General features: G+C 39.3%; 1 protein-coding gene across 3 annotated transcripts; it reads left to right on the top strand.

The window, feature by feature from the left end:
• Window positions 1–28,891: 28,891 nt before the first annotated feature.
• Window positions 28,892–68,989, top strand: SLC16A1 (solute carrier family 16 member 1). 3 transcript variants are annotated; one of them, XM_070487056.1, is made up of 6 exons: window positions 28,913–29,370; window positions 46,402–46,577; window positions 54,607–54,866; window positions 59,321–59,464; window positions 63,583–64,449; window positions 67,094–68,989. In XM_070487056.1, the coding sequence occupies exons 3-6, from the start codon at window positions 54,650–54,652 to the stop codon at window positions 67,369–67,371; spliced, it is 1,506 nt and encodes a 501-aa protein (XP_070343157.1). In that variant the 5' UTR covers window positions 28,913–29,370; window positions 46,402–46,577; window positions 54,607–54,649; the 3' UTR covers window positions 67,372–68,989. The 3 variants fall into 3 exon arrangements, with proteins under 3 accessions (XP_014692685.2, XP_070343157.1, XP_070343158.1); XM_070487057.1 differs by having other exon boundaries at window positions 29,207–29,370; window positions 46,526–46,577; XM_014837199.3 differs by lacking the exon at window positions 46,402–46,577 and having other exon boundaries at window positions 28,892–29,370.
• The last annotated feature ends 3,100 nt before the right edge of the window (window positions 68,990–72,089 follow it).

Here is a 72,089-nt window from a genome sequence, read left to right as displayed (position 1 = left end):
TGTCCTGCCTCACTTTTACTCTTATGCTGCACCCATTACAGGCAACAGCATCCTACAAGAGAACTGTGTCCAGGAGTTCAGGGCAGTGATCTGCGATTAAGTGAGTGGTGACCCATAGTGGAGGAAATGGTGAAGATCCCATGATGCAGTGGGCACCTGGGAAGAGCATGCAATTAACAACTAGGAGGAGGACAGTCAGAGGAACATAAACCCATATCCCCCTCCTTCTTTCTCCACTTACCCTAGAGGAAAGAGAAGGTCAGGATAATTCTAGCAGTAATTGTGATAAGCCCTGTTCTTTTGGTGTGCTTTAAAATCATATAGAGGACATGACTTGATGTTACCTTGGTAAGATGTCATAAGGGGGTAGAAGATGACTATTTGTTCTTCAACAGCCTTCTCTCAGCCTAAAACAACTTTGCACATCATTGCTGTTAACAGAGTTTATGAGGCTATAGCTAAAACAATCATATTTCACAGACTGAAAAATTTCTAAATTTCATGGTCTGAGGAGTAAAGGACTTCTGAGATAAAATATGTAAAGATCTGGACTTTCCCAGATAATTTAGGACCCATGGTTGCCACAGCTGGAACACACAAGCAAACTCATGGACATGTAATTACCTCCATACTCTTGAAATAATAATTAATTTTGGCCTCTTCTAACTTAGAGTCTCATTAATTAAGGATTAAATTTGTTTTTCTGTCTCTTAATGGTTAAAAAGTAAGGTTTAAACCAGGGGATGGGTCAGACTGGCTATCTTTTCTTCAGTTCTGGGTGGTTGTCATAGTAATCTATAGTGGAATTGATACAGAGCCATGGGAGTGGCAAAATTCCTGCTACTGTCTTCCTTTTGCTTTTTATTTTTTAAAATTATTTTATTGTGGTCACACTGGCTTATAACATTGTAATTTCAGGTGTACGTTACTATATTTCAGTTTCTGCATAGATGGCATCATGTTTACCACCAATAGCCTAGTTTTTATCCATCATCATACATATGTGCCCTTTTACCCCTTTCGCCCCCCCCTTTTTGCTTTTTAATCATTAAAAATGATTCAGGAGGTTATTTGCCAAGTGAAGATCAACCCTGCTGAAATTTGTTCCCAGATTTTCCTAGACCTAGATAAATGCCCAATGCTGAGCATAGTATTTTCTAATTGACTCTCCTGATATTAAAGATCAACTTGCAAAGTATTCTAAGAGGTGAATTAAGCTGTGTCCCGTTCTCCCAGGAAAGAGGCCAGCAAGGGTGCAGTGACACGCTCTGCTTTAAGAATGAAGGCCATATTCCACTCTCAAATGTTTCGATTGTTTCAGCTTAGTGAACTTTTACCGACAAAAGTCTTTCTTTGAACAGTCTGATCAAAAACAAGGTCTTTAATTTTTTTTTTTTTTTTTTTAGATTGTTTGCTTACAGCTAAACCTTTAGACAGGAGGCCAACTCCCAGTGGCCAGTTTCAAACAGGTTAACTTTGGACTGAACAGATTTTTAAAAATGCCGCAACTTTCAAACAGACATGTGAATGATGCCAGTAGGCTTGAATTTATCTGCTCTTCTGAAGCATTTCCTCTCTCCCAGGGAGTACCTCAGGGGAGTGCTATGGGCTTAAGAGAACAACTTTAATGGGTCATCTTTGTCCAGTCCTGAAGTGAGGAGTGCAATTGATTAAATGGTGACTCACAGATTTGGGTTGGAATGGTTAGGTCTGCAGGTGGGAGGAGGAGAGAGAAAGGTGGGGGAAGTCAGTCCAGCTATGCTAAGTGCACCTCCATGTTCCTTTATTCATATGGAACCTTCTCCTCTTGGATCTCACATGCATGTTTTTATCTCTTGCTTTTTTGGTATAGGATCAAGTTATAAGGGAAAATCACTTACTGACTTAAAAGTCTCATTCTTGTGCTTTAAGAATGTTCCTTTCCTGGACTTCCCTGAGAAAATTAACAAAGTTCAGATTCACATTCTGTCCAGGCAGTTCCTCAGTATTTCAGAAACCATAGAGAAGAAGAAGGATTTTTTTGGACAAAATGGGTAGTAGAACAAAGAGAAGAGCCTTTGTAAAATTATGTTTGAAAATGATCATTTTAACTTCAAACTGCTGGTAAAATTGGCAGACTGATTTTTTTTTTTGTAATGCCACACTTTACAGGTAGGTAATGTTTCTAATACTCCCAAGTATTTAGAACACAGTCCAGGGACTAGATATTAATGAGTAAATAGCCATCAAAAAGCACATGCACTTTGCTCCTTAGGAGGTTAAAGTGCCCTCACACAGTCATTCAACTGTGTATAAAATAAAGGGATCAAGTATACAGACCAGAGATACTGATAGCAGACCCTAGAATCTGTTCAGATGATCTAGAAGACAGTACAATTGGTTGGAGATATTTAGCCCAGACAGTAACTCTGGTGGTTATTAACAACAATGTTAAAACACCCACCATTTATTGAGTGCTAATTATGGTCTACTGGGCACTATTCTATGTGGTAGGCACAAATGCTATTCCCAACTTACAGCTGAGAAAACCAAGATACAGATCAAGTAACTTGACATGTTGTAATCGACAGAAGCAAGTTCAAAGCCACCTCTGTCAGACTTCAAAACTTAAATCTTACCTATTTTGTTTTATTGCCTTATATTCCAATTCTAATTTTTTCCTAATATGTATTTTTTTAAAAGACAAATTTTTATATCATAGTATCTAATAAAGAGCATAGGGAACTATGTAATATGTTTTAGGACATCTTAAATCTAATATGTATAAATTTGTTGGTATTTAAAGAGTAAGCTTCAAATATCTAGAAATTTCATTTATATGGAAGAGAAAGGACAAAGCCTTCATTGATTCATGTGTTGGTTCAATGAAGTTTTGGTTGCTTATCTTTTATGTTTGTCCCAGTCATGGCTTAAAGGACCCATTTATCTAAAACTCCTTCAGCTCTGGGGTGATTCACTCATTGAGGTTGCATGGGACTTTTGCTAGTTTTAGCATTCTAAGTCCCACACCCCAAGAAACGCCTCAGTCCTGGGAAAATCAGGATGGTAGATCACTCTAGCTTCGCAACACATAATGGGTCTTTAAGGTTGCTTCTGGGTGACAGTGATGATTATAAATAGGATCTGGTAGACTTGAGTCCTCTTTTGGGGAGAAAGACAGAAGCTGTTCAGGTTGCTTCTGTGGGAACACCTCAAGTGATGAGGAAAATTTTCTGGAAAGCTCACTTCATTTTTACTTTTCTGTCACTTTTATACATTTCTTTTGCATTCTGAACTAAAAATCTAAAAATCTATCTCAGTGAAGCTCCCACTCCTTTTCTTATTCTATCCCTTGCTACCATATGGAATGAACTGAATCCTTTCCCCATGGGATTGCACATTAAATATTTAAAGAAATCAATCTTGCCCCCCAATATTTTCACCTTCAAACAACACATCTCCTAACCATTCAATATTTCTCATATTCTTTGCCATCATGATCACTCTTTTCTGAATACACTTTGGTTTGGACATATTCCTCTTAAACTATTGTTTCCAGAAATTAATCAGCAGAGTAGGGTAGATATGTCACCTCCTTTGACTAGAGTCTATGCTTCCTTTAATTCAGCTTAATATCTTAGTATTTTTCTTGATAGTCATTAACTTAGATTAAGTTCCAATCTACTAAAATTTCCATTTTTCTTGTGTGCTTCTGCTAGGCTATATTGTTTATTCTGTACATGCAACTATCTTTTTTCTACCTTGAAGTTTAATGCTGTTAAACTTAATTTTTGCTGTCCCTCCCTTTTTTTTTAAGATTTTTTATTTTTATTTTTCCTTTTTCTCTCCAAAGTCCCCTGGTACACAGTTGTGTATTTTTAGTGGTGGGTCCTTCTAGTTGTGGCATGTAGGATGCCGCCTCAGCATGGCTTGATGAGCGGTGCCATGTCTGTGCCCAGGATCTGAACCAGCGAAACCCTGGGCCACCGAAGCGGAGTGTGTGAACTTAACCACTCGGCCATGGGGCCAGCCCCCTCCCCCCTTTTTTAAAATTACCCATTCCCAACTTCGTTTGGTTCACAGGTTTGATGAGCACACTTTCATGTCAATGACAGAATTGTTAAAAGGACAAGGCCTTTCTTGGCAATCTTTCTTTATGTTTATAGTAATCCAGTAATTAGTGTTTAGTTACACTAATTCAATCCATTTGTAGTTAACCTAATTTATTAATAACAAAAATTAATTGTTATACAGATGGTCCTTGACTTACAAACGTTCGACTTAATGATTATTTACTTTATGATGGTGCAAAAGTCATGTGCATTCAGTAGAAACCATATTTTACATTTTGAATTTTGACCTGTTCCTGGGCTATTGATATGCAGTCCGATATTCTTTTGTGATGCTGGGCAGCAACAGCAGCCTCAGCTCCCAGTCAGCCACATCAACACGAGGGTGAACAACCAATGAACTTACGACCATTCTGTACCCAGACAATCATTCTGTTTTTCACCTTCAGTACGGTATTCAACAAATTACATGAGATATTCAACACTTTATTATAAAATAGGCTTTGTCTTAGATGATTTTGCCTAACTGTAGACTAATGTAAGTGTTCTGAGTACATTTAAGGTAGGCGAGGCTAAGCCATGATGTTCATTTCCGTAGGTTAGGTATATTAAATGCAATTTCGACTTACCGTATTTTCAACTTACAATGGGTTTATCAGAATGTAACATCATTGTAAGTTGAGGAAAATCTGTATATATTTCCTTACTTCATCCCATACAAGACCAGTGTGATAGGAAAGTGAAGTCGGCAACAATAGAAAATGCTTTGAGATGATGAAGTATTTGCTACTTTGGTCAAAACTGTGGAATTGCCTTCTACGCCACATGTTTTTCCACCAAAGATGACATTTCCCATTGTAATTCTCCACTTTATTTACTAGGTTTGGCACTGAGTAAGTTTTAGTTATTAAGAAAGATCAAATCTTTTCTTAAAGAACAAAGATTTGCCGTTGTTAAGGATGTTCAAAAAATATATCACAGACTTCTCAGGTAAATCCAAAAGAGGAGTTCCAAATAGGCTTAGGAATAAGTATACGGTCTTCAAATTTATTCCTTTAAAGGAGACGACACTTTTTGGAAGTGCAAGTTTTGCTGTGTTTGTTAAACCATCAAAGACAGTTTAACCCAGTAGTCAAATACATTAGCTTTGGCCTGGTTCAACTCCCACTTCTATCGCTTGCCAGCTGTTTGACTTTGGGCAAATACATCAATACTTAGCACAGTGCCTGGCATCTAGTTAGAACTCTAAAAATAAGAGTAACTACTATTTATTAAGCATTATTTTGTGTTAGGTACCACATGAAGTGCTTAACATAGTCTCATTTTTTCCTAACAATTTTATGACGTAGACACTTTTGTTATCCCCAAATCACAGATGAGAAAAATTGAGACACAGGAAGATTATATAATTTGCTTAAGTTAAAAATAGAAGAAATCGGGGCCAGCCGGTTAAGTGCATATGTTCTGCTCCAGCAGCCCGGGGTTCGCAGGTTCGGATTCTGGGTGCGGACATGGCACCGATCATCAAGCCATGCTGTGGTAGGCGTCTCACATATAAAGTAGAGGAAGATGGGCACGGATGTAGCTCAGGGCCAGTCTTCCTCAGCAAAAAGAGGAGGATTGGCAGATGTTAGCTTAGGGCTGATCTTCCTCAAAAAGAAAAAAAAATAGAAGAAAGGATATACATCAAGTCTATCTGACTCCAGACCAGGATCGCAACACGATTCTATCCTGCCAGTCCCTAAATACAGACAAACCCTCACTAGGCCTGATAACTTTAGGAACCTGAGTAGGAAGGATACTGACCACCACCTAGTCAGGGAGTTTCTAGGGACTCCAAAAGGTCCTCCATAGCATGATCTTAACTTGGTGCTTCACCAGGGTGAGGCTCTGGTCCTCAGCCCTATAGGCTTAAAAATCTAATCTGTCAACATGTAGATGGTGGATTCATCTCCCAAAGCAGACTCAAGCTCCCAGAGACTGGTATTCAAAATCAGAACACTAGTTTATTCATAATAAATATTATGAACTGAAATAGAAAGAAATACCATAACCAAGGGCCAAAACATTCATGTCTTGTGACCAGCGCTTGGAAATCAAGTGGCAAAAGTAGGTTGCTTGCAGAGCGTGGAATCAGAAACAACGGAGTCTGTTTTATGTATGAATGTTTGATAGAACCAAACTCATCCAACTTGAAATCAGTAATTTACCTGCCCTCATAACTGAAAAAGCCAGTGTAACCTTGCACCTAAAAACACTTGGATAAACACCACCGGCATTTGCCTCTCAGATCCTCTTTCTTCCTAAGTTTTCAGGGCTGACCAGCCCTAGCCCTGATTCTGATACATTCTTTTTTGAATTTGGGTTAATTTTTTTTAGGCTACAGCATAATTCTTCTTTTTTACTGAGATTTTGAACAATTATACTTTGATCTATTATGCATTGTTTGGAAAGTTTAAATCTTTTAGTTTAGAGCAACTTTAATTCCAGCTTCGTCGTGAGGAGTCCTCTCACTGAGGCCCCAAAGTACAAACAGCAGCAATAAGAGACAAGACCCCCATGGTGGAAGCGGCCTTCTCCTTTCTGAAGGTTTTGCTGGTTGGCGCTCCAGCTCAAGAAACAGAGACTGTTGCCATCAATCTCCCCATCCCCCCCCCCGGCACTCCCCACCCCCCACCCCCCATGTCTACTGAAAACTAAAAGGCAACAAACACGGTTTATGTAGCTACTGAGGATACAGATGGCTTGGAGGAAGATTCATGCCTCTGTAGTCTCCCTGGCTGTGCCAGCTCTGGGGGAGTCAGTGCACATGGTGTGAAGTGATTTTTTTTTCTTGGCTCTTTGCTGTAGGTCCAGGCAGCTACAGCAACAGCAGCAGTTCCTACTCTCATGCAGAGATTCCAGAATGCCTGGGAGTCTCCTGCTGATAACAACATGGAATGCCTGGAACTAGTCAGAGATCAGCCAAGACTAGCTGCCCCCCGAACCTTTGGGCCCGGGGTAACTGCAGAACTTAGAGTGAAGGAATGGATGCCTCACTGCCTGCATGTGCTACACAATAGCCGTGCGCAGCAGATGACAGGGAAAGAAGAGTGTGGACAAACTCCTCTCCTCTTCTTCTGCAGCTGAAGGGTTTATACAGCTTCAGGGCACAAGGAGAAGCAGGAGGGTCCTGGGGGAGCAGAATTTTTCCAGCATTATTGAGCTGCTGCATTGGGAAGGCACGGGAACTGAACCCTCTACTTTCCAAGGCCCACCATTCCCAGTTTCTTTCTGCAGAATGGAAAGAATCTCAGGCAGACCGGAGCCCCTAGTGCCTGGACAAAGAACACTGGATAGATTCAATTTTACCCACAGCCTCTCCCCGAAGAGATTTCTTGATGATGCTAGGAGACAGGGGTAGGGCTGAACAGGGAAGTCAAGCTGCAGATATTGAGTCTCTTCACTGAAGGCCAGCCAGGGGACTAGACTCTCAAGTCCACTCACTCAAGGTACTGTGATTTCTTACCATATCCCACCTCCCTCCAACATTCGTACATTAAAATGAAGCTCTTACTAGTGTTCAGAGGTTAACAAAGTAGGAAAATTTGACCCCTTTATGACTCCAGATTCTTGCAAGAAGTTTGTTTTCTGAACATTCTCCTCTGTGCACTCCTCTCTTGTCTTAATTGGCCCTACCCATTGAGGTAGATTCCAGATCTTTCTCCTGTATCTTTGGATTGGCTCAAGCCTCTGACCTCTCCACTTGTGGAGTCTGAAAGCAGGGAGATGGCCAAAATAGGCAGTCAGGGGAAAGCACAGGCATTCCTATTGCATCTGCTCAGTCTCTCAGCAATCCTCACGTCAGAGAACCTCTCAAGTTTACAGGCTGGGGCCAGAGAGAGTCTCCCCCTCTCACTCACTGTGTGAGACACGGAGCAAGGTCTCTCAGGCTGTCTGCTGAGTGCTGAAAGTCAGAGATACTGTTGTTGAATGTGGGTGTTCTGGATGTAATTCTTCAGAGCTGCTTCCTGGGTTTGTTTGAGCTAGAGTCTGGATGACTATGCTCTCAGCATGACTCCTTGTCCTTTCTCTTGTTGCCATTGGCTCTCAGGGGAGTTGCTATTCATGGGTGCCACAGGTAACTCCTATTATTGTTGTTGTTGTTGTTATTTTTAACACTTAGCGAGCTGGCACACAGAGTTGAATGACTTCCACAAAGCTAGGCAATAGTAACAAGTTACCACTTTAGCAAGGCTTGCTTGACTGACTGATTCAAAACCATCTGTTGAGCACTGACACGTGCAATGTACCTCTTGATGACGTGGAAGGGGACAAAGGTGAATGAGAAAACAGATTCTCTCCTCGAAGAGGCTACATTCAAATGGAGACACAGGTGTACACATAAATCACTGTCACATAAGGTAAGGAGAAAAGTTACATTCTTGACACCTGGAAAAGTTGAAGGAGAGCATTTTCACCCACCAGGCCACCAGGCAGATGTCTATTGATCTCGTGGGGTAATGTGATTCTGTTTTGGCCTAAGAAGCCAGCATGAAGGTTAATTGTAACATGTTAATAAGGACCGTAAAGCCAGCCCTGGTGGTCTAGTGGTTGAGATTCAGTGCTCTAATCCCTGCAGGACAGGTTCGTTTCCAGTCAGGGACCCACACCGCTCATTTGTCGATTGTCATACTGTGCAGGCTGCAAGTTGCTGTGATGCTGAAAGCTTTGCCACTGGTATTTCAAATACCTGCAGGGTCACCCATGGTGGACAGGTTTCAGCAGAGCTTCCAGACTAACACAGACTAGGAAGAAGGACCTAGCCACCCACTTCTGAAAAATTGGCCATGAAAACCCTATGAATAGTAGCGGAGCATTGTCTGATACAGCGCCAGAAGGTGAGAGGATGGCGCAAAAAGACCAGGCAGGGGTCGGATCTGCAGGACACAGGGTCGCTAGGAGTCGCAATCCACTCAGCACTAACAACAAAGCACCATAAAGTAAATATTTCCTAATGCTCTATGTGCCTATAACAGGAGCTCAGTGTATCATTTTCTTTTAAATGGATTTCTTTTAAATTAATGAAATCAATTGACTGTCATTCACTTCCCTGTAATAGTAAGAGAAAGAGAAATTGCACTTCCCTTCCCTGTTCCTCAGGGCAACTAATAAGAGAACAAACAGGATTCAGTACCAGGAATAAAGCTGACTCATACTCTTAGGCTTTCTCTCCTTTTAGAACACATTGATTGAAGACTTGGAATGGGATAACATTCATTCTCGTAGGGAAACAGGTGAAGTCGCCAAGGAGAGAGGGTAGGGAGGGAACAGGGAAAATGAGGTGAAGGAATAGGAGACAGTGACTATTACACTGCTTTCAACGAAGTCTCTTCACCTCAGAAGAAAAGGCTATTCCAGGAAGATTACATTCTAGGTAGAATGATGAAGATGAGTAGAAATCATATACATTCTGGCCCAACATCCTAGGGGAAGAGAGTAAGTCTTGTAACAACATCAATAAATATATCTCTGTGGCCTGGTCCCACAAAAGTCCCCAGGTCTAGAAAACTTAAAAACATCAAGAGTATAGGCTCTAATATATAGAATTTGTAGTAAAGAGAGGAAGTAACTCTTGCCAAGACAGGAATCTCAATGCATGCCATTGAGTAACCTCAGGTCAAGAGGTGAGAATCTAAAACCCAGGAGGTGGCCCAAGGTACACAAAAGCTTTGTATGGGAAAACGACACCTTTTCCCTAAGTGTACTTCAAAATAGTGACATGAAGGGAAACAGGACATGGGGAGCTCCTATACTGGGCTCTTGGGTTTCTAGATAGAAGGGGTAGAAATGATGTCTCGTCCTCCTTTGAATTCTTATTTATTTTTTGGTGAGGAAGATTGGTCCTGAGCTAACATCTGTTGCCAATCTTCCTCTTTTTTTACCTCCCCAAAGCCCCAGTGCATAGCTGTATATCCTAGTTGTAAGTCGTTCTAGTTCTTCTATGTGGGATGCCGCCACAGCATGGCCTGATGAGCAGTGCATAGGATCCGAACTGGTGAACCCCAGGCTGCCAAAGCAGAGGACATGAACTTAGCCACTTGGCCATGGGGCTGGCCCCTCCAGTGAATTCTTATAGTTACTTTTTCTGTGTCATTGCCTTTGCTATCCCTTCTACTATTCATAACTATCACTTAAGTCTTTACCTGATATTTAAATATTCATATGTTTGTTTTTATATAAACTATAAACTAGTTGAGGGCAGTGATCATATCTTTATACCTTCAATGGCAACTAGCTCAGCGCCTGTTCTTATTAGGTCATTAAGAAATGTTGCTTGACTCAACAACAAAACATCAAACAACCCAATCAAAAAATGGGCTAGAGACATGAACAGACATTTCCCCAAAGAAGATATACTGATGGCCAATAGGCACATGAAAAGATGCTCATCATCGCTGATCACCAGGGAAATGCAAATCAAAACTACACTAAGATACCACCTTACACCGTTAGAATGACAAAAATATCTAAAACTAATAGTAACAAATGTTGGAGAGGTTGTGGAGAAAAAGGAACCCTCATACACTGCTGGTGGGAATGCAAACTGGTGCAGCCACTATGGAAAACAGTATGGAGATTCCTCAAAAAATTAAAAATAGAACTACCATACGATCCAGCCATCCCACTACTGGGTATTTATCCAAAGAGCTTGAAGTCAGCAATCCCAAAAGTCCTATGCACCCCAATGTTTATTGCAGCATTATTTACAATAGCCAAGACATGGAAGCAACCTAAGTGCCCAGCAACAGACGAATGGATAAAGAAGATGTGGTACATATATACAATGGAATACTACTCAGCTGTAAAACAGAACAAAATCATTCCATTTGCAATAACATGGATGGACCTTGAGGGAATTATGTTAAGTGAAATAAGCCAGCGAGAGAAGGATAATCTGTGTATGACTCCACTCATATGAGGAATTTAAAATTATGGACTAAGAACAGTTTAGTGGATACCAGGGGAAAGGTGGGTTGGCGGGTGGGCACAAAGGGTGAAGTGGTGTGCCTACAACACGAATGACAAACATTAATGTACAACTGAAATTTCACAAGATTGTAACCTATCATTAACTCAATAAAAAAAAAAGAAAGAAATGTTGCTTGATTTGATGTTATAGGCAAACTGGACTTCAAGGGTCAACAGCTGCAAGGGCTGGCAATCCATAGGTCTGGCCAAGAATTTTCATGAGGCAAGGCAACATTTGGCAATTACAAGGGCATTCCAATGAAATGGAATGTCAGATTTTGCAATAGTTCTGCAAATAAGATAGATTTTTCATGAGTGGCTTGGTTCGTGGAAAAATGTGTGTTTAACGGCAAAAAGTAATCCGGGTTCTCACCTTGATAGAGATCATGCAAGATACAATCTCTGCCAGATTCCAACAGGAAGGGTGATATCAATAAATTTTCTTAGCACCAGATAGCATTATGCTAGGTATTGTACATACAGAATATTAAAAAGTGATGCTATTACAGCCCTCAAGCTTAAAATCTTAATGAGAAGTCAATGTGTATACACATAAACTAATCAGAGAACAATATGAGTGTTACACTGAGTTATAAATTAAACATCATAACATTGCTGTTGGGGAAGCTGTCGTCAAGGTGGCCTTGAGATGGGTCTTGGGAGTCTCCCAATTTTTGTGTCTTTGCTCCCCTGAGGCTTCACAAAGTCCTCTCTCCTGTGGACATTTGAAATATAATAATGCTTATTGCTTAACGCCCCCCCGCCCCCCACCTCCACCTATTAGTAGATGAAGACAGCATTTCCTATACCTGATATAATATTGTGCTTAGTTCTTAATCTCATATCCCTCTGGCCTTTGAGTTGAATCAGTAACCCTAACTTATAGACTAAGCTTCACTCCAATTCAAGGACTCCAATTCTTCCTGCTAGAAAAACATGAGGAATCCAGGTCATTAGTTCCAAGAATCAGTCTTAAAGATAATCAGGCTTTGGGGGGTTCATGCCTTATACTTCTATTCCCCAGTACTAGACTTCTTACTGGTAACTTTTCCTTCCGTGAATAGAGTTACATCTCCCAAAACTATCTCTTTGTCACTGGGGTCCTGGTTTCTATGGCTGGGTTTTTGGATGACAACTTTCTGCGCACTTGAATCCATATAAATTGTCTAATGCCTGTGTAGATCAACATCCTGAATCTTGGATTCATTTTGAACTTTTTACCATAAGTAAAAACTTTCTGCATGGTCTTCAAGGGCTAGTTTTGGTACCAGAGTCATAGAGAAGGTGGTACACTAGTAGCCTAAGGTTCTCTTACTTCAAATGTTTCTGGCTACAAAGCAAGAGCAAGTGGGAGGTTGCATCTCTGTGGCGGGCTCATAGTCCTCACCTTGTTTGTGATCCAAACAGTGGCCACAGATTTCTGCTTTAAAGCATGAGACAATGAAAGGGGTATTTCAGAAAAAAAAATAATACAATATAATATGGATAAGATAGCAAGGTGACCATGAAGACACTAAATGCCTTAGCATTTACATCAGATCAAATGAGATCATGCATGCAAAGTATCCAGCACAGTTCCTGGCAGTCAACAAATGTTAGTTCTCTTCCTGTGCATATAGATTTTACAATTTACAAAGTGCTTTCGCATACATTAAATTCTCCCTAAAACCCTGTGAATTAGATTTATTTCCCCCAGATATAGATTTGACTTGACCCCAAAAGCAGTACATCTGAAAAGCTGCAGGGCTGAGTGTCAGACTCAGGTTTTCAGACACCAAAGCCGGTTCTCCTTTCCCTATACCCCAAAGTTTTGTTACTGCATTATCTTAGATTTAAAATTGTGAAGGCTTGGATTAGAGTGCTAACAATGGGATAGAGATCAAAGAATGATCTGTGAGCTTCTCGGTAGCTGAGCTTTTTGGGGCCTTATTATCGTATTTCCTTATTTATAAAACACCAACACCTTATTTTATATATTCCAAGATACATATATTTTCATAATAACATCTCTGAAATCAAGACAATTGATAGCATTTTTCAGTTGTTTCCACTGCTCAGTGGTTTCAAAGTAGTTACTATTGTCTGCTCATCAGCAAACTTGGTTGTTATTCCTTATGGCACGACGACAACTGAAACCCATGGACATTTCAGTCAACAAACCATTTAAGCACCATTTGCACAAGAAATATGAGTCCTACCTGTTGCCTGAAATCTTCCATTGACAGCTTTTGGTAAGATGAAGAAAGCACAGGCATCAAAACCTGCAGAATGGATGTCAGAAACTTAGAAGAAAATCTCAGGAAAAAAATGGTGGAGCCTTGCTTAAGGAATGTTGCATCACCAGTACTTTTGATGGCACCGAGGGTACTGTATTGAAAAATAGACATCAATGATTCAGAGTTAAAAACTGATTCAGAAGACAAACTCTGAATGTGAAGACATTTTGGACTATCTTAACTATCTCCCTTTCAATGCACAAGTGTGATATATGATTGAAAAAAATCAATGTTTAAATAACCTAAATAAACCTTCTAAAAGGGCTGAGTGATAAGAAAGCACTGTCATAGATTAACTTGCAGTATTATTTTCTTTCTTAATGGTATATAAAATTATGGTGTGCCCTACAATGTTATCTTAGATTCAATGAGAAGGGTCACATTATATTTGCATAAATGCTTCACAGTTTATATATTAACTCCTTCTGGTCATCATAATAACCTTGTGATAGTAGGAGCAAAATACTAGTCCCAAATTTATCTAAGGGAAAAATAAGACAGATTAAATAGCCTAATCGAACAGCCATGGAATCAGGATAAGGACTCATCTTAATTCAGTCCTCTAGAATAAGCCTAAAATCCTTTTTCTCCCTCTAAAATTTCAAGTCTTGTATCAATCTTAGTACTAGTTTGTTTGTTTTTTTAAAGGAGCAGATCTGGTGAGAATGAACATGGTAGTTTGGGATGAATATTGAACATGCCTCCCTTTTGGCAAGGAAAGTGAATTGTCAGGGTTTTAACAACAATGAATCACTAATATAAACAGCCTAGTAGTGTGCCTGGCACATAAAAGGCATTGTTAAGTAATAAGAGTTGTCCCAGCAGTCAAACTCTGAATTCTTAATGGCTTAACCAGCAAAACTTTATATCTCACACATGTCATATATTAGCATAGGTCAGCGGGCAGCGAAGGTTGTGTGTCGCTCTACTCCACACCTTCACTTGGTAATCAAGATGCCTCAGATTCCACCATCTTGCAGCTACATGGAACACGCAACCTTCAAGGTTGCTGTGATGGGAAAAAAGGGTTAGGAAAGGCACATCAGCCTGTAACTCCCTCAGCCTGAAAGTGATACGGGTCACTTCCTTCACAGGCCCTTAGGCAGAAGTCATCACACGACCCATCCCAACTGAAGGGAGGCTGGGAAAAGCAGAGGAGCAGTGGATTATTTCGTGAGTACTCTCTTTACCACAGTGGTCCTATAATTATTTCCTTGAGGGCAAGAATCTGTTGTTTTTTTTTTAAAGATTGGCACCTGAGCTAACATCCATTGCCCGTCTTTTTTTTTTCTTCTTCTCTCCAAAGCCCCCCAGGACATAGTTGTATATTCTAGTTGTAGGTCCTTCTGGCTCTGCTATGTGGGATGCTGCCTCAGCATGGTTTGATGAGCGGTGTTAGGTGGGCCCCCAGGATCCCAACCAGTGAAACCCCAGGCCACTGAAGCGGAGCGTGCGAACTTAACCACTCGGCCACGACCAGCCCCAAGAATCTGTTTTCTTTACTGATATTCCCGAATATCTAGAACAGTGTCTGGCTTACCATGTTCATCAATAATTCCTGAATGAATAAATCAATGAATTAATAAATGGCATCTGAAGCTGGCTTTCCTCATTTCAACTATGAATCTACCCTGAAAAATTTCTAGATATAATTAGATACTCAAGTTCAGGTTAGCATTTCTGAAACACCTAGTATTAACAAGAAGGAAGTATTTTGGTAAGAATTTATTTGAACTCGGCAGACTTATTCTCAAATGTAATTACAGATTATGTGAAATCTTTTCTATGGGAGTTTAATGATTCTTTAAATTGACTAAAATATGAGGAAACACAATACTCAACTCTAAAAGCCAGCTGGATTCTTGGTTTGATTTAAAAATGAACACAGGCTGCAGTCTTCCTAGAAATGATTGCTTAGGGAGTTGGGAACAACTTGTCATGATAAGAATTTAGATTGTGGTGATATGAAAAAGCAAGCAGCAGCCAGGCATGGGGAATCATACAATAAGTAACAGTCCTTTTGGCTCTAATTCCACAACTGTTCTTAATATTACCTGCGTGATTAGGAGGGCACACAGAGTTCACTACTGAATGTTCACAAAGGAATCTCAAAGTGATTATAAGATGTAACTCATCATTTATTCATTCAACAGATGTTTATTTAGTACCAAATAGGTGCACAGCACAATGTGTGGTGCTAGGGATTCAGGTGGAAAGACAGATATGATTCCTACCCCAAGGGAATTTACAGTCTAAAAGAGAAGATAGACACTGAACAACTATTATAATAAGCGTGACTTAGTTTGCAAAAAGGGAAGTACCAGGTGCTACGGAGCGAAGTGGGGGACTTCCTGAGCAGTAAGAAGGTAGGGTCAGGGAAGATCTCCTCAAGAAACTGACATTTCAATTTAAATCCAAAGGATTAAGGTGGATTTGGCAATGGAAAAGTGAGGGGAAGAGAATTCCAGATGGAAGAAACAGCTTGTCTTTACAACCTCACTATGACATCATACATGATTACATGCTTAATGGTATAGTTAGAGAAGTGGTAGAAGAAAAAAGTGACTTTTCAGACATTGTTTAACAAGTAGCTTAATTTGGACCATAGGCCATATTTCTTACCTTTCAGGGTGGGGCACACAACTGATTCTCTCAGGTAGACTCTCTTTCCTGAGCCCAACAGGAGCTGAGCCAGTCACTTCTATGGCCCATCAGGTACATCTACCAGCCATGAACTAGACCCATGTGACAGATAGAAATTTACAGCTGTTTTCACAGCATGCAGGATGAGAACTAAAGAACCATGAACGGCTTTCCTCCAGGAAGAGGGTGGGGTGTAGTGGCAGAAGGGGAAGCTCGATCCGCGAGAGCCAAGTGCTAAAAGCAGCTGCGTGTGACATTTCCATCAGCAATCCTCCCTCCCTCATTGTGTATGAGACACACGTCAGATGTTCTGGTTTATGATTTCAGCTTCAGAGTACATACCCTCTGAGATCTAGGCTCATGTATCTCTTCCTGGCGTGGTGTCTGCTCATTAACTGGACTCTGAAGCCCATCTAAGAGTGATAATCAAATGCTGAGAATATTGGGACCCCTTTTCCTACCCTCAAGGAGGTCTGGAATCTTGTGGATTGCTTGAGTCTTAGGCCCAGGTGCTTAGTCTCTGTACTTGCTAGAAAGTGACAAAGACAGGCTACCAAAAAGATTCTGTCCCAATGCCAGAACCATATCAGAACACAAGGTCACATACAGCTGCTGTCTTCCCCTGTTTATATCAGCCCAGAGGACAATCTATTCTCTTTCCTTTGGAAGACACAGTAGAGGCTAACTCTTGGAGGTCCCAGGTAAACGCCACTTTATTAGGTAGAACAGACCAAGGAAGGGCAGGTCTTTGCCTTTCCTTGTTGTGTTTATGCCCCCAGGTAAATTAAAGCAGGAAATCTATTATTTACAGGGAAGATAATAGGGAAGACTTATAGGCTTTTGCTTCTTTGATTCAAGATCCTGATTTGACTGAGATGTCAGCAAATAAAAAGATACGTTTGCATACCAATTAGCAATCTCCAAAAATTTAAAAGCTGCTGAGATTCTGATCATTTAAAAATACATTACTTTAGAGATTTCTGTTAAGTATTGAGGTTGAAATCTGTTACTTGCTTCCAAAAATGCTAGGTTGTATAATCTCTCAGATTACTATCCCAAATTATCTCAAGCAAATATGAAACCCGTTGTAGAATAAATGTCAAAGGATTTTCTTTTTAAAGAGCAAAATTACAATGATGACAATAATCTGTTCTAATCTAAATGACAGCAGTCTCTGAGCATAAGACTGTTCGCTTTATCATTGGGCGGCCACATTTAAATGTTTTGTGCCAGAAATCTCTTCATAAGCAGATATTAGACCCAATTGTGGGTGATTTGAATGACAGGGTGGCTATGGAAGGAGCACGCTAAAGTTAGTAGTGAGATTATATCAGGGCTTCTTAGTCCGCATTATTTCTCAACTCCCACAAGTATATGTCTGGGGTAATAACCACCAGTTTTTAACTTAGGGCAAAGTAATCCTTGATAAATTCATTCATTTTGTCTACAAATATTCAAAGAAAATGTACTATATTCAAACTGATCTGTAAGACATGATTCCTGCTTTATAATATAAAATTTAGCAGAGACGACCATATACTAGACTGTGAGCTCCAAGGTCAGAGTTTGGGTCTGTTTTGATTACCACTTTACACCTAGGCAAAGCGTAGTGTCTGTCTCACGGTAGGGGCTCAATAAATATTGGTTGAATGTAAAAATGTATGAAAAAATATGTACACGATGCCACCTTTCTAATACAAATCTGTATTACATTCTTTGACAACCACATTTTATTTGTTGATTAAAATTGCACGAAACATTTCAACATCAGCCATCAATAACAGATTTTAGCAGGGCCCGTGGGAACAGCTGATTTTAATTTTTACTGCTTGTAATTAGTCTGTGGCCTTGAGGAATGTTAATAGCACTGGCTGGGGAAAAGGGAGGCTGTAAGAAAGAGAGGCATATTTAAATCAGCATCATTAAGTTGTAGTTAGATGTTTTATTTCAAATGGCCTATTCTGAAGATGAGTACAAAAAGTGCATTTTTTTTTTTTTTGGTCAATGCTAATTCAAAAATAGGAAGAAAAGGTACATTATTATTATTTTATTTTTTATTTTTCCTTCTTCTCCTCAAAGGCCCCAGTACGTAGTTGTGTATTCTAGTTGTGGGTCCTTCTAGTTGTGGCATGTGGGACGCCACCTCAGCATGGCCTGACGAGTGGTGCCATGTGGGCGCCCAGGATCCGAACCAGCGAAACCCTGGGCCACTGAAGCGGAGTGGGAGAACTCAACTACTCGGGGTCAGCCCCAACATTGTTATTTTTTTAAGATACAATTTTTCTCTTTATCCTAAAATTTTTCTATTTCTTTTTTCAGACTTAAAAGAACACAGTTGCCAACTACCACATTTTACATAAGTAGAAAGGAAGAAAGATGAGATAAAGATCCCAGGAAAAAGAAAATCCAGTTATTGTTTGGATGCTAAACACCATCTGTGTCGCCTTGGATAACTTTGGACTTTATTTTTTCATCCATAAAATAAAGGGAGTTGGGTTAAATTATTTCCACTGCATTCTCTAGTTTGAATCGTCTCTGATTTCATCTGACAAGCAAACTTTACCCTTTGTCATCCTTGTTGTTCTATGTGGAATGCTCAATCCTTTCCAGTTTAAAAAAAAATCACCACATGTGCTTAAAATAAAATAGATTTCACTCATGGCATCACTTAAAAATTATAAAAAATATTCCAATACAGATACAAAGGAGGAAATAAATACCACCTTATAATCCCACCACTGAGGGATAAACATCCTTAACATTTTTAGTTATGATTTTCTATTACTTTTGTGCTCATACTTTTATGCATATTTACTGAAAAAATAGAATCATGATCACTTTGTACTTGTGTTTTGAAATCTGCATTCTTTATTTAATAATACATTATAAACATTTCTCCGTATTCTTCTAAAGCATGGTTGTTTTTCACAGCTCTATTTGTAATTCATCATTTATAAATACTACAATTTAACTCACCTATTACTGTTAGACATCTAGGTTATTTATAGTCTTTATTATAAATAACACTGCAGTGAACAAACTTCATACAAGGATATCTGATTACTTCGTAAGGATAAATTCTCACAACTAGAATTACTCCTATTAGCAATGTATGTGAGTGCTGGTTTCCAGACACCCCTGAGGGTTATAAAACGGTTTTATAATTTGAAGAAATCTTTGCCAACTATGCCAAGTGAAAAGCCCTCGAGGCCTTGGGCTTTACAATTTAGATAAACCCTTGTCGATATCCATGTCTGATTGTTACTGAACATTTTTCTGTGTTTTGCTTTAATCATTTGCATTTCTTTTTTTGGCTAAATGTCCATTTCATTCCTTTGCCCATTTTTCCACTTGTTTACCAGTTTTCTTTTTGAGATACCTCAAATGCCTCATTATTTTTGATGAGGTAGATTTTACAAGGTGCCCTGCAGATTCAAGGAGATTCAAAGTTGTTTTTGAAGATCAAGATCACCATAATTATGATCCCAGACCAAAACTTCAATTAACATCCTTTCTTTTACAGTTTTCTCTGGCCTATTCACAGATCATTTTACGGTTTTTGTTTTGCTTTTTAAATCCCAAACCTACTAGTAAATCATTTTAGGGCTCTATTCTGGAGCACCTTTTCCATCAATATTTTAATAATGAAATATTTTGAATAAAATATTAAGACCGTCAATTTTATGCATTGAAACGTTGATAAATCAAAATTATGGTGGCAGAACAATGGATTTACATTCAGATATGTCTCTACAACTTGATTCATCAGATTCTGTGGGTGGAAGCTGGGTAAATAAAAAGGTAAACAACTTGGAAGCTACTACCTTCATTAGAACTTTCTGAAAAACAAAACAGGGGTCAGCCGGGTGGTGCAGTGGTTAAGTTCGCACGTTTCGCTTTGGCGGCCCGGGGTTCACAGGTTCGGATCCCGGTTGCGGACATGGCACCGCTTGGCAAGCCATGCTGTGGTAGACATCCCACGTATAAAGTAGAGGAAGATGGGCACGGATGTTACCTCAGGGCCAGCCTTCCTCAGCAAAAAGAGGAGATTGGCAGCAGATGTTAGCTCAGGGCTAATCTTCCTCAAAAACATACAAACAAACAACAACAAAACAAAAAGTCTTCAGTGGTCCTGACAGATGTGGTGCTCTCTGGAGCCTTTAGAAGAAACACTGAGCTACAAACACAAAACCCACAGAACGTCTGCTGTGAGCTCTGATTTAACTGGCTGAGCAGGTTATTGTTGATAGTTGGTCATTCAAAAGAACAACTTGTAACTCGCAGGTCAAGTGCAGAGTAACAAAGCACATCTTCACGTAATTTATTGCCCCTTACTTTATCTAGAGCCTATTTCTATTCTTTTCTGAGCACATACCTATTATTATTCTCTTTCAATTTCTCTTTTTTGTTTTTAGGTTGTTGTTTCATGTGTATAACTATTTTTAGAATTTGTTTTTTAGAAAAGGTCAAATTTTGCAATAACTTTTTGGTTCTGTAACAGACACTGTTCTTATTGATTTTAAGGAAATCTCTTCAGGGTCTTTTCTGGGGCATCTTTTTCTTTTCAACTAACATTTTAATATTGAAATGTGTTGGTTAGCTAATCTAATATACCAAAACAGCAACAAATCTTAGAACCTGTTAAGTGAAAAAGGAAGAGGTGCAGAATAGTATATATAGTATATATACAAAAAAGAATATACCTATGTATTCTGTGTAAAAGTAACATAAAAATGTTACTGGTAATATTGTTGACTCTGGGGAGGTGAGGTGAATGGGTGGGGAACTGTGGTGCAAGATTTCCTTTTCACTGTATATTCCTTCGTACCTTTAAAATTTTGTTCCACGTACAGGAATTAAAAATTTTTAAACAGAATTTAATAATTAAAAATCTTACTAGACATAGTAGGTATTCAATAAACATGGATGAATGAATAAATGGATAAATTAAGTAAAATGAACGAATATCTTAAATTTGCGATTTGATTACTAAAGCCTTGTGTAATCCATAAGCTATAGCAGTGGTGTTGTTATAAACGTGCCAAAACTGTAGCAAACTTTAAGATTCTAAATGGTTAATATCTGTAAATGGCTTCGGAAATGGTAGAAGTGCGATACAGCTAAGAAAAGAGTTTTGGTTGACAGAAGAACAGCATTTTTATAATTGGTTCTAGGCTACCGCTTTAAAAATTCCTAAGTGAACAAAGCCAGATTATCCTTCATTCTCTAAATCTGTGTAGGAATTACTTCTCATTGGCAAAAACACCTCGTGGTCTAGAAAATACACTATTCTATTATTACAAAGTCATGTCCCAAGCTTGTCTAATGGCAGTTTTACCAACCTTCCTCTCACTGCTAAATATATAGTGAAATTTCATAATTGCATGAGACTAAATGGCTTTTGAAGAACAGAAATAAAGTCTGAATTGGGAAAAAACTATTGTCACTTTGTTAGATTTCTAAATTGAACCAATCCATTACTTTTTATTACATTAAAAGGGATAAGGGGGCCGGCCCCATGGCCGAGTGGTTAGGTTCGTGAACTCCGCTTCAGCGGCCCAGGGTTTCACCAGTTCGAATCCTGGGCACGGACATGGCACCGCTCATCAGGCCATGCTGAGGTGGCATCCCACACGTCAGAACTAGAAGGACCCACAACTAAAAATACACAACTATGTACCGGGGGGCTTTGGGGAGAAAAAGGAAAAGAAAAAAAGGGGATAAGGAAGTTTCATATATGTCTCTATCTATATATCTTTATCTATATCTCTCTATATTTCCCTACGTCTGCTGAGGGAGCTGGTCTTGACCAACTTTTTTCTGAAAAATGAGGAAAGGTAGAGCAAGCAGACTTCAAACCAACATTTTTATTGTGCCCTTTACTTCAGTGAAGCTAATCAAGGGTTTACACCAAGTACAAAATTACTCTAGGTTTTGTTTACAGCTTTATGTCCTAAGATAAGCAAAGCAGCTACCTGTAGTGCATTCAGGCCAATCCTTGGGGACAGGCATGGATCTAAAATGTGGCAGTTTCTGGAGCTAAAATAATAAAGGGAAGACACTAGAATTCTAGTTATTCTCGTCAGGGAGGCGAATGCTAACTGTGGAATTTACTGTAGCACAGATTCTTAAAGCGTTTTGCCAGAAAAATAAAGACAACTAGATAAAAGTGGTTTTATACTGAGCAACTCTGTGAAAGGCTTACCACAGTGCAACGTTAGCTACTATTTGTTGTCATCATTATTATACTGACACACTTCTTTGAATCAATCAGCAAATTTTTATTTAGCCATATGGAGGTCTATACAGAACAATCTGCATGATTGTTAAGATTGTTATCTGCATGATATCAAGAGAAGAAACAGTCCCTGTTTGCAAGCAGTTTATAGTGAAGCATTTTGAAGGAGAAAAGACAGAAAATTAAATTGTTAAAGAAAAAAAAGACTTAGTTTCTTTGAGGCAATGTCCTTTGCTAGTTCAGCTGAAGTCCTGCATCAAAGGTTGAGAAAAGTTCAAAGTCTACTCTTTCCTAAAAGTTAAAAACAGAGTTCATTAATATTTAAAATAAACAAATTACACAGTAATGATTTATCACTTTTCAAGTCCAGTGTCATAAAACTTAACTGAACCAAATTCCACGTATATTTCGAATACAAGAATCAAAATTCCCAGGGAAGTCAGGCACTTGAGTGGGGGCCTATGGAGTAATTTTTTTTCCTGATAAGGATAGAATGCCAAGAGGAAACGGCCAGGAGGACGACTGCTGAATACATAAGAATGTCCTCAGCCTTCTTCTACGTGTGCCTCCATTTCTGAACACCTTTACTTTCAGATACCTTCCAATCTACAAAAACAAACGGGGGCCAGCCCAGTGGCACAGCGATTAAGTGTGCAAGTTCTGCTTCGGTGGCCCAGGGTTCACAGGTTCAGATCCCAGGTGCGGACGTGGCACCGCTTGGCAAAAGCCATGCTGTGATAGGCGTCCCACGTATAAAGTAGAGGAAGATGGGCACGGATGTTGGCTCAGGGCCAGTCTTCCTCAGCAAAAAGAAGAGGATTGGCAGTAGTTAGCTCAGGGCTAATCTTCCTCAAAAAGAAAAAGAGGAGGATTGGCAGTAGATGTTAGCTCAGGGCTAATCTTACTCAAAACAAAACGAAGGGAGGAGGGATTAAAAAAACTGTACTATAGTTGTACTACATAATCGAGGGGTAGAAAACGTTCTTCAGTGAGTTAAAATTGTCTTGGAATCTCTTTGAAAAGGAGTAGGCAAAAATCTTTTTGAAAAGAAAGTTCCAATTTCTAGTGAGATTGTCCTCGAAGGTTAACTTTCCAAGTTGACAGGAAGTCCTACCAAACACTAACACATAATTTAAACTTCCCTCCAATATATAAATAGAAAATCTATCCTTGGGGCATTAGGCCTTTCTTATCTACCTTAAAATATAACCTTTCCCTCACTCCTTCCCTTCAGCTTTCTCTCCTCAAGTGAAGATAAAGGAGAAATTTAATTTGCTTTGCTAACCTGAGGAAAAGGTTTCTATATGGAGAACGTATAAGTTAGATCAGAAAATGTTTACATGGCTAGCCAAAACTCTTAAGATAATTTCTGAATCCTATAGATTTTGCATTCTTAATAGTAGACAATACATTAGGAGTTTGGAATGCCAGATGTTGAAAGTACAAAAAGATTTTGAAAGTACATGCATTTTTGCCTGAAGTCCTTAATACTTCAGGAGATCCACTAACAGCCTGGAAGCGCCCTTCTCATGGACTGGTAAGGCCTATGAATATACAATGTTAAAAAAAGAGAGAGAGAAAGAGATCTAGGTCTTCCAGATGAGGCAGGGCAAGATATGAAATATAATTCTCAAGCCAATGCTTTTTCCAAAATAATCATGTACCATAGGGAAGGGAATAGGAAATGAAACACAGTATATTTAATTTGGATTTGGAGGTGGCCTTCATAAGCAACTCATTAAAGTGTAAACAATAATTACATAGAAAGAACCTGGTTAGTAAATATGATAATTATGAAACCTTATTAATCCACATTAATTAGTGGGGAAGCTAAATTGGATTATGAAGAGGTTTGAATTATATAATAGAATTACTAAAATTGCTCCCTTGTTAGTCCATCTGCCTCTCTTTCATCTGCATGTTATTCTGTACGCAGCTCACCAGGTAGAAGGAAGAAGTGCTTTCTATGAAGAAACAGCATGTACAGAGGCTGAAGGCTCAGGGTTGGGACTATGAAACCATCCTGCATTTCCTGCCTCTTATCATCCTCCTCATCCCCGTCCTTCCCTATGACTTCAGGATTTTGAACAAAATAAATGAATGAAACTAGCCTGGCATTTAGAAGTACAGGCTATGAGTTAAGTAGACCTAGGTTTAAACCTCAGCTTTATCGTACTTATAAGATAAAAATTACCCAATTTATGACTAAGCACAAGAATAGCTTAGTCATATACCTATACATTTGGGGAGATGAGATGGGATTTCCCTAGGTTCTTGGTGGAAGGCCTTTGTTTAGGAGCATGATTGCAGCAACTGGTAGTTACCCTAGGAACTCCTGGAATTCACCGGATTCTGTATGTGGGCTTCTGGTCAACATAGCACGAATTACGTATGCCCATGTTATGGCTGAAGCATATCTGGGCTGTGTTTCATGCATGGTGTGGTCTTGCCTGGTTTGATCAAAGGGATGACTAGTGAACTAGAGGGGATATACATGATGGAGTTAGAAGGCTCCCAGATTAACAGGAGCAAAAACTCATTATCTAGCCTCTCTGGGCCTAATGGCACATGAGACCATACTTAGTCTCCTATTTGGATGGCTATCCTGATGTGTGGTGCCTGTTTGCAATTTATAGTTTTGTGCTTCTTCTTGACCTCGTGTGACATTTAACTTCTCCAGATTCTGGTTCCCCATGACGTGGCTAAGGCAAGTATACACAAGACAAAATAATGAGGTGTGTGTGCATGTGGGGGATGAAGGAGTGGTAAAAACAGTGGCTGCAGCAGAATGGTGTATTCTGAGTATGGTGAGAGTCACTATGCTTTTGGCTTTGGGGCACTCGAGTCGACCTGCTGTCCTGGAGGTACGTAGCACAGAACAAAGGGTATTCCGCTACTACAATATTTCCCAGTTTCTTTTTTGCGACTAGGTTGGAGGTGGTAAACAGTGAGAGGTATACATACATGTAGATTTCAAGAGGGCTTTCTAAAGCAAGATAAAAATTAAAGCTCTCAGTCTGAGACCATGAGTTTGAAGACACTAGAGAGAAAAGAACTTCTCTATTAGCATTGGCTTGGAGTCTGGGGCTGAAGGCTGTCCACTGCAAAGGATGAAGTGGGCCATTTCAGTCACTGTGGCCATGGTGACCAAAACAGAACCATGCGCCTGGGATGGGAGAAAATTGTGGGTGAAGTTGTAAGGAAATCCATGGGTATCTTAAATTTGAATCCTGATCTGCCAAAGGTGACAATGGAAGAGAATCTCCACATTGGGAAGGGACTGCCAAATCTTTCACAAATCACCAGTGAGAGCATGAGGACTCAGGGGGGAACCACTCTCCCTTTTGCCTGCTTCTTAAATACTACAGCAGAGACCAAGCTAGAACAGACTAGGCTGCTGCAATATTTGTTTGCCCCACTCTCTATCTGCTTATCTATTAGTTTTCTAACCCCCACACAATTTTCTGTCATTGTTTTCCCCTTTATATATATTAAAAATAAAGTGTTAGGACTTTAATTGTATTTTCTTTTGCATTACTTTATAACGTATTATGTAGAAATGTCAAACATACTTGGATTGTAGTTAGTGCTGTATGGGGAAGTGCTTGGTACAGTACATTTGAAATATTTGAACTTGGATGCCTAGGTGGCTATGGCCTCCTTTTCACCATACCACTCACCTCTCATTATCTTATACTGTGCTTAACTTTTCCCAGTCCTTGAGGGCTTTTCAATTTGAATCTTTGACTTAGATTAAAGTTGACAAAAGTTCAGGGATAGGTAGAATGATGCACCAATAAGCAGACTTATAAAACATGAACATTTACGTTCATTTTTGGGTCTCCAGGAAAGCTTCTTAGCTTGGCTCCTACTAGGCAGTTCTGTGGCAGAAGCCATTTCCCTCCTATCAGCATGGAAGGCCCTCAATATCTTTCTCTAACGCCAAACCCTAAAAAGGTAAATCCAGAAGTACCACCTTCCACCTGTTCTGTGTTTCAAGTTTTTCTGTGTGAGGATTCTCTTCTTTGATGACTGATAATGAGAACATCAATCTTATTTGGGACACCTTTATACCCTACCCAAAGGGGTATGGTCTTGTTCTATGACCACAAAAATATAATCCTATCAGAGTACAATACAATAGGCATAACACCTGAACCTATGATTTGCGTAAAAGGTAACGGGGCAGGCTTCATTCTACTAATATACAGCTCAGAAGTGGTGTTGGTAGCCCCTGGACCTACAGGTATTATACGTGCTGTGTATTGCAGGGCATTGTGGCAGATTCAGGGTTCTCTGAGTTGTGATTTATTTACACCTCATCTTGTTCACCAGTGCAGGAGCATGAAGGTCCAGTTAGAACATCCAGGTCTGGCTCCCCAAGCAGGTGGATGTATAAAGCTAGTCATTATGATCTAAGAGGCCTCCTTCACTGCATGCACCCCTCTCCTGACTCACACTAGGCTTGAGGTGCAGCTGTTCAGGAGTTCCAACTGTCTGCTGCTGATGTTGGGTACAAGCCACAAAGTCCAAGTTCTCACACTAAAAGATCTCTCAGCATGAAATATGGGTGCCAGGACACCCAAAACTTCCTAGAATATAGGTGATCTTAAAATTAAGTTGTTCAAAACACATGTCCCAATGTCTCTGCCCCAAACTTAGCTGCCTAGAGGTTTACAACTTTCCCAAATTCAGATGAGCAGCGAGTACCTCCTCCAGTGCACTTTCTGGCTTTCACAGCCAACAGCTTTAGGAATGATTGTCTAGCTCTGCCAGGGATAGAAGGAACCTAATTAGGGTCTTCCTAAGTCAAAACAGCCTTCAAACTCTATGGATTAGTCTCCTATGATATTAATAGTTACAACTGACAATTTCTACTCATGTATTTTTGTGGAGAACTAAATGAAGACCACTTCCTGATGATTCCAGACAATACTGATTATGTGACTTTGGGCAAGTTATTAACCTCTATCTGTATCTGCCTGTAAAATGGGAATTTTAATAGTACCTAGTTTATAGCATTTTTATAAGTAGTAAATGAATTAGTATGTGTAAGTGGTTAGATTAATGCCTACCATATAGTAAGTACTCCCTAGATCCTAGCTTGGAAAGGTAAAATGATTTGCCTAAGGATACAGAGCTAGTCAGTGCCAAGTATCAAAGTTAGAACTCAGGAGATCTGGCTCCTGGGTCCACACTGTGAACCCACCACACTCTGCTCCTCTATAAGCCTCCTTCTGAGGTTTCCTAGGAAACCTTATTCTACCACTTACTGCTACATTCCATAGTTCAGGGCCTGGTAAGTTCACGTCTGAGCCAGTCCTATTTTGTCTTCCTAACTTGACTTTCCTACCATCTACCCTGAATGCTGGTACCATCTTGACAATCCTAAGCACTGCTGTGCTAGGTTCCCGGCCACCCCAACGACCTGAAGCGCCTTCCCTCTCTGCATTTGTCGAAGGTAAAAAGCACTTATTGCTCATAAGCAGCACTTGGCCATAGACTCCACACTGTCTTCTAACAGAGTGAATTGCTACTGAAAACTTTTCGTTGTATGAAACAGAGGCAGAGTTGGGGAGAGGAAAGCACATGGGAGCTCTCAGAACCTGATCCTCCAATCCCCACTCCACCACAATCTCAGGTTTTTCACTTGCAAAACAAAAACTTAAGCCCAACCTCACAGGGTAGTTGTGAGAATTAAGGGGGTGGGGAGTGGGTAAGGGAAGGGCAGGGTTGGGGCATGCAGCAAGTGATCATCAAATGTTGGTTGATTTCTGCCTGACTCAATCTCCCCACAGAACTTGTAAGCTCTTCGAAGGCAGGAGCCTTGACTCATACCTTTTTGGTATTTATCCAAAATCCTGGACCTCAGAGACACTTCATGATTTAATTCGATCACTTCAACAGCTACACTTCTGTATTTGGGCTTGCTCAAGAACTTCCAATGGCTCTTAAGACAATAGCTCGGTGACCTCTGGAAAGCTACTTAAACTCTCTCAGCCTCACGTCCCTTATTTGTAAAATGTTAATAGTAGTACCCATCTATGGGGGTGTGAGGCTAATTCAGGTGAACTGCCAAATATATAATGAGCCCTTTAAAATTGCTGGCTATAATTATATCCTGTCCCAAACATCCAGTGTCCATAAAAATCTGGCCTCTCTGCATTCTCCTTTCTCCATGCTTTCGACCTCCCCCTTGGGACCAGTCTCGCCTCCCTCTGACCTGCTTTCCTGACTTCTATATTTAATGCCCACCATTCACCAAACGCCACAGGCCAGGCTCTGTAGTAAGAAAGTTCTCTAAATTCTCTCAACAAAACCACCAAAAGCGCCTGCGTGGTCGGGTCTATTACTGTTGCCATTTTAGAGAACAGAAAACAGGTCCAGATGGTTTGAGCGACCTCCCTGCGGCCACTGAACTCAAGTGGCGAGGCCACAGCCCGAGCTCTTCGCCGCTCCGCCTCTCCCCGGGTCCGAGGTGCCCCCGCGTCCATTCAAACCCTGCCCAGTTCCTGCACTTCCAGCCGCCTCCCGGCTCCTCCGCGCGCCGGTCGCCCCCCACACCTGACTCAGGCCCCTGGAGGCACGCCCCATCCGTCCGGAGCGGCTTTTCCCTTTTCTCCGCCAGAAACTGACGGCGAGGCCGACGCTCGTGTCCGGGACGCGCGGAGGTCACCGCGAGGTCCCGGGACGGCAGGCCAGAGGCACGTCCCGCAGAGGCGCGCGGCAGCTCGCTCCCCGCCGCAGAAAAGGGGCGCCGCGCGCGGGTCTTGCCGGGCCGCCGGTCACGTGGCGGGGAGGGGGCGCCGGCGCGCGCGAGCGAGAGAGGGATGCAGCGGGCGCGCGCGCCTGGGAGCGTGTGGAGGCGCGAGTCGCGCTGCGGGTGTATGTATAGGGGGGAGGGGGCCGCGGCCGGGAGGGCCGACTCCGCCTCCTGTGCGCATGCTCCGGCCCCGGCGGGTTATAAGGCAGCCTCGCGGGCCCGGCCCGACAAAGTACTGCCGAGCTGCTACGTGACTAGCCGTCCGCGTGGGTGCCAGAGCGAGCTGACGGGGCGGCGGGCGAAGGACGTGACCTGGACCCGGGGCCCCGCGGAACTCCGGCCGCGCGGCCGCGTCACGTACACGCTCGGCGCCGCGAGCCGCGCATAACGGTTAGTTGGGTAGCGGCCGGCGGCGGCGCTCGGCGCGGACCCCGCGCTGCCCTCGCCGCCGCGGCTGGGTCGGAGGGAGCCCCGGGGAGCGAGACGTTGGTCTCCGTGGGAGGGAGGCGGCCCGGCGGGGCATCGTGGCGGCCGGCAGCCGCGTGGCCCCAGAGTCTAGCGTTGGTGAAGGAGACCTTGAAGCGCGGGGACAGCGCCTCTCCCATCCGGGCTGCGGCCCCGTGGTCAGGTGTCGGCCGCCGGGGTGGCCTAGGAGTTGGCTCGTGGTGCCAGTGACCTTGGGGAAGTCGCTTCCCCTCCAGTCTTGAGGAGGTTCCCCGAGAGATGCCTTTGATTTGGGAAAGGGCCGACGTGGGGCTGATTCACGTGGTGCCTCCAGACTCTCCTGGCCGCGTTCTGCTCCAAGAGAAGGGACTCGGGGCGGGAGTTATTTTGGACTCGTGGCATGCCCGCCCCAGCCTCCTCGGCCAGCCAATCCTTGTCCCACTGGTGACTGGCGATGGTGGTTTGAGAAGCTGCAGTCCCGCGGCCGAGGCGTGACTGCAGGGTTCGAGCGGACTTGGCCGAGGGGACTGGGCAGCTGGCAGCCGCCCGGGGCTGGTGCAGAGGGGGGCTCTTTGTCATTCAACCTGTGGCTGCGGCACGGCTGCCGCAGCGCGCTCGCGCCCTGGCCTCTCGGGCGACCCTGTTGGGAGGAATCTGAAGGATAGCGTTACACTTGGTCAGATGCGCGCTTTACGTTCCAAGCACATCCTTTTTTCTCTACGTGCATTTTCACATTTCATTTCTTTGTCGTGACTTATTTGCTGCGACAAGCATTTGCCAAAACTAGTTTGTCATTAATCTTAACCAGGAAACAAACGTTATTACTACTTCATCTGAGTTTCCAGCCTCTGCTTGTAAACTAGGCGTCTACTGATAATAGTAGGATGTTTAGGAGCTACTTCATCTACCATAACTAGTTTTGAAATTTATTTTCAAAATTATTCTGGTTTCGAAATAAACTATGTATACGTCAGTTCCTTGAAAAAACCGTGGGATTAGTAACTACTGGCACGTCATTATAGGATGAACTCGGGAAGAGTGTGAGGGTTTGGAAGAATGTGATAAGGAATTAGCCATTAATAAACAGTTTTGGTGTCAGCTACCAGCCCAATGAGGTGAAGCAGAGACGGTATCTTTAACTTTTTAGTTAGGCATTAAATAGTACCCCTAAATCCAAGTTTTATACCCTGGGGTACAGCTTTGCCTTCAAATTGCCATGGAAATGGTGAAGAATTCAAGACGTTAGCCCTTAAAAGAGGTAGTGGATTCGTAGTATTTAAACAAAAGTTGAACAGGCTTCAGTAATTAATTCAGTGTTTAGATAGATGCTGTCTTTTCATAGGATTGTAGTTACCCTTTTAAATATGCAGGTTAATGGTCTGGGGAGCATTTTATGAAATTTTTGTAGCTGAATAGATTTAAAGGTTTAGTTGTAAGCTTAACATAGCATAATAGGCTATAATATACCTAAACAGATTAAAAAGGAAAAAAAAAAAGATTGTACCACCTTAGGATGAAACCAACTTTTTGGTGTTTCAATAGTGTACATATATTTTGACCTTTTAAATATTAATATGTATAATATTAACTCTGAAAAAGATCTTAATGACCAACTAGTCGGGTTTCCTTATTTTACAGATTAGGAAACTGACGTTGAAGAGGTTAAGTAACTTAACATCTTAGGTCTGAAAACTTGCGAATGGTTGGGTGGGAATTATGTGAGTCATTTGACTCCCATTTAGTCAGATTGGCACTCCTGAGCTTTCTCTAAAATTGTAAATATGGATATAAATGATGTCATGCTGAAAATAGATATTTTGAATAATAACTTTTCCCAACTTTTTAAGTCTTTCTTTCCCATGTGTTTTCAGTTCACTTCATAATGTGCATTTCTTTGCAGGACTTGGGTCCCTTAAATGCCTACATGGCCAGTATGTTTTTGTTGCAGATGAGAACTAGGAAGATGGGACTTGGATATGAGAAAAACAGTCCACAAAGTTGTGAATTTTTGTGTATTCAGCAATTTGTTATTGGCTCCCAGGCACAATGAGAGATTTAGGATTCAGCAGTGAACAAGTTTCAGAACTATCCCTCCTGGAGTTTATAGTCTACCTGGAAAACAGATAAATATATATTTACCACAAGTACTCTTTACAAACAAGTACAGAGTGTTATGATAGAGGAAGTAGGGAACAAATAACTGTGTCATGTAGGTGTGAGAGGACACCCAAGTTAGGATAGAAGCAATCTGGGTAGGCCTCTCCAAGGAAATACTATTTAACCTGAGACTTGAAGCATGAATAGGAGCTAGCTAGCTAGGCTAGGGAGTAACCAGGGTGGAAAGAGCATTCCAGACATGAGTGCTGAAACTACAGTGAGAGTATAGGGTGCACCGGAAAAGCTGAAAGAATTTCACCAAAGCTAAAGCATAAAGAGGGAGCAGAGAGGATGGGGAGAGATGGAAGTTGGAGAAGTAGACAATATCAGATAATGGAAGGCCACATGAGTCAATTTAAGGAATTTAGGGAAGGGACTAGATCAAAAAATTTAAGGAAGCACTCTTGTCTTGAAGCTAATCAAAAGCAGTTTGAGGGTTTTAAATGGGGCTACAGATACCACTGATAGTGGTATTATTTTTCATTTTACGAACATCACTCTGGATGCAATGTGGAGAAGAGGCTGGAGGGAGGCTGTTGGAGTGTTGTGAGACCACAGCGATGGACGAGGTGGACAGTGGTGGGAGGAATGAAGAGAGGGGAACAGACAGGATTCACTGGTGGGCCGTGTATGAGAGACTAGGGAAGCCAGAGGACATAAAGATAGCTCCCAGGTATCTAGCTTGAGCAAATATGAGTTTATGAGTTTATTAGGTGATATTTGTCTCTGTTTAACCAATGGCGACATTAAGAGGTGTGACTAGCCTAGGGCTGCTCAGCCTGTGGGGCTTGGAAGCAAAACTAAAATCCGTTCCTGTCCTCTATTGATCTTTGTTGGTGTTACTGATAGTGATGTTTTTTTCCTTTTTTCCCCCCTTCCAATTTATTATGGAAACTTTCAAACCATTGAGAGCCACTACTGTTTCATCTTTACTCCTACCTACTCCTCCCTGGCCCCTACTGGATTATTGTGAAGCAAATCCTATATATATAATTATTTAATCTGTAAATATTTGAGTATATCTCTAAACGATATGACTCTTAAAAAAATCATAACCACAATACCATTATCCCATCTGTAAAAGTTAACATCACCAAATAGCCAGGCAGTATTCAAATTTCCTTAAATTGTTTTATTTATTTATTTGAGGAAGATTAGCCCTGAGCTAACATCTGCTGCCAATCCTCCTCTTTTTGCTGAGGAAGACTGGCCCTGAGCTAACATCCGTGCCCATCTTCCTCTACTTTATACGTGGGACGCCTGCCACAGCATGGCTTTTGCCAAGCGGTGCCATGTCCGCACCTGGGCTCCAAACCCGTGAACGCTGGGCCGCCGAGAATTGGAACGTGCGAACTTAACTGCTGCGCCACCGGGCCAGCCCCAGCCTAAATTGTTTTAAAATAATTGGTTGGTTTGATTTGGAATGCAAACAAGGTCACACATTACATTTGGTTGGTATGTCTTTTAATCTACAGGTTCCCCCTTATTTTCCTCATAATTAATTTGTTGAAGGAACCAGATTATTTTTCCTGCAGTTCCCCTCATTCTGGATTTTGTTGAATGTGTCCCTCTGGTGTAGTTTTAACATATCCTAGTTTAACGTGTCCCTTTAACCCCTGTGTTTCCTGTAAATTGGTAGCTAGTTTGAAGACTTTGAGCAAGCTTAGATCCGTTCAGGTTTGATTTCTGAGAGTAGGGGCCGTGTTGGGGAGAGGGCAAATATAATTCATAGGTGGTGGTATGTATTTCCATCTGGAGGCATATGATATTTGGTTGTCTCTCATTCTGCTGTATTAACGGCCTAGTTCCATTATTTCATTAGTGGTTTGCAAATGACAATAATTTAACTGTGCCATTAATTTTAACATTCCCTCTTAATTCATTAACCAGAATACCTCTATAAATAGAAGTGACTTGAATAGGAAGAGAACAAGTTAAAGTTTGTGTGTTTTAATGCAATGTCATATGATTGAGACACTATCTTTTTGGAGAGATGTATTTAAATGTATCAAGGTGTGTCCTCTTTAAAAGCCAGTATTGTGTTAAAATGTTTTTAGCATTTTAGCGCTTGATATTAACGTTTAAAATGGCTTTTAGTATTTGTAACATTTAGAATTTCTGTTCTTAAATTGATAGGGTTTCTTTGGTCTACTCTGTTCTTCTTGACGAGCTTATCTGTTCTCTTGGCTTTGGGGGAATTTCTGATAGAATGACTACCAAATCTAAATCCCTAGGTGTAACCAGATTACAGATTTTAAGTTCCCTGAGGACAGGGATTGACTACTTTTATCAGTGATCTGCTTTTCCAGTTGTCTCTTGGACATTTTCAAACTTAGTGTGTTAGCTTTAGGCAACATGCCTCTTCTCAACTTCCCTTCATCTCCCAAACTTAGTCTTTTCTTCTGACTGCCATTCTTCCAGGGAGCCAGGCTTAAACCCTCTGAATCATCTAAGTACTTCTCTAGTGGGCTCCCTGCCCTACCAAATGTAATTGTGTGCCATACCTTTCTCTTCTTTGTTATCTCTTGTATCCATTCCTCTTTCCCACTTTTTCATTCTTAGTACCACTCCCTAGTTTAGGCTGCTGCGATGATTGGTGCAGTGGCCTTTTACCTTCTATCGTTGCCCTCCCCCTTCTCCAGTCTGTCCTACAGTGTGCTGCCAGTGCTGATTGTGTCATTTCTCTAATCAAAACTTCTCATGGTTTTCCAGTGCCTACCAAATTTAGTATTTGGACAGATCTAAGTCTTCTACAATACATGGCTCCAAGTGACCTTTTTAAGTAGTGTATGTTGTTTTTCCCGTAATTTGCCCTGGCAAACTGAAATTTTTCTCCATGTCTTTTTTTTTTCTTTTTTTTGGTCACAGGATTCATTTTATAATGGATCTGTGTGGCAGGAAGACTGCTATAGGTGACATGTTTGAGCCTTTGTGTCATGCAGAGTAGTGATTAAAACAGCACTAACAATCTTCTGGAAGTGGTGATTTTGCTTCTGGGGTCACAGTACACACAATGACAGCATGAGTTCACATCCACCACAACAGTGAGACTGGCTGCAAGGTATCACTGACCATTTATGCAGAAGCAGTTGGATCGAGTTCTGTTGGTTGTCCACAATACCCTGTTACTAGTCACAAGTCATAATATTGTTGAATCTGATTTGATTACAGTGACTTTGCTTTCATAGAAAGGTGAAATTCCTCAAAATATATAGGCATTCTAAACTACGTATTTGATGATTAGTTGAAAAATGTTTCTTCCCTGTGATTTTGTTCTTCCTATACAAAGGATGATGATACTGCTCCAGTGTGTTAAACTATTTTGGATAGTACCAGGGCTTTTGAAAGTTTTCTTATTGAGTTTTGAGAACCAAAGCTAAGTTTTTACTTTATTAACTTTCTCTTCTGTTCTTCTATCAGGGTTTTTTAGCTTGAGATCTGCAGATTGATCCTCCATGGTAGATGGAATTCAGGGAGTCTGTGAACTTGGTTGGGGGAAAAAGTTACATCTTTTCATTAACCGCTAAGTAAAATTTAGAATTTCTTTCAACTATGAGTGTAGGCAACAAACCATAGTAGTGTCAGCAGTACCTGTGACTTTGTCACCAGTAGAAATCACATATTTTCATATCGTGAAACAGAGGTTGCAGCTATTTTGAAACTGTTCAAACTTATCTCTACTTCAAAATTACTGTGGTTATTAGACCCACTACTAGATCTTATCTAATTTGCTGTTTTTAAAAGCACATTATTATATTCAGTTAAAAGTATTTTGACAATTATCCCTTTGTGTTTTCTTTTATGTATTTTGAAGCATTATTCTGACAAGGACTCCTTAGGTTCTACCAGTGTAAGAGTGAGGTTAGCCAGAACCTGGGATGCAACACAGCACACAAATCATGTTGTCACAGGATTATGTAATGTCACAGGTCATATAAATTCTTTGGTCATTGACTTTTGTGTACTAAATCATCATAAATTCTGACCTCACGAATGAGAAGGAACAAAATGCTTATGTGTAGGGGCTGGCCCCGTGGCCGAGTGGTTAAGTTCGCGCGCTCCGCTGCAGGCGGCCCAGTGTTTCGTTGGTTCGAATCCTGGGCGTGGACATGGCACTACTCATCAAACCACGCTGAGGCAGCGTCCCACATGCCACAACTAAATGGACCCACAACGAAGAATATATATGTACTGGGGGGCTTTGGGGAGAAAAAGGAAAAAAATAAAAATCTTTAATAAAAAAAAAAATGCTTATGTGTATGCTAAGAGAGAATAAAATGATTTTCACAAATTCAGGCAGAATAATTTACCTTTGTATTCAGGGAGTGTATGTTAATATAACTTAAAATTATTATTTCCAAAGGAGTTCTGTTTTAAGTGCCATAAGTTAAGTGGAACAGTGGATGTCTTCATTGACTTGGAAGATTTTCTTGCTCTCTTTGGGGTGCATCAGGGAATGTTCTTTTTTTTTTTAAGATTTTGTTTTTCCTTTTTCTCCCCAAAGCCCCCTGGTACTGACTTGCGTATTTTTTCTTTTTTGTAGGTGTGGGTCCTTCTAGCTGTGGCATGTGGGACGCCACCTCAGCATGGCTTGATGAGCAGTGCCATATCCGCACCCAGATTCGAACCAGCAAAACCCTGGGCCACCAAAGTAGAGGGTGCGAACCCAACCACTCGGCCACGGGGCTAACCTCAGGAAATGCTTCAAATTTTGTCTTCAGCAGCTCACTATAATAGATCCAGGCTTTTATTTTACTCTGCTGTGGGAAGCTCTAAAGAGGTCAATGAACCTCAGGTTTAGAATACCTCCTCTATAGATTAGAAATACAAATCTTTACTTCAGTATATTGTGGTTGGGTAATGATGTTGTTTCTATTAGCTCTGTCAGGTAGAAAACTACTTGATGCAGCAGAGCAAAGAAGAGTGGTTTAACTATTACTGGAGTTTCCAGGCAAATAAAACACTCATTTGAAAATTGTATATTTCTAGTAAAGGAACTGATCATTATCTTAATGACAACACAGTGTAAGATTTATTTAAGTTTAACTGTGGTATATTTTGAGGTAATAATGCTGACTTCTTTTTCATATATCTTTAGTGTCTATAAATATATTCTAAAAAAGCCTTGCAAATAAACATTTGAGGGGCTGACCCTGTGGCCGAGTGGTTAAGTTCACGCGCTCCACTGCAGGCGGCCCAGTGTTTCACTGGTTCGAATCATGGGTGTGGACATGGCACTGCTCATCAAACCACGCTGAGGCAGCGTCCCACATGCCACAACTAGAAGGACCCACAACGAAGAATATACAACTATGTACCAGGGGGCTTTGGGGAGAAAGAGGGAAAAAATAAAAAATCTTTAAAAAAAAAATTTGAGAATGGTAGGTAATGCTTTAATGCTAGACAGACAGTACTCAATTTTAATACTCTTATGGTTTGTTAATAAAACAGTTTAGTTCTTTATTTGAGATGGAGAGGGTCAAAAGTAGCACGATAATGAAGTTTAGACTCATTCAAGGAATATTTATTAAACAATTACTATGTGCACAAGAAATTACTAGAAAGGGATGAAATATATTTAAAAATGTTTGAAACTTTTAGAATGAGACTAACGCTTTGAAATGAAATATAAGTGTACTACTATGTTGTCTCCAGTCCTCAAAACTTAATATTTTTTATGTGGAACTACGTATAGTGTTAATTATTTCTGAGTGAATAGTTCAACTCAGCCTTTTTTTGAGAAAAGGAAAAGCTTTCTTTGTTGTTGATCTTTTAATGAGTTGTAATCTGCTTATTCTCCCCATTAGGCTTCAGAATACGGGAAGTGAAGTAGATTCTAACAGAAATAACTACCCATCATGTTCAAATACTCATTTATATTCAATATAACATAAATTACACAACCCTAACAACACATCTGTGTGCGGTTTTAATCCAGCCACTGCATTTCTTCATATTCTAGGGCAAGGTAGGTCATATATGGATAAATTAAAATGGCCCACTTAGGTCTTGATGTGTTGAATATATTTTTGGATTGCTGTAGAGAACAGAACATATACAGATATTCCAGAATATAACCTAGAATTCTGCCAAGCATAACCTGCCATTGAAGGACATAACCTCCAGATTCCCTTTCTTCACTACTACTCACATTTTTATGTTTTATAAAATGTGAAATGGGTCTAAATTTGAAAACTCTTGCCCAAGCAAGAAATAAATTAATATGTGAAAGCAAACAGAACTTGATCTCAACATGGACAATAGCCAGTTTTTCGTCCGTGAGAAGCAGGTAAAAATGAAACATTAAAGAAAGCAGCATCTGCTGGTGTGGTAGTAACTCAGAAAGTGAGACTGATCAGATAAGTTCTATGTGCTAGAAATTGTATTCAGTAATTTTTTCTCTTTATTTAAAAAAAAACAAAAACCAAACTTTTCCACCTGTTTTTTTTCTGTAGAGGTCCAGAAAGTGTAACATTGGAGGATTTTTTCTGGTTTCACATTTTCTCTACTTCTTAAAAACTGGGAAAATCAGATTTCTTGAAGTTCATCTAATGTTAGCATTTGGTCATGGAGGAGGGGTTAGTTTTTTAAAAGTAGAAAGAATAGCCTCTGTTCTTAATAATTCATGATCTAAAAGCACACACCTAACCTAATTGGGAAATAGTTACTTACAAAGAAAGAAATAGACATACAACTTGTTATCTTAGAGTTTTCAGGATGCTACCTAAGGAACTTTGAGTAAGATGTCATGGAGAGAATTAACTCCATGTGGCAAGGTATATTCAGAAAACGATAAGGATATTCGTGGGCTGGAGTAGAATCTGAGATAAAATTAGAATTATGGAAATAGTCAGTTAATGGAAAGCAATTTCATTTTTACAAATTAGTGCTTATATCACATCAGTATGTGGATTTAGAGCAAAATTATACTATCTTTGCCTTTGTTTCTGACTTGGTCTTTAAGACTAAGGTATCCTGAAGCAATGGTGCCTCTTGATGGTGAAAATGTCCTTTTCTCCCTGGGTAATCACGCAGGTAACTTTCCCTTCTTTGGTCACTCACAGCTTAGATTGCCTGAAGCTTGATTCCAGTACAAACTATACATACTTACTTCAAAAGTCGCTTCCCTTACTCGCCTACTTTCAACTCTTTCATAGTAGCCTGATCAGAATACCTCTTCTTTTTCCCTTTCCTTCCTTCCTCTCTGGTTTATGAGACAAAAAAGCCTCAATTTTTGCTGGTAAGTGTGAGAAGTGCTAATGATATGACAGTGTCAAAGAAAAGGAAACTTGTAAGTATACATTTTAATTGTGACTGATGTAATAAAGAATTGGTTCTACTAACTTCTTAAAGCTTTGAAATAGCCATGGAAGTTATTTTCTGCTTTCTGGACGTCCTCATCTGCCTCCGTATCCTCATAAGCCGCAGTATTAAAGAGAACTAAACTAAACCAGATCTCATGGTTTTTGTTTTGGCTAATAATGCCTTTTTCTAAAATATATTACAGACATACAGTACTTTAGCTTGTCTGTGGTTTGACTTTGAGGTATAACCTAGGTGCTTACTCAACAATGAGGTGGGAATGTGCTCTGCAAGTTAGAGGTTTGCAGTGAAAAGTAAAAATGAATTTGCCACTTGTTTCTTAAAATTCGCTTTTTTTCATCCCCCAAAAGCCCCAGTACATAGTTGTATAGCCTAGTTGTATGTCCTTCTAGTTCTTCTTGGTGAGATGCCACCACAGCATGGCTTGATGAGTGGTGTGTAGGTCCACGCCCAGGATCCCAACCTATGAAGCCCAGGCCGCCAAAGTGGAGTGTGGGAACGTAACCACTATGCCACAGGGCCGGCCCCCTTGCCGCTTCTTTTGACTAGGTGTCCAGCTTTTACCCGAGAACCTTAATTAATGCTCAGCCCTAAGTAACCCACAGACCTGTTATACTGGAGAGTTAGCTGCTTTTTATTAATCTGATATTAAATCATAAACTTTTAATGTAGAAAAATGAAGATGTTGGTTATTGTCTGTTTTAAAATAAACCTTACCATAGTTGCCATATAGTTAGAATATTGGCACTCTTAGGTTCTAAATTTTGGTGTGGTTCTTAGTTACAAATGCTTTTGCCACCGAATGCTATGAAAGACTGAAAAAATAGGCTCTTTGTTACACTGTGATAGGGAGTAAAAAATTGGTATATTCTTAAGGGCAAGTTGGCAGTATGAATCGAAAACCTTAGAATTTTGCACAAATCCCATGTCTAAAGATTTGTCCTAAATTTCTAGTTTACCGCAGTAGTTTTTATAGAAGAAAAAGAGTAACAACGTAAGTATGCAACAATAGGTAATTTTTTAAAAGTATGATACTTCCATAGAGTAGAATACTGCTATTCAAAAATAATATTGTAGAACCAGATGTATATCAAAAAACATTTCTGATATTGAATGGAAAAAGCAGGCTATAAAACAACATAAAGTAAATCTCATGTTTATATTTATGCTTATGCATGACTAGCCCAGAAGGAAGTTGAAAAGAATTTACACCAAAAGGTGAATAGTTTATTGAGGATAGTAGAAGATAGGTAAATTTTATTTTGTATTCACATATGTATATCTTCTAATTTTTCTTTTTTTTTTTTTTTTTAAAGATTTTATCTTTTTCCTTTTTCTCTCCAAAGCCCCCCAGTACATAGTTGTATATTCTTCGTTGTGGGTCCTTCTAGTTGTGGCATGTGGGACGCTGCCTCAGTGTGGCTTGATGAGCAGTGCCATGTCCACGCCCGAGATTCGAACCAGTGAAACACTGGGCCACCTGCAGTGGAGCGTGTGAACTTAACCACTCAGTCACGGGGCCAGCACCTTCTAATTTTTCTATAATGAACATGTATAACTTGTCATCCCTTAAAACTTTGCTACTTTGTATTTTCTTTCTTGTAGTGTAATATAGGTTCATTGGAACAAGTCAAACAACACAGGCATATGGAATGAGGATATTATCTCCTACTCCCAACCTCCAAACAATGCAAAGTTTTATGTATACTTATTAGAACATATTTATTTAGTTTACTTAATTTGTTTACCTGTTTATTTTCTTTCTTCCGTAGAATCTGAGCTCCATGAGGGCAGGGACCATCTGTTTTGTTTACTGCTTTCACTCTAGGCACTCAAATTTGTTGAATGAATTGCAAAAAAGTTTGGTGTGTATCCTGATATAATTTTTAAAAGTAATTATAGAATCCTATGACGTGTAATTTGCATGGAATTTGATAGTTTAGGACATGGACAGGTAATTAATCCTCTTTGGGTCTCATGGCCCTAAAATCCTGGACTGACCCCTGGATGGGCTATTTAATAGCTAATGGGCTTCCTTTTTTTTTTTTTAAGTCATAAATCACTGGGAGCAAAGTTAAGGTGGAGATTGATATTCTTCATGCTGTGTTCCCTTAAAAGAAGTCTACTTTTTTTGTGTGAATCTTTATTAGTTAACAAAGTACGCCCCTTTCTTTATTGCACTAATAAAAACTAACCCTTGTTCTTTGGATTGTACAGTTCACAAAGGAAGTTATACCACAGTTTGTGAAGGATAGTAGAAGGGTGAAAACAGCCAAGGAATGCAATGTGGTGCTTAGGATGTTGTTATAGACAATAGTAGAAAATTAATCTGCTATTATAAGACTATTACTTTTCACTGTGGATGGTCTATTTATTTATTTATTTATTTTTAGAAAGATTAGCCCTGAGCTAACTGCCGCCAATTCTCCTCTTTTTGCTGAGGAAGGCTGGCCCTGAGCTAACATCCGTGCCCATCTTCCTCTACTTTATATGTGGGACACCTGCCACAGCATGGCTTGTCAAGCGGTGCCATGTCCACACTCGGAATCCGAACCAGGGAACCCAGGGCCGCCAGAAGCAGAATGTGCGCACTTAACCACCGTGCCACCGGACCGACCCCTCGATGGGCTATGTAATAGCTAATGGGCTTCCTTTTTTTTTTTTTTTAAGTCATAATTCACTGGGAGCAAAGTTAAGGTGGAGATTGATATTCTTCATGCTGTGTTCCCTTAAAAGAAGTCTACTTAGTTTTAGATTTGGAGCCATAACCCTAGATACAGATGCTGACTTGAGTCTCATTGTTGTACTCTGTTCTCATTTTTTGCTGTTTGTCAGCTGAAGTAAAAATAGTTGCTCGTTTCTTGAAATCTTTTGATAGTAAACACTTTGCAGCTATTTCACAATTTTTCATGAAATCTTGACCTTCAAGTTAAATTATTAAAGGGAGAAATATTTTCATTGGAATTTGTTTATGTGTATAGTTTGCAAATCAGATGTAAAAAGTAAGAAGTTTCTGGCTGGCCCGGTGGCACAGCAGTTAAGTGCACATGTTCTTCTTCTCGGCAGCCCGGGGTTTGCCAGTTCGGATGGCAAAAGGCCATGCTGTGGTAGGCGTCCCACGTATAAAGTAGAGGAAGATGGGCATGGATGTTAGCTCAGGGCCAGTCTTCCTCAGCAAAAAGAGGAGGACTGGCAGCAGATGTTAGCTCAGGGCTAATCTTCCTCAAAAAAAAAAGTAAGAAGTTTCTCTTTTCCTTATTTTGAAAACTCTTCTTCTCAGTTTAAAATGCACGTTAATTAACATATACTAATATTGTCTATTCTATAAGTCTGCAAATAGATTACTTTCTTTTGAAAGAAATTGCACTGATGTGGGGAGAATAAATAAATGAAATATTAAAATTAACCCTCAACAGCGTAATCAGAACTCAAATTGAGAGTTTCCACATGTTACTGGGACCATACTTTTTCCCTCTTTCTCCTTGTATAAGATCATGCTTATTTGGATGAATAGATGTCAGAAATCATTGTCTTATAAAGGATACTTAAGAGTGTTTGTTACAGATTTAGATTATTGAATATGACATTGGCTAAGATTGACAAAAGAAGAATAAGTGTGTGTATATATATATATATGCACACATAAATACACACATAGGTACATATATATGTATATTCATTAAGTTTAAGTTTGCATTAGTTTGCCCATTTACAAATATGATCAGCTTCATGAGTTCTCTATACTACTTATTTATAAAACTGTAATCCTTATTTCTAAAACAGCTCCAAGAAAATTAGGATTGACATTTGTAAACTTGGGGTCACTATAGCAACATCATAGGGCTATTCGAACGTATTAAGCAAAGTCAAGATAAATTAATTGGAATTGTGCATCAACATAGGCCTAGTCAAGCAGAAAAACAAACAAAAATTGATTCTTAACAGAGTTTAGTTGAAGGTGCAAATAGCCAGAATTTCCCATGTTTGTCTTGCATTGAAATACCTCGCCCGGCTTTGTTCATAGTACAGCAAAAGTGCTGCTAATTGATATAAAAAGTGATATATTGATTGCCGGGAAGCTGTGTAGGAAAACTTGAAAACCCATTTCATTAAACAAGCCGGGAATATTTAGGATACATGTCACTTGGTGGTGGCACTAAATTTCATTCTCTGGAAGTCTTTCTTAGTGCTGGGTCTTTATGTCCACATGTTTCCATGTTGTTGGTAAATTTGTGTTTCTGCCTTTTCAAAAAATTTCAGCCTTAAAGGTTTGCTCAGCTAAGCAAAAGGTAGCTGACTAATATTTAATGAAGATTTTTCATTGAAAGCTAACATTTACAAGGTAAGAAATGTCATACTTGGGGCTGGCCTGGTGGTGTAGTGCTTCACGTTCGTGCGTTCCCTTTCGGCTGCTTGGGGTTTGTGGGTTCGGATCCTGGGCGTGGACCTAGCACTGCTCATCAAGCCACGTGCAGCCGTGTCCCACATAAAGTAGAGGAAGATGGCACCGATGTTAGCTCGGGGCCAATATTCCTCACCAAAAATAAATAAATAAATAAGTAAATAAATAAAACTGTCAAACTTTAACAATCTAGGCCTAAGACTGCAGTGGACAGAGAAGTGGCAGAAAGGCTGGAAATTAAGGAGCAAGGATGGAAACTCTCCAGCCTCAACCTCTGACATTCCCTTCTGTCTTATTTTAGGTGGTGAAAGGGCCCTGAGATGTAACAAACACCCCTCATTTCATCACATAGCTTTTGGCATTTGATAAATTTACTTGAAACAGAGCAACCCTTTTCTAGATCACAGTCAGAATAAAGACAGTTACAAATGTTAAGTTTCATCTGTTTCATGGTGCTGTGGGCTCCTAACTAGTCTGTATTGTGAGCTTTCTTGTTGGGAAAAACTTTGAACAAATTTCTGGTTTGGATAGAAAATACTCTCCAGGAATACATATGGTAATTTAGCACTACGAGAAAATGTGAGGAGGACTGCAGGGAATACCTGATAAGCTGAAGAACTCTTAAAGGAAAGGAATTATTATTTTCTTCTGTAATAGAATTATTCCATGTTCTTTTTCTTCTTAACAAAAATAGCAAAAACTGATATCCTTGATCAAAATTATTTTAATGTGAGGGGTTACATAATTACAATTTTTATCAAAGTGTAAAATACATATATAGTTTAAGTAGACTTATGATTTAAAATGAAAAATAATAGTCCATTCTGCACCATCTCCTATCACCTTTTCCCATATACGTATGCATCAGCTTTTTTCTGTAATTAATAAATCCCAAGTTATACATCATTATTTACTGTAGCACTTAAAAAACATTGCCTAGCCTACAGAGATTCTGATTCAGTTGAATGCACCAAGATGAAATACAATCTGAATAAACCAGTAGGTATCAATTTAGTCACTTTTGTGATCAAATAGAGTTAATGGTTTAAAACAACAGCCATTCTCAAAGTGTGGTGTATGGACCCCTCAGGGACCTGAAGACTCAGGATTAGAGTCCTTAGATTCCACCATTAAGAAACTATCACTTACTGAGTTTTGGTGCAGTGTCAAAGCAGAATATCCACAATTATCTAAAAACCTGTTGGAATACTCCCTTTTCCAACTATGTTATCTGCTTAAGGTTGCTTTAGACCAAGAACTTTGTGATCTCTTGTCTTAAAAAAGAAATAACACTTCATATGTATAGTGGGATGGTCTGACCATGTAAATCATAAAAAAATCTGGAAATTAGTAGTAACTAAAATATTGATATTTGTAGGGATTGTAAATATGGTCTGAATAAAACAAAGTTATGAATCAATTTTCATATATTCTGAAGGATAAATCCAAAATCTTTCTTTAAGCATTCTAAATAGTTAGCAAATTAATTTCTTTTCAAGGATAGTATATTCAACTTCTTGTCATGTGGATTGGATTTGCCCTGAATGATAAGGGAGACACAAATAGATGGAAGTTTGCAGAGCCAAGTTTGCATTTTTTTAGGTTCTGTGTATGCACTTTCATCAAAATCATGCATTTCGTAACTGCCAATGTTTGGCTAGCCAGCTACAGAAGTTATATTTCTTTCACTGGTGCTTTCTATTTGTTTTTGTTGTTGCTTTGTTTTTCTTCAGTCTATTCAGTTTTAAAATGGGAAAGAAGGTGAGATTTCCTAGACCCTGGGATTTACTTTGGGGCAGGTGGTTGTATAAGCCATGAAGCTGGATGAGGGCCAGTTATAAAAAGCTGGTAGATTAGCTACTTTAGCAGCAATAGCTTCAGTAAATCAGACTTTCTGGACTTGAATGTTTCCATGTGGATTTGAAACGTAAAATTGGTCTACACTTAGTAACAAATTTTTTTAAGATTGTTGATTTTAGAGACTTTCTGCCTCTTTTAAGTTCACAAAGTGGCCGTTGTTGTTTTAGGAAATGACAGTGGCTTTGTTTTAAATGTTGATGGAGAGTGTAGAGAACATAACGAGTACTATTTCCAAGGGCTTTTGTAACCCTTCTCTTCTGGAGTCAGGGCAGAGCATGGGGGCTATGGAGTACAATATTGGCTTTCCAGATTAGTTTACTTGCACAATTCCTAAGAGTTAAGAGAAAAGGAGAGAAATCAGAAAAATCTGGAAGATGGTTCTTGACACCACCATCATTGCCAAGAAAAGTTAGGGTTATTGTTTCCCTTTGCCCTTTACAAAGTGAATTGATGAAGAACGTTCTTATCACCATATCACTTTTTTGGTTCTCTCTTCATTACTTTCAGGCAACTACTAGAGGGTCATAAAATAATAGCTAAGCTAATAGGAAGACTACTGTGCTCATTGTAAGGATTAAAATCTTAAACTTTAATCTCTTTTGGCCTCTGGACGTCAGTGTTTCTCTTTCTGAACAGGACCCTGAATACTATGCAAGGAGGCCTACTCTTGTACTGTGCTTTTTGAATGAACCCTTTCATTTATAGCTGAGATTTGATCAGTTTAAAAGAAAATAATGTATTTAGTTAGTGATATTACACACTTTTTGTATTATGTACCATCAGAATTTTTAAGTTAATAAGGACAGCCATTAGTCAGATGGTGGCAGAATTGTGTTGAATCCATGTTTGGTTTTTTGAAGTGTTCTTTTTTTCAAAATTTGGATACTCATTTCTTATACTTTCTTCTTGTTTCCTTCTGAATCTTTTTAAAGCTTCTTGAATTTTTAAATCTAATTTTGACACTATGGAATAAGGTATTATTAACTTGATGAGGCAAGTCTTGGTGACTAAAATTTTAACTGCCTTAACTAACTGGGACAGATCATAGCTGGCAGCTAAACTCTAAGTTTAATCATGTTCAACACGTATTAGCTGTTGGAGTCGGAGCTTGATGTGGTAAATAGTCTACCATGTGTGTGGAGGTCTCTGTGTGTAAACATTCTGAGGTGAATTAATCTTTTTGGTGGTTCTTTGGTTGAAAAATTTTGAGTGCTTTTCCCTTTTTTCATTCTTAGATGAAGGAGAAACTCATAAAATTAATGCCTGCAGCAGTTCTATTAACGTAATTTTAGAGTCCAGACTATTTCCTTCAGCAGAACTGAACTGTTAAATAGCTTTTTATTGCATTCATTCTGGTAGAAATTTCAAGAAGCTTCAACTTGTAAATATTTTCATCCCACCTGAATCATAGGTAAGTGAAATGTGTTAGGACAAAAACCTTTAATCTTTAAACTGGGTTATATATATACGTATATATATATATATATATATATTTTTTTTTTTAAGATTTTATTTTTCTCCTTTTTCTCCCCAAAGCCCCTGGGTACATAGTTGTATATTCTTAGTTGTGGGTCCTTCTAGTTGTGGCATGTGGGATGCCGCCTCAGTGTGGTTTGATGAGCAGTGCCATGTCTGCACCCAGGATTCGAACTGATGAAACACTGGGTCGCCTGCAGCGGAGTGCGCGAACTTAACCGCTCGGCCACGGGGCCAGCCCCTAAACTGGGTTATATTTTTAAGGGCGTTATTCTCCAGATTCTCAGATTCAGATGTGCCCTTAACTAAAAATCCTCTCTCCTGAGAATAGATGCGTAAGGTCTTCTGCTTCTCCTTTTCCATTTTGCTTTGTCCAAAAGCCCTTACCCCACTGCAAAAGAAACGTATCTCTCAATTATGGCAATTCTTAGTGTAGGTTACTGCCCCAGGCTATAAAAATCTCTGGGGCCCCCAAAGAAGGGAAAGTTTCAGAATGCATAGGCCCAGAGAGAGTCCTATGACAGAAATCCAAAGAGGGGTTGGGTCAGAAATTTTGGAGGAGGCAGAACCTTATTCCATCTGGACAACCAACTTCTTCCTTCTCTATTTTCTAAGTTAGAATTAGATTAGAAAGTCACATATTTATCACAGGGATGTGTATCAACATATTTCTTTCCCCTTTTTTTGAGGAAGATTAGCCCTGAACTAACTACTGTCAATCCTCCTCTTTTTGCTGAGGAAGACTGGCCCTGAGCTAACATCCATGCCCATCTTCCTCTACTTTATATGTGGGACTTGTGCAACAGCATGGCTTTTGCCAAGCGTTGCCATGTCTGCACCCGGGATCGAAACTGGTGAACCCTGGGGTGCCAAGAAACGGAACGTGCGCACTTTAACCACTTCGCCACTGGGCTGGCCCCAGCATATTTATTTCAATTAAAATGAGATATGACTTTGACAAATCTATTTTGCTTGATTGGTTTAAAATGGGCTGACCAGTTTGATTATTATGTGGTTAGTATTTTTCATAAGTTGGGCAAAATCTTTAGTGCCACAGTTTTGATAAATATATTTAAAGCACATAGAGTACAACATATAAAATGCCAGAGGGGCTGGCCCAGTGGCCAAGTGGTTAAGTTCGTGCATTCTGTTTCTGTGGCCCAGGGTTTCGCCAGTTCAGATCTTGGGTGTGGACCTAGCACCGCTCATCAAGCCATGCTGAGGCAGCATCCCACATGCCACAACTAAAAGGACCCACAAATAAAATGTACAACTATGTACAAGGGGGCTTTAGGGAGAAGAAGGGGAAAAAAATGGGCAGAGGATATGAACAGATGTTTTAAATAAATAAATAAAATAAAATGCAGAAATTATATTATTTGCAACTATTAAGCTTAATAACATTTTTTTATTTTTACTTTTTTGCTGAGGAAGATTAGCCCTGAGCTAACATCTGTGCCATTCTTCCTCTACTTTATATGTGGGTCGTTGCCACAGCATGGCTGATGAGTGATATAGGTCTGCACCCGGGGTCCAAACCCATGAACCTAGGCTGCCAAAGTAGAGTGCCTGAACTCAACCACTATACCACAGGGCCCTCCCCTTAATAACAAATTTTAGATGTCAAATTAAAATACAAAAAGGTACATATTTTTTCTCTCTACACAAAAACCCGCATATAGAAGTTTATAGCAGCTTTATTCATGATTGCCAAGACTTGGAAGCAACTAAGATATCCTTCAGTAGGTGATTGGATAAATAAACTGTGGTACATCCAGACAATGAAATATTATTATGTAGTGCTAAAAAGAAACGAGCTATCAAGCCATGAAAAGACATGGAAGAAACTTAAATTCATATTACTAAGCAAAAGAAACCAATCTGAAAATGCTACAATATTGTATGATTACCACTATATGATTCTGGAAGAGGCAAATCTATGGAGACAGTAAAAAGATCAGTGAATGCCAGGAGTTAAAGAGAAGAGAGGAACAAATGGTGGGAGCACAAAGGATTTTTAGTGCTGTGAAACTACTCATCATGATACTATAATGTTAGATACGTGTCATTATAAATTTATCTAAACCCACAGAATTAGACCAAGAGTAAACCCTAGGGTAAACAGTGTACTCTGGATGTGTCATATAATGATGCACATGCTAAGAGTAAACTTATTAAAGACTTCCAAGGAAAAGAATATCATCTTAGGACACTATTTTCAGGTAGAGAACATGCTAGGGATCCTCAGATGGGCCAAGGACCTGAAATCGGGACAAGCCAGAAATTCTGGCTGTGCAAACAGTATTCTTTGGCATGGGAGAGTTATGCTTCAGATCAGAACCTGTCTGCAACTCTGGCGAGCTTGGGAATAACTTGGAAATGTCTCCTCTTACTGACTAAACCTCTGCTATAGAGAAAATGGACAGTATGTTTTCTATTCCCCTGGGGGCTTCACCTTTTCATCAGCCTTGTCTGTCTACTCTGTCAATGAACAAGAATAGGTCAAGAATTATATTTTAATACGGCACAATTTCACCCATCCTGATGCGATAATCAAGGGGAACTCCTGACGGGAACAAATTTATAATTGCTATGATGACCTCCAGGCCATATTTGATCCTGTCAATCTTGACTAGAGCATCTTCTTGGGAAGTTCCAGTGCCAGGTGGATGTGAGGGAGATGCCTTTGCCTAGCGTTCTTGAACCATTTCTCCTGGATAGTTGTAAAGGAACACTACCAAGTCTGGCCCACAGATCAGTGCTGGTCTGCTGTGCATTGCCAGTCCATGATAAATACAAGTATTGAGAGTAAGCATTTAGAAACTTTTATAGCAGTTTTTTTTTCTTTTTTGTATATATCCAGTATGTCTCTTTATAATAGTATTGATATATACTATTTATAAAGATATTGGTATAGGTATATGTGTGTGTGTGTGTGTATATATATATACCTTACCTATGTGTGTGTCTATAAACAATATACTATTTCACGTGATTTAAAATTTCATGTAAATGGTATCACACTGCATGTATCTATAGTGAATTTTAGAAATAATGTTTAGTATCCATTGCATCGTTTTTTCTAGTGTTCTTTGCTTATATTGCAGATGCGTTAAAGCTAAAGACTGCGTTTCCCAGGTTCCCTTGCAACTATTTCTGGATTTGATTTAAATTCTGCCTGTCAAAAATGCATTCATGTAAAATTTGTAAGGCAGAATTAGAACAGAATTAGAGGTCTCAATGTCTAGTCACTGACTGAGATTTTGAGAAGCAGGACATTTTGATGGTGGTGTCATAGGAGGCACATGTGGTTCTGGAGCTAACCACAGAAGTCAGCAGCCTCTGATTGTGGTGACTTCCTGATTTTGATGATCACCTGATTTGGTCAGCTGCTTCTTTTGCTGGCTTCTTAATTGTGGCAATAAGAGATATGCTTATGGAGTCAGTGGCTTTCTGGTTATAGAAGGAAGAGCAGGTCTGTTGGTGGCCTGAGTAGTGCTTTGGAAAGCTTCTTGTGTCCAGGGGAATAAATGTGGGAGTCTAGGGCCAAGAGTGAGAGCTCTGGTAAAATCCTTTTCTTTTGGGTTGGGATCCTAAAGAGCTGTGCTGTAGGACTAAGGGTGAATTGGAGGTAAACCAGCCCTCAAATGAACTGCAACCTAATTTCAAGTCATCTGGATGGGCAGAATATCTAGATCCTTAAAACATTCTTAGAGAGAGTCTGGGTTTATATAGCCCTAGGTAAATGAAAATCATGACTGGAGAAAGAAAATATCCTAGGCCCAAATTGTTAGCACAGAGAGACAAAAGGATGGAAAACACCGAAGAGAAAGAGAGTAGATACCATGGGAAGGTCCAGCTCACATCCGGTTGGAGTCTCAGAGGAGTGGAAAGAAGGAATGAGGAAGAACCAATATTTGAAGACATAGTGACTGAAAGTTTTTCAAAACCTATAGGAATTCTGTTTTGTCAGCATGATTATCTGTTAATTGTGTAATCTGTATTTTCTCAGCAGGTTTTTTTTTTTTTTCAGATGATTTTCTTTATCTTGTTGGGTTTCCTCAAAGTGTAGGTTCATATTATTCATTGAATCTGGAATATCCTTAGCCATTAACCCTTGAAAATTGCCTCTTTCCCACTCTCTCCATTCTCTTCTTTCAAAGTCCCATTAGATATGCTAATCTTCCCATTCTAAACTCCATGTTTCTAAACCTTTCTCTTATAGCTTCAGAATAAAGCTCTCCCCTGACAGCTGCTTTCTTCAGACCTGTCCTCCAGGTTCTCTGTCTCTTTCCAGCTATGTTCAGTCTGCTGGTTAACCAATTATTAATTTCATTGAGTATACTTTTCATGTTTCTCAAAGTTCTGTTTCAAATCAGCTAGTTTTTTAAATAGTATTTTGTGTTTGGTGGGATGTTTTTTCTGGTTTTGTGTCTTTAATGGTTTATTTCATGCTTTTAACCATCTTAAGTATCCTGTGTCCAATATCTGTGGTTCTTGAGTATCTAATCCAGCTGTGTTATATTGGCTTTACTTCACTCATGGTTAATTGATTCTTGATATGTTTTGAAATTTTAGCCTGTCAGCTTATCTTTGGCAAGGTTTTGTCTGTGAGAAATGCTTGCTGGCAAAATCAAACATAATATATCTCTGGAAGAACAACAGAAGTTTCCCCAGACATAAGCATAAGCCCACACAGGCCTGTAGTTGTGAATTCTTGGGAGAGAGTCTTCTGTCCTCTTCCTTTTCCTCTTCTTTCCTGTAACCATCCAGATAGCCAAGACAGAATTTTGCCTGCCATCTCCTTTTGCTTCTGTATCATCTCCCTGTGCCACTGAACAGATTTTATCTCCTTTGTCACTGTCCTTGGACTATTTTGGTTTTGATCAGCTTTATTTAGGTATGAGTTACATACAATAAAATTTGCCAATTTTAAATGTACAATTCGATGAGTAATTATTGCCACAATTATAATAATAGAGCATTTCCATGGCCCTTTGGAGCCAGCCTCCTCTCCCCAACCCCTGATCTGTTTTCTATTGCTAGAAGTTTGCCTTTTCTAGAACCTAATGTAAATGTAACCATACAGAGTATAGTTTTATGTCTAGCTTGTTTTCACTTATTGCTTTTGTGATTCATCCATGTTCATGGCATGCATCAGTAGTTTGTTGCTTTTATTGCTGAGTAGTATTCCATTATATGGCTATACCAGATTTGTTTATCCATTTACTTGTTGATGGTCATTTGGGTTATTTTCACTTTGGGGCTATTATGAATAAAGCTACTAGAGGATTCTTATATAAGACTTTGTGAGGATGTATGTTTTCATTTCTCTTGAATAATACCTAGGGGTATAATGGCTGGGTTATATGTTAAATGTATATTTAACTTTATAAGGAATTGCCAAAATGTTTTCCAACCAGCTGTACCACATTGCTTTACCACCAGCAATATGAGAGTTCCATTTGCTTCATATCCTCACCAACTCTTGGTATTACCAGTCTTAATTTTTGTCATTCTAGTAGGTAAGTATTAGTTTCTCATCATGATTTCAATTTGCATTTCACGAGCGACTAACAATTTTGAGCATTTTTTTCGTGTACTTCGTCATTCGTTTGTCTTCTTTGGTAAAGTATCTGTTGAACTGTTTTGCTAGTTTTTAATTAGATTCTTTATCGTTTTGCTATTGAGCCATAAAAGTTCTTTTTATGTTTTGGACACATTTTTTGTCGGATATATATTTTGTATATATTTTCTCCCAATCTGCAGCTTAAAATCCAATTTATAAACTTTTTATTAATTTTTTTATTTTATTTATTTTTTTTAAAGATTGTAACCTGAGCTAACAACTATTGCCAATCTTTTTTTTTTTTTTCCGCTTTTTCTCCCCAAATCCTCCCAGTATATATGGTTGTATATTTTAGTTGTGGGTCCTTCTAGTTGTGGCATGTGGGACGCCACCTCAACATGGCCTGATGAGCGGTGCCATTTCCACACCCAGGATCCGAACCAGCGAAACCTTGGGCCGCCAAAGCGGAGCACATGAACTTAACCACTCAGCCACGGGGCTGGCCCCTATAAACTTTTTAATAAAAGTGCAGTTATGTGCCTTCAGAAATCTTTGCCTAATTTAAATACTGAGTCTTTCAAACCAAGAGGATGGGTTATCTATTTAGTTTAATTTCTTAGTAATATTTTATAATTTTCAGAGTACACGTCTTATACATCGTTTGTCAGATTTATCCCTATTCAGTTTTTTTTATGCTATTGTAAGTGGTATTTTTCCAAATTTCAAAGTTTGATTGTTCATTGCTCATTTATAGAAAGACAGTTGATTCCTGTTTTTTAATCTTGTATCCTGAGACATAGTTAAATTCATTTTAGTTCTAGTACCTTTTTTGTATGTTCCTTGGCGTTGCCTCCATAGACGATTATGTCATCTGTGAGTAAAGATAATTTTACTTCTTCCTTTCTAGTCTTTATGTCTTTCATTTCTTTTTCTTGCCTACATGCGCTGGCTAGAACCTCTAGTACAATGTGGAGCAGAAGTGATGAAACCTGTATCTTTGCACTCAGGAAAACTTCCCCTGGGGCTGTTTCTTCCTATGCCTACAGTGTCCATTGTCCTAAATCATATTTGCGGTGTTCAGATGGGTTGGAAGAAACAGTGTGTGGGAGTTGACTACTACACTATGAAGCTAGATTTGTGTTTTAGACTAAAGAGTGTTGTAGCCAAGAGTGAGCTGGTCATCTCTGGCCTGTTTTTATTGCTGTAATATACTCTGAGTGGAGATAATTTGAAATGGACATGCCGACATATGATTGCAGGATGAGTTGTAATATAAGGTGGAAGTTGGCTTTAAATAAATTAAAGGAGACCTTCATGAGAAAACAGGTAAGACAACCACTACTCACTCACTCCCATCTTCTCCTTGTTCATAATCTAATAGGAAGTTTCATTTTCTAACCGCGCTATTCATTAGTACTAGGTGGCTTTAAGAAAAGGCATAATCTTGGGGCCGGCCTGTTGGTGCAGCGGTTAAGTTTGCACGTTCCACTGTGGCGGCCCAGGGTTCACCAGTTCAGATCCCAGGTGCAGACCTACGCATCACGTGGCAAGCCATGCTGTGGCAGGTGTCTCACGTATAAAGTAGAGGAAGAAGGGCACGGATGTTAGCCCAGGGCCAGTCTTCCTCAAAAAAAAAAGGGGGGGGATAATCTTTGATTCGAAACTACCATCTTTTGACATCAGAGTTCAATTTGCAAGTTTAACTCTATTGACTTACTGTTGTGTAGGAGTTTTTCTTGTCTTATAATGGAAAAAATACCTTGATCAAAGCAATTAGATAGATAAAAGGAAACTTTTCTGAGAAACTTTTCCAGCCCATTAAATGAAATTCTTGTGTGTTCAGAATGATCTTCTGTATTACAAATTGCTCCATATTTAGTGAGTCAGGTACCTGCTTCCTAATACTTTGTCAGCATGTGAGTAGGAGAAAGTATAAAGAAAGTAAGCATTGAAGAGTACGTGCTTCAATGGGAAAAACTTCTAACATCTCTGTTAGAACCTGAAACTTTTATAGGCTATGTGTTACGTGAATTTTGCGAGAAGGTAGGTCAAACGAGGCATTTAGTTATTTATGGTAATTTGAGGCATTATATTAACTGCTAAACCAAATAGGTTTATTTGAAATACAAATGAAATACTACATTTATTGAAAAGAGTTTATTTCAGTTATGGTTTCCTAAATGGTGAGGAGCTATTTTCCTTTTAGCTACTAAAAACTGGGCAATATAATGGCTCTAAAACTTTTTCTGATAATGTCCTTAGAAGATAATGTCTATTGGACAAGTAACATTGAAAAACAATTCAGTTACATGAGAGCTAGGTGTAAAGGGTGGAAGTCCTTTGTTGTTGGGGGTGCTTTATTGTTGACACGCTGTTTTAATTTTATGTCTTTCAGATATTTGGATTTGAACTGCATTTGGAATTCATCTACACTTAAAATGCCACCAGCGGTTGGAGGTCCAGTTGGATACACTCCCCCAGATGGAGGCTGGGGGTGGGCAGTGGTAGTTGGAGCTTTCATTTCCATTGGTTTCTCTTATGCATTTCCAAAATCAATTACTGTGTTTTTCAAAGAAATCGAAAGTATATTCAATGCCACCACCAGTGAAGTGTCGTGGATATCCTCCATCATGTTGGCTGTCATGTATGGTGGAGGTAAGTACCCACTGAGGCCTGCTGTTTTAATTTTCATTAAGCAGCCAAAGGCTCTGAATTAGCTAACTTTATTTTCTTTCTCGGTGAGGAAGATTTGCTCTGGGCTAACATCTGCCAGTCTTCTATCTTGTATGAGGGATACTTCACAGCATGGCTGATGAGTGAAGTGGGTCCATGCCTGGGATCTAGACCTGGGTCACCAAAGTGGAGCGTGTGGAACTTTAACCACTCAGCCACGAGGCTAGCCCCAATTTTTTTTTTTTAACGTCTTATTCAGTGAGTTTTGGAATGTTATGTCTTGAAGCTTTATGTTTAGAGTCACGTTTTTCAATCCTGTTAACAATGGCAACTGAACAGCATAGTTCAAAGTCTCAGGTGAAATCTTTTCATGGTGTTAGAATTAAAGAACTGAAAAAAATCTCCCCCTTATTCCTTGTGATGTTATTAGTCCTAAAAGCATTTCAGCTGCACCTTAAATTTAAGTTTTATCAATTTTTCCCTTCTGTTTTCTTTGACATGTTGTGAAGGAGATGTGGAAAGTAAGTTGCTTACTTAACATCATTTATTTATTTATTTTTTGAGGAAGATTAGCTCTGAGCTAACTACTGCCAATCCTCCTCTTTTTGCTGAGGAAGACTGGCCCTGAGCTAACATCCATGCCCATCTTCCTCTACTTTATATGTGGGACGCCTACCACAGCATGGCTTTTGCCAAGCGGTGCCATGTCCGCACCCAGGATCTGAACTGGCAAACCCCGGGCCGCTGAGAAGCGGAATGTGCGCACTTAACTGCTGTGCCACCGGGCCAGCCCCTACTTAACATCATTTAAAATACTGTTTGTTTCACCTTGGAACATCAAATCACAATTTAACGTGTAAAAGTCAAAACCTACCATAATACTTAAAATACATAGTTGCTTAGCAGAGATTCTAAAGCCAAGTATATTATTTACTGGGATTGACAATGTCTCACATTGCTTATTTAGCCAAGCTTTTATTTCTATTAATCTTCTTTTTGGGTGGCAGTTTAGTATCTCAGATTATTTTCACATGTAGCTTTTTAATAGCTAGTAAAAAAAGATTCTATATTTCAACTGTAAAGCCTTAGCATTAGGCTTCTAACCTGGTAGCACGTTCAACCACTATTTATTTAGCCCCATGCACATGTTCCACATGAGGCTAGGTGTTGTGAGTGATAGAGAACAGTGATCCTGATCCTGGCCTTTGGGAAGTTTATGATCCTGTTGAGACAATAACATAAACTCATGAAACAAGAATAAGTAGTTGAAGTCACAATTTCATTAAATACATAATTTTATTTGCACAGGAAGAACCAGGTGACCTGGTTGCCTTAGAGAGAGATAAACTGGGTGACTGGAACAGGAATGGGAAGACTTATTTTTCTCCACTGTATATCTTTTTGTGTCTTTTAAATTTTGAATGTTTGCCTGTTTTGTCTATTGAATTAAGTACTTTTTAAAAGAACACAAGTACTAAATGATAGTACTTAGAGTTTTTTGTAAGTTCAGAGAAATCAAAAGAGACTTTGGACATTATCTAGCTTCTGAGAGCCAATAATTTTGGAGGCTTTGAATTCCATCTACCAGGATTTCTAGGCAAGCTTTTACTATGATGGCTTGAAGAAATTGGTATAAAAATTATCCAGGTGCTCACTGTATTGTTAAGCTGACTACAAACCAGAGGTTCACATGTCACAGTTCCGAGCTGCCAAAGAGCTTGAGAGCCACTTTTTTTCCATCAAAAGTAAGTGATGTAAGTTGTTCTAATTGCACATGACACGTTCTTTTGGGAAAACAGTTCCTTCTTTGTCCTCACCCAGAGATAACTAGTACATTTCTCTGAATTTGTGTTATAACAGGCCTATAAACTGTACCCCTCTCTATTTTTAATGATAGCTAATTGGGGCCATCCTTCCTGAAATAACTCTGAAAGACAAATTGCCTACCATGAGCTTTGTGGCAGGATTTTTACTAAATGGGTTATTTTGTTTTGATTGGCTCCTAAGCGTATGTCCCATATGTCCCCTAAGAATTATCATCACTTTTATAACTGCCATAATCCTTTAACTTGTGCATTTGAGCTACACTCTCAACAGGAAGGTTTTGAGCTCTGAGTGGTTTAGTTTTCTTTTGTTACTGCTTTGGTTCAGAAGTACGTACTGATGCTTGTTAGAGTGTGAGTGTATTTTTTAGGGGAGGAGATCTTAGTTGCCACTCTTGTTTTTTTTATGTGAGTTTTTCCTCTTTTAAACATGAAAGTGTAAATTTACATATTTTCAGTTTCACAGTAAGGTCATCTTAACATTCCTACTTTAGAATTTAAAATACTGCAGACTTGACAGCATTAACTTCTATTTTACAGAGTCAACAGTATGGCAGTATTTTGATCTTTGTACATCTGACCCTACAAAATCTGTTTCATGACTAATTTATATGGAAATATTTTATGAATATTCTTTCAGTATTTAATTCTTTCATCTTATACTAGCTGTAATTCAAATTACTTCCAAACCAGCTGTGGCCTAATATTTTCATGAAGTGACTTAGAAGGTCAATGAAAATTTCTTTATGCATATCCTTGGTTAAGCCTGAAGTCTCTTCTGGCATTGAGTTCTTGACCCAGCCCAGTAGAGAGACTTGGTACTCTGAAACACTAGGATATCTAAAGCTTGAATTCCTTCTTGCATGTTTATTATGTATGTATTTGTCATACATACCATAATTTGATTTTGGTTCCCTGAGACCAGATCCTGTCCTTTTAGTCTTAGAACACCATACTGCAACTCTGAGTAGTAGTACTAGAATGTAAGTAACTGGGGAATTTTCCGCAGTATTTATAGAAATAGAATGTCAACATATGATCAGTAGTATATTCTGAAGATGCACATTTTATTTAAAAATAGACTCACTATCTTTTAGGGAGCTAAGTATGAATAAACAGAATAAGGTCAGAATTTACTGTGCTAATAGAAGAGAAACATGATTTGTATGTCTTCTCCTTTGTAATTTAGTTCCAAAAATACAGAGTCCATGAAATGGGGAGAAAACAGGCTGGGTTTGAAACTTGGTTCTCACCAGCTTCATGACTTTGCAAGTTCAAGCATCAGTTCTTTTCTTTGTGTCCCCTCCCTACTGATGCCTTGCAGTGACCCTTCCTCACTTCCAGTCATCTCCCTTAACCAGACAGACAAGTTATGGTGTCACGTAAACAGAGTCGTCGTTTCCACAAGTCCTTCTCTGTGAGATAGAAACATAAATATATAAATAAGTGAAATTCGGTGAATGTCATTCAATTTGTAATCAGCAAATATCGTTAGCGTACTTAAGAGTTGTGTTACAACTTTTTCAGTACTTTGGGTAAGACTTTCTTATAATTAAGACGTATAAATTTAGAAAAGGAGAATTACATATTATACCTATATGTAGCAAGTAAGGAGGGGCCATTTGATTTTTTGTGTTTGAAAACTGATAGACAAAATGCATAAAATCTTTTTCTTCTTCCCGATCCTTATAATATTTCAGTTTTTATTTGGTTTCTTCTCTCACATTCAAGAAAAACTGATTTTTTTTTTTTTTTTTTTGAGGAAGATCAGCCCTGAGCTAACTGCTGCCAATCCTCCTCTTTTTTTGCTGAGAAAGACTGGCCCTGAGCTAACATCCGTGCCCATCTTCCTCTACTTTATATGTGGGACGCCTACCACAGCATGGTGTGCCGAGCAGTGCCATGTCCACACCCGGGATCCGAACTGGTGAACCCCAGGCCGCCAAAGTAGAACGTGCGCACTTAACCGCTGCACCACCGGGCCGGCCCCTGATTATTTTGTATGCTGTGGAAATTTAATCTGGTTTTCTTAGATAACATTCCATTTCCTATCCTCTTGAGTTAGACCCAAGGATATTTTGACTATTATATGACTTAATCTTCTCCTACAAGCATTTTTTCCACAGTATGGCTACCACGAAACAGTAATATAGGCCTGCAACCGGGTTAATTCTAGAAGACATATTCAATTCAATATCTGAGATATCTAAATGTAACTGGGACCAGTTCTTTTGTTCTGTTTTAAATTTAGATGTCATAATTGCAAAGCTACTTAAACTTGGAAAAAATAATTATGCATTTTTGTCTTTCTTCTTTTTTAAAAATATGAAACAAACCACATTTATGGCAATGTGTAAATAATGCTCTAAGATCATTTCGTCATGTCACTGTGCCTGTTCAAAAATTAAAACAGAGCAAACTACTCAATAAATGTTGATCATATCCGGGATACATCAAGGAGCCTATGAGCATCCATTACCAAGGTGTTTTCAGCCTACCCTGCCTTATATATCTGTTTATTTTGGAGGACTTGTCATAGTGTCACTAATGCCTTGTGTAGATTTGAGGGGGTGGGCCTTTCTTCTGACTACTAAAGTTTTGGTTATCTCCTAGGTCCTATCAGCAGTATCCTGGTGAATAAATATGGCAGTCGTCCAATCATGATTCTTGGTGGCTGCTTGTCAGGCAGTGGCCTGATTGCGGCTTCTTTCTGTAACACTGTGCAGGAACTTTACTTGTGTATCGGTGTCATTGGAGGTGAGTTACTGTTGATGCATTTTCAAGCGTTAATTTATTGATGGCTATTTGCTATTCCCTGGCATTCATCTTTCAGATCTTTTGAGTAAAAATTCCTTCCTTATAGAAATTACTTGATTATCATTTTGAAAAACTGGCAATACATTAAGAGTACTAGAAAAGCAAACTTTTAAAGATTTTATTTTTCCTTTTTCTCCCCAAAGCCCTGCAGTACATAGTTGTATATTCTAGATGTGGGTCCTTCTAGTTGTGGCATGTGGGATGCCGCCTCAGCATGGCTTGATGAGCGGTGCCATGTCTGCACCCAGGATCTGAACTGGCGAAACCCTGGGCTGCCAAAGCAGAGCACGTGAACGTAACCACTCAGCCATGAGGCCGGCCCCTAGAAAAGCACACTTTTAAAGAAATTGCTGTCATAGAGTAGGTGTTCGTTGCTTGTTAAATGAATGAATGAATTGGAAGAGATGATTGAATCCTTTGTCCTAAGAATAGTCAGTGGTGGTAGATAAAATGTGTATGGCAACTTGTTGCAAGGGTGGTCATTGTTTATTATTCTCTCTCATTACCTCTTCCTCCCACAGGGAGTAGGCTTCTATCGGAGCAGGAGAGAGTGTTAAACAGAAAGCAGGAATTATCTGGTAGGATGTCTAGATACATTACTGAGGCATAGAGGATTCGCTTGGTAATCCCCCCTCCCCTTTTTTCAATAGCCAAATTAGAGTAATGAACTCCTGATGGATATAATAAGTAAAGATTACTCAGAACTTCACAATTCAGGTACTATCACTATTAACATCTTGATGCATATCCTTCCAAACTTTTGTCTATGCACAAGCATATAACCTTTTTTTAGAACAAAAAAGGATCAGATTATGTATAATGTTTTGTAACTAGTTTCTTCACCTAACAATATATCATGAACATCTTTCCATGTCATTAAATATTCTGGTGGATAACATTTTTTAAATCTCTGTTATTCCATTGAACAGACGTATACTATAATTTTATTTGACCTGTCTTAGTTAATTGTTGAATATTTAGGGCTTTTTTTTTTTTTTTTTTTGCATTTTTTTAGTATTGAGAAACTGTATTGCATTGTAGTCCTTTGTGAACGTGAATATTTTCTTAGGATAAATTTGTAAAAGTGGAACTGCTATGTTTTTAAATATATATATAAACTAAATTTCCCTCCAGAAAGGTTATACTCATTTATAGTTCCACCACAATATATGAGAGAGGATACCCTTGACAACAATGGGATAGTATATTTTCTAATCATTGTTAGTTTAACAGATGAAGAGTATCTCCTGGTTTTAATTTCCTCTCTTTGATTATTAGGAAAGTAAATATATATGTTTGTGGCTATGTATTTTTTTGTTTTTGTTTTTGTTTTACAAAATGCTTATGGACTACCTTGGTGTATTCATTTTCTTATTTAAGAATAACATGTAATAACTTTACATGTTAAATTATTCTTTTGCATAAGACACAGTTAATTTTCCAAATTAGTTTTTTCATATTTAATTGTGGTAAAATACACATAACGTAAAATTTACCCTCTTAAACATTTTTATTTATTGATTGATTGATTTTTGAGAAAGATTACCTCTGAGCTAACTGCTGCCAATCCTCCTCTTTTTGCTGAGGAAGACTGGCCCTGAGCTAACATCTGTACTCATCTTCCTCTACTTTCTGTGTGGAACACCTACCACAGCATGGCTTGCCACGCAGTGCCATGTCTGCACCCAGGATCCGAACTGGCGAACCCTGGGCCACCAAAGCAGAACGTGTGTGCTTAACCGCTGGGCCACCGGACTGGCCCCTGTTAAACATTTTTAAGTGTTCACTTCAGTGGTATTAAGTATACTCACAGTGTTGTGCAACCATCACCACCATCCATCTCCAGAACTCTTTTCATCTGGCAAAACTGAAACTCTATACCCATTAAACAGTAATTCCCCATCCTCCCATCCCCCTGGAGAACCTGGCCAACTACCATTATACTTTCTGTCTCTATGAATTTGACAACTCTAAATCCCTCATATAAGTGGAATCATACAGTTTTTTGTCTTTTCGTGACTGGCTAATTAACTCAGTGTGATGTCCTCAAGGTTCATCCATGTTATAGCATATATCAAAATGTCCTTCCTTTTTAGGGCTGAATAATATTCCATTGTATGTATATATCACATGTTATTTATCCATTCATCTGCTGATGGATGCTTGAATTGCCTCTGTCTTTTAGATATTATGAATGATGCTGCTGTGAACATAGGTGTACAAATATCTATTCCCGATAATTTTTTGCTATTGAATTTTGTTTGAAAAAAAGTGAATTTAGTCTTTTTCTACTTTTTTCCCCTCATTAAACGTCTATAATTTTCAGGTATTCAAAACTCTTGTATGATTTCTGTCTAGTGTGTTATTCTTAGTTCTCCTCTCCAAGATTATGAAAATATTTACCTACTTTCTTAAATACCCCCCTTTTTTACATTTAAAACTTCTGGATGGATGACAATATTTGACATAAAATGAGAAGAAAGAAATATAACTCTGTTCCCACATGGTTAGTTGTTCATTTGCTCTTTTATTCATTCATCAAATATTTATTGAGCAACAACCATATCTATGTTAGATGCTGTGGGGATAGAGCAGCAAGTCAGGCAAAGTCATGTTCTTTAATGGGAGGAGGCAGACAGTACTACTCACAAATATATGAATTAATAAGGAAAGTATCAAGTAGTGATAAATGCTATACAAAGCCTCAAAACAAAGTGTTCTGACAGGGAAGGACTGGATAGTCAAGGAAGGTAAGGGCTCATTGAAGAGATGACTTTAATAGAGATCTGAGTAACAGCAGAGAAGTAGCTTTGTGAAAATCTAGGGGAACAGACCCTAAGTCAGCAGCATGCTTATTAGCGCAGATGGGAATGGTCTGGTATGAGATCAGGGAGGGAGGTAAGGGGAAAGGTATGGATAGGAAGCCATTAGCAGGTTTGGAATAGGGGAGTGAGCTGCTCTGGTTTATTGGTTTAAGCCTCTCTGAATAACTGAAACATAAATAGTAGGGAGCAAGAGGCCTCCAGAGGAGAACATCTGGAAGTTATTTGACTATTTACTTATACTAGCACTATTTATCAAATAATTCTTTCAGCAGTAATTTAAAATGTCACTTTTATTTTACATTAAGTGTTTATATATGTTTCAGGTCTGTTCCTGGACATTGTCTACTTTCATACATCAGTATTTACCTATTGCTGAGTCAGAGCCACACTGTTCTAATGACTGTACCTTCCATTTAAATATCTGTTGTAGTTAGTCCCACTCTTCCCCCTGCACCACCAAAAATTTCCTGGTTGACCCCCTGTATTTGTTCACTAAGTATGTTTTAGAGTCATTTTACTTCATCTCCAAAATGAAATCCACTGACATTTTCATTGGAATCACATTAAATTAGTGCATTCATTTGGAGAGTATTGACGTCCTGACAATGTTGTGTTTTATTATCCAAAAACTTTGTGTGGGTGTCCTTTTTAATTCACCAACGCTTCAGGAAAGTAACACAGTTGTAGGTATGTAAGTTATACATTTTTTGGGTTTTGGTACTGTTGTAAAAGGAATAAATTGTATTGCATTTTCTGTTGTAAAAGTCTTTTCTATTAGATAACTGTCTACTCCATGATCTTCTATGGTTTTAATCCTTCAGGTAATTTTGGTAAATTTGACTAATACACAGTTATTTATGTTCAAATAATATAAACAAAAATAGTAAAAATAACTAACATTTATTGACTGCTTACTACATGCCAGGCACCTGTTCTAAGTGCTTTACTCACAACAGTGCTACGCGCCTGTTTTCCATATTAGGAAATAGTCACAGGAGGGTCAACGTGTCTGACATCGCTACACAGCCAATAAGTGGTGATGCTGAGATTTGAACCCACGTAGTCTGGTTTTAGAGTCCACGCTTTAAACCGCTACTCAATCTAATAACGAAGATTTTGTCTCCTTTCCATTATTTATACCTCCTATTTTAATTTCTTTGTCTGGTTAAGTAATTCCAAATCTATTTCTGATTTTTATTACAGTATGTGATTATTTTTTCCTCTCCACCCCAGGTCTTGGGCTTGCCTTCAACTTGAATCCGGCTCTGACCATGATTGGCAAGTATTTCTACAAGAGGCGACCCTTGGCAAATGGACTAGCCATGGCAGGCAGCCCTGTGTTCCTGTCTACCCTGGCCCCCCTCAATCAGGCTTTCTTCGGTATCTTTGGCTGGAGAGGAAGCTTCCTAATTCTTGGGGGCTTCCTATTAAACTGCTGTGTGGCTGGAGCCCTGATGCGGCCAATAGGGCCCAAGCCAACCAATGCAAAGAAAGAGAGGTCTAAAGAATCCCTTCAGGAAGCCGGAAAACCTGATGCACAAAAAGGGGCAGGTGATGCAAATACAGATCTTATTGGAGGATACCCCAAGGAGGAGAAACAGTCAGTCTTCCAAACAATTAATAAATTCCTGGACTTATCCCTGTTCACACACAGAGGCTTCTTGCTATACCTCTCTGGAAATGTGCTCATGTTTTTTGGACTATTTACTCCTTTAGTCTTTCTTAGTAATTATGGCAAGAGTCAGCATTACTCTAGTGAGAAGTCCGCCTTCCTTCTTTCCATTCTGGCTTTTGTCGACATGGTAGCCAGACCTTCTATGGGACTTGTAGCCAACACAAAGTGGATAAGACCTCGAGTTCAGTATTTCTTTGCTGCTTCTGTCGTTGCAAATGGAGTGTGTCATCTGCTAGCACCTTTATCCTCCAGCTATATTGGGTTCTGTGTCTATGCGGGATTCTTTGGATTTGCATTTGGGTGGCTCAGCTCCGTATTGTTTGAAACACTGATGGACCTTGTTGGACCTCAGAGGTTCTCCAGCGCTGTGGGATTGGTGACCATTGTGGAATGCTGTCCTGTCCTGCTGGGGCCACCACTTTTAGGTACAGTATGTCTTCCTACTTCTGAGGTTCTGTTAGCATGAAACACGCATAGAAGATTGGGAAGGTGATAGAAGGCAGAGATCAGTGAGCCGCTTGATGGCGGAGAGCAAGTCTTTCTCATTTCTGTACCCTTAGTGCTGCCACAATGCTTGGCACAGCTTAATTGCTCAAATACTTATGGAATTGAATTAAAATGAAGCTGAAAGGAGAATCAAAAATTGTTACAAACTTAAGTATTTATTAAAATAATTTTTTCTGGAGCTGGCCTGGCCGAGTGGTTAAGTTTGGGTGCTCTGCTGCAGCAGCCCAGGGTTTTGCTGGTTGGGATCCTGGGTGCAGACGTGGCAGCGCTCATCAGGCCATGTTGAGGCGGCGTCCCACAGAGCACAACCAGAAGGACCCACAACTAGAACCTACAACTATGTACTGGGGGCTTTGGAAAGAAGAAGAAAAAAATAGAAGAAGATTGGCAACAGATGTGTTAGCTCAGGTGCCAATCTTTAAAAAAATAATTTTTTCTGATCATAAAACTAACATGTTCATTGTAGAAAAATGTATAATATACACTCCACCTTTAAAATACTGTTGGTGATTTCCCTTTAATTGTGCAATTTATCTCAGTAGTAATATATAAAATACTAACAGTAGCTGCCAGGTGAGGGCTCAGGTGTACCAGGGACTGTCCTAGTCGTTTTACGCATCCTGCCATAGCTCCCGAGTCTGAGCGAGCACTGTTATTGTCCCCGCTTTGTAAATGAAGAAGTAGAGCCTTCTAAAAGTGGAATAACTTGCCCAAGATCACACTGCTAGTAAGTGGCCATAAAACTTGGTGGATTATTCTCTAAGAATACCAGATTGTTTACTCTTTTAAATTATTATTAATACAAATTACGATAATCGTTTGGATTTCCTCTGGATATGACTCGTGCTTTTGAGATTGTGCATGATAAGGGAAGGAAGGATACAGAAAGAAGATCCACCACCGACTTTTCCACACTCCCCACCCTGTCTCCTCCCTCTTCCCAGTGAGATTCCACTCCTGTCAGTTTTCACCTCCTAAACCTCTTGCTAATCTGCCCATTTTCTCCGTCACAACAGCTCCTACCTCCTACCTGGGCTGCTGCTCACAGTAGCCTTCTGACTGGTTTACCCAGACCCACTCTCCCTCTTCTTCGGTCTCCTAGGACTCTCCAGTTCAGAACTCTTAGAATGTTTTTAGAACTCTCCAGTTGGTTCCATTGTTCTCAAGGTGAAGATCAGATTCCCTAATGTGGTCTCCAGGGCCCTGCGTGGCCTGGCCCACCTCTCTCCTGCCTCACTTGCCACCACTCGCCTTTTGCTCTCTCTGCTCCCACACCCGGCCCTTCTTCCTTCCCGCTCACGCCCTGTGCTTCCTCCTACCACCTGCCTTTACAGTTGCTCTTCTCTGCCTGGATTCTTTCCCCACCCCCTTTCTCCTGGACAGCTGTCCTCCTGGAAGTCTCAGCTTAGTGTACACTTTAAGAGAAGCCTTCCTGACCCTCCCTGCTGCTCCCAACCCCCTGTTTTGTTTTCAGACCCTCCTTGTAGCCTTTGTCAGGGTTTGTGTAAGTATTTGATTAACATTTCTCTTCTCCACTGAACTGTGGCTGTTATCTCCTTTGCTTGCCCTTATCCTAGCAGAGCCAGTGATGGTGTTTGTAGGGCTCAATAAATATAGCTGAGTGACTGGTGCCCTGAGTTAGAAAACCATATGGAATCATGTTTGAATTGGTTATATTAAGCCCTTCATAGATGTAGAGTTTTCCAGAGTGTTTATTCCTTGAGATACCAATTTGATGAGATGCTAATAAATTTTACTATAACAAGGATTTTATGGCCAAAAACGTTTGGAAACATTAAGTTAAATAGGTTTCTTTACTGTAGGACCTCGCCAAACCTTTAATATGCTAATATGCATTGTGACTCTTTTATAGAAAAGACTAAGATATGCCATTTCCTGAATTTATTTGACTTTGGAAACATTAGGGAGGAATCTTTGTTGCATAGTGGTGAAGGTTACAGGCTGTGGAGTCAGACTTTCTGGGTTTAGAGCTAACCTATTTCAGTTACTAGCTTTATTGTGTCTCTGTTTTCATTTTTTTTTCATCTGTACAGCAAGGATGATAATAGAATCTCCTGTTTTGAGGATCAAGTGCTTAAAATGGTGGTTGATGTCAGTTAATTTTTTAGCATAGTAGGAGTGTTCACATGAATGCTCTTTGGGAAATGCTGATGTCAGAGAAAGAGCTTTGGTCTGGGAAACTGAAATAGCTCTGCTGCCTTGGGCAAGACTCCTAAACCTCTTGGAGCGACAAATTTTTCCATTGTGTATTGGGAATTGATTCTGGGTGATTTATAGCTCTTTCCCAACTCAAATTTGCCAAGATTTAATTATTTTCAAGTTGCTGAAAGTAACAGAATATGCAAGGCCATCCAAAATCATTGTGACATCATAAACAAAAAATCAGATCATTTTTAGCAATTCTTTAGACTAATTTGTCATTTGTGGGCTCTTTGAGGATTGGGTTGACAGCTTCTTTCTGAGTGGATCCTTCAGCTTTGTTTAGGAAAGGAGATAGTTGTTTGCTTTTACCCAAATAACTTTTTTTAAAAAATTCCTTAGGTCGTCTCAATGACATATATGGAGACTACAAATACACATACTGGGCGTGTGGCATAATCCTAATCGTTGCGGGCATCTATCTCTTCATTGGCATGGGCATCAATTATCATCTTCTGGCAAAAGAACAGAAAGCAGAGAAGAAGCAGAGAAAGGAAAGTAAAGAGGTTGAGACCGGTGTGGATGTTGCTGAGAAACCAAAGGAAGTTACCAATGCAGCAGGATCTCCAGAGCAGAAAGGCACAGAAGGAGACCCCAAAGAGGAGGAGAGTCCACTCTGAACCCATGGGGCTGAAGGGTAAATGGAGCAACTTGTGACCCAAGATATCGGAAAATGTTCTGCTGGCCTGTAATCTACCAGTGGTGCTCAATGCAAATAGCGGACATTCATATGGAAATCATACCAGGTGTTAGTTGATGGAATTTTTGTTTCACTCCTTACCAGTAGCCTGAATTAAAAATGCCATATCTTTTGGGGGAGGGAGTGGTTGGCAAAGAATGAGGGAAGAACGTCTTTTTTTTTTTTTTTTTAATTTTAGCTTTTAACAGTTACATAAAGATTATAATATGTGCCTTAAGTTTTAGTCTTTAGAACTCTTTAGGGAGCCTTAACTTTTTAAACCATTTTGCTGAATTCATCTATTTTAAGTGTCACATTAAAAGAAAAAGTAACTAGCTTGTTTGAAGCAAATCTAAAATTTTAAATTATTCTTGCTTCATTGTAATGTGTAATATATTGTCAGACATTGTCACTGGAAGATTTATGAATAGAAATATTGGTTGGAAGTTGGGGGTTTTGTAAAATTCTGACTAAAATATTTTGCTAGCATCAGTAGTTGCCTGGCATGTGTGCCTGCTAGCTATCTATATATTTAGGAAATTTAAAGCATAAAACTTGGGAAACATCTTGGCTGTTCTAGACACGTACTCATAAACACCCCTCTAGTATCTTTTCTTGGGATGCTTACTAGAAGCCTAGTGCTTGAGAGTTGATTTCATTAAATTATATTTTTGCTCCCCTTTTCAGAGACCTATTTTGAGTGGTTATAGATCATTGCCCTTTTGAGATCACTTAGTATGATTTTTTTCACTGTAAAAATTAGTATTAAAACATAGAAAACTATATATTTTTGCCTCCTTAGTAAGTACAACATATCTAATTAAATGTAGAGAGATATTTCAAACAGCCGCTGCATTCAGCTTAGGTTTTTCCAAAACCTCAGTTGAACTGTGAGACTTGGAATCTTTTTGTTTTTCTTGGAATTTTCTCCCTTTGATCCATAGTGGTTCCGTTTATATCTGCATCTAGCTTAGAGCTGGGTGTAAGATAGTCAGTCTTTGTATGTTTACGGTTTTTTACCCCCCAATGTTTGCTAATTAAAGAGAGCCAGAGAATTTGGCCCCAGGCAAACCAATAAAGGATAAGATTGGCAGGGAAGTTGCTAAGTGTACTTAGTTTCAATTCATAATTCCTTTTCTTTTTTCTGAGAAGGCCTTAAAGAAAATTAGGCTTTGCTTAGAATTATTGTTCACATTCTTACTCTTGACACAAATATAAAGATTTGTGATCCTTTCACTTACCTGAAAAGTAGAGAAATGGGTTTATTTTAAGGATAGAGGGAGGACAGACCAGAATGAAACTGTATTTCTTAGCCTAATATCTTTTAAGTTGAGGCAGGAAGATAATGATAGACATTCAATGAACTATATTCAATGCATTCTAAAGTAGCATTGTAATTGACAGAGTGAAGGTATAGAAACCTTGTGTAAGAAGCTGGCTTTTCCAAATAAACTTTTTTTTTTTAAGAACTGTTTCTTCTTTCAAATGTTTCTATGTCTTCATTTTCTTTATCAAGATTCAATTTGGTCTTTGGTAATATTAAATTATCATTCAGCTTACGTGCTTTGGGATTTGTCTATATGGCTTATTTTATTTTGGTTTTTCTCTTTTCCTCTTCTTTAAGACAAGCAGGATGGGAATTTTGAAACCACCTCTCTGAAAGCAACCAGAGCAGTTAATCTTAAGGACACAAGGAAAACTCCCTTTCTGTGCCCGAGTGTCATGGCAGATGGATGTGTCTCTTTCCCCTTCTATAAAAATGAGGATTACCATTGCTGAGGTAATATGAATAAAGGAAATGTGCAAAAAAATTTTTTTTAAGTAAAGCAGGTATATAGGGTTATTTTCCCCAATCCCAGTTGTTGAGCTACATCCACACATAAGGCCCTGCCTAGTCTTTGTTCAATAGTTGAAGCTTGTTAGTGGAGCGAGGGGTTTGTGGTGCGGATTCATCACCACTTATGATAAGGAAGGGTTCTGAAGCTGCTGTATTTCAGAAGCGAGGGTTAAAAATTGACTCAGAGCTGAAACTAAACCTTTTATCACCCAGTCTAGCCCTGACTTTTTTTTCCCCACTGAAGATACAGGCTGAAGGGATTTATTCAAGATTAATTTTGGTAAGAAAGCCAACACTAAAACCCAGTATAGGCTTACTCTGTGCCATCTCTTCCTTCTTATAGATCAGCTAATCCAGTGTGGCAGTTGTGTTCAACACTGGAAGCAGCTGGGCTTTCTGATCCAGTTTGTTGTCCCATACTCCATGTGAGAACTGAACTTGTTTCAGTTCACACAGTGTCAGTGGCTGCTTTGGGAAAATAGGTTGTATTATCACCTTATATTCAAGTCTATTGAGAACTTAACTAGCCAAGATAAATGAGTAATTTCTACAAAAAGTATTCAGGAAAGGATGATGGTAAAACAAATTTTGGAAATTCAGAGAGGTATTTTATCCCTGATTTAATCACATTGATGATAATCCTCTGGATTCTTGGGTTGTCTGAATTTAGTAGTTTGTTTGTACCATAGATATATGTGTCAATCCTGTATTTTAAAAGAAAAAAATTGTTGAAAGCTATTTAATATTTTTGTATGAACCAATGTTTTATTGTATTGAATTTCAGATTGATAAAATGGGTATTGGTTTGTATGAAAAACCTAGATGTCTGGGTTTTACCTTCCCTGGCAAATGGTTCACAGTATAAACTTAATAATCAAGTGTGCCCCGTGACAGACACACACACACACACACACACACTTTTGCTTGAAAAGATGAGGAAATGTTAACAGTAAATTTCCACCTTTCCAACATGGCATATTTTAATAATCAGGTCAAGCGCTTGCCTAGAAGACATGAAGGAAGAGGTTAGTAATAGACTGTGTCACTATGAAAACTCTCAGTGCTTGTCAGGAAGTGACAGCCCAAGCATGCCTGCTTGCCCAAATGTGAACAATTAAGCCAAGTTGCTTCAGAGTTTAGAAGCATCCAAGGGAATATCAAGTGTATCACTCCTGAAATGTGTTCTAGCTTTAGAGTTTTAGATTCAAGCGCCCTTCCCTCCGTTCCATCCGGGCCATAGTGGCAAAATCACTCATGTGAAGTGATGCGTAGAGTATCTTTCTCCTCAGCCAAACAGCATTGATTTACTCTTGCTGACTTTTACCCTGACCTGCCTAGAGGAGACTAGAATAGCTCAGCAGAGGAGTCAGCCTGCTGCTTGCTTAACAATATACAGTAGTCCCCTGTTATCTGCAGTTTTGCTTTCCACAGTTTGTTAGCCGAGGTCATCCGTAGTCCAAAAATATTAAATGGAAAATTCCAGAAATAAGCAATTCATAAGTTTTCTATTGCACGCCATTCTGAGTAGCGTGATGAAATCTCGCTCCATCCCACGATGATGTGAATCACCCCTTTGTCCAGCATATCCCCACTGTATACATACCTGCTTGGTCACTTAGTAGGCCTCTCGGTTGTCAGATCTACTGTCAAGAGTATCGCAGTGCTGGTGTTCAGGTAACTCTTATTTTACTTAATGGCCCCAAAGTGCACAAGTAGTGATGCTGGCAATCTGGATATGCTCAGAAGTTGCTGTTAATCTCTTACTGTGCCTAATTTATAAAGTAAACTTTATCAGAAATATGTATATGTATGAAAAAACATAGTATATGTAGGGTTCAGTACTGTCTGTGGTTTCAGGCTTCCACTGGGGGTCTTGGAACATATCCCCTGCAGGTAAGGGGGTTCTACTGTAGGCTGCCTGGGTTCAAATTGAGGCGCTGTGACCTCAAACAAGTTACTTAGCCTCCCTAAGTAAACAGTTTTTTCTTCTGTGAGGTGTTAATAATTAGTACTAATGCCCCTATGATTGTCATGAAGGTTAGCTGATATGTGACAGCTTGTGTTAAGCAAGTGCTTAATAAACGTAAGCATCTGACTATAAGAAAAAAGTCAAGGAAAATTAATACTTGGGAAAAAATTGAGCTCTTCTAATTCCCAAGGTAGATCCATACTTGCAGAGGATAGTTTGGGAGTGACTTTTAAAGATTAAGAATGTCAGCTAAATGATCAAATTCTTCTTTTTGATCAGATCCTCCTTTTTGTCGTAAAAATGTCATGATCTTTTTTTGGTAAATGAATGGATGAAAGTAACAATTCAAAAGGTTGGTGCATATATGTCCAGCTCTTTGAGTAAGATGGACTTGAACCCCTAAGCCTTTGTTCTTTCTACTCACAGCACACTGCCTCTGTGGGGAAGAGATGCCTGACCAGTAGCAGATCAGGTTCCCCTTTGATACCTGTGATGATTCTCAAAGAGAAGAAATGTAACTAGGAACCAATCATGATTAAAATTTTTCTGTCCCTAGCAATGTTCTTGAATGCAAACTGAAAGATTGGCGAGGTTTTTATTTTTCCCCTACTACATTGATGACATTTAAATTATAAATTACCATCAGTTGGTGGCTGAATAAATAGGTGTGACATATTGGCAAAGCAACTTCATAATACGTGTCAGGTGCCATGAGTTCACATCTTCTCCTTAAGAATTCCAGATTTGGAATTTATATAAGAAAGTTATGTCTGTCTTTGAAATTACCAATTTCTTTGAAAAAATCTTAAAATGTATCAATAACTATTTAAATGGTTATGAAGTCCTTATGATA

This window comes from Equus asinus, chromosome 16, assembly GCF_041296235.1.
Source record: "Equus asinus isolate D_3611 breed Donkey chromosome 16, EquAss-T2T_v2, whole genome shotgun sequence".
Classification (NCBI taxonomy): Eukaryota; Metazoa; Chordata; class Mammalia; order Perissodactyla; family Equidae; genus Equus; species Equus asinus.
Note: the sequence above shows the minus strand (reverse complement) of the source record. Positions and strands in the feature narration are given on the sequence as shown.

What these genes read in the sequence shown, in the direction of transcription:
- SLC16A1 (XM_014837199.3), top strand. Translation starts at nt 54,650, where the DNA reads ATGCCACCAGCGGTTGGAGGTCCAGTTGGATACACTCCCCCAGATGGA. An exon ending in GGCTGTCATGTATGGTGGAG is followed by an intron (nt 54,867 to 59,320) that starts GTAAGTACCCAC and finishes GTTATCTCCTAG; the next exon opens with GTCCTATCAGCAGTATCCTG. An exon ending in GCTGGGGCCACCACTTTTAG is followed by an intron (nt 64,450 to 67,093) that starts GTACAGTATGTC and finishes AAAATTCCTTAG; the next exon opens with GTCGTCTCAATGACATATAT.